The sequence below is a fragment of the Ovis canadensis genome, chromosome 26 (assembly GCF_042477335.2).
Source record: "Ovis canadensis isolate MfBH-ARS-UI-01 breed Bighorn chromosome 26, ARS-UI_OviCan_v2, whole genome shotgun sequence".
Lineage (NCBI taxonomy): Eukaryota > Metazoa > Chordata > Mammalia > Artiodactyla > Bovidae > Ovis > Ovis canadensis.
The window spans coordinates 7877417-7947287 of NC_091270.1; positions in this window are offsets into that span (position 1 = coordinate 7877417).

Below are 69871 nucleotides of genomic sequence, written 5' to 3' on the forward strand. Positions count from 1 at the left end.
CTCGCCTGGAGAGCAAAACCTCCTGGATTTTCTCGAGTTGCGGCAGGTGCTCTCGACTTACGACGGGGACTCAGGGACCCGCTCTGGTGGCCTCAGGAAAGGCCAGTCCCCATGCGAGTTCCTCGGGGGCCTCTCGGGATTCCTCTCCCGTCGATGCCGGGGCCTAAGACCTTGTGTGGAGTCGGGGCCGGGACCTGAGGATTCCTCTCCAGTGCTGACATGGATCTTGGGGTACTTCTGGAGTCTCCCCAGGGGAGTCAGTCCTCGTCTGGAATGCGGGCATGCACTTGCGCTATCCTCCAGAGCGGTAGCAGCAGTGGCATCAGTCCGCCGTGTGCATCAAAGGATCTATGGTTTTCCCTCGAGTCTTTCCCACGAGGCCTTCCCACAGGGCTGTCCCACGTGCACACGTGTTGGGAGTCGATCCTCGGCTTGAACGTCAAGGCAGTGCAGGGAAAACAGGTTCCTCTGGAATGGACTGACATAACTGGGGGACACTTTGGATGGAGGCACGACGCTGGAGTCCTCTCGACTTTCCTGTGGAGAGCGCCTCCTCTTGAGATGCGACGGGAACGCCGGGAATTCTTTCCCTACGAAACAGGGAAAGGATCCCTCATCTCGAGCTAGGAGGCGGAAACGGGGCTCCCCTGGATGTGTGCGGGAACCTCGTGCTTCCTCTCGAGTGGAGACGGGTATGTCGGGGAACTTCTTGAGTTGCAGCAAGGGTGTGAAGGACCCTTTGGAAGTTCCAGTGTTTAGATGTGATTAGCCTCGAGAAGCCTCAGCGGAAATGGGCCTCATCTCGCCTGGAGGGCAAAACCTCCTGGATTTTCTCGAGTTGCGGCAGGTGCTCTCGACTTACGACCGGGACCTCAGGGACCCGCTCTGGTGGCCTCAGGAAAGGCCAGTCCCCATGCGAGTTCCTCGGGGGCCTCTCGGCATTCCTCTCCCGTCGATGCCGGGGCCTAAGACCTTGTGTGGAGTCGGGGCCGGAACCTGAGGATTCCTCTCCAGTGCTGACATGGATCTTGGGGTACTTCTGGAGTCTCTCCAGGGGAGTCAGTCCTCGTCTCGAATGAGGGCATGCACTTGCGCTTTCCTCCAGAGCGGTAGCAGCAGTGTCACGCAGTCCGCCGCGTGGTTCAAGGATCTGTGGTTTTCCCTCGAGTCTTTCCAACGAGGCTTTCCCACGAGGCTTTCCCACAGGGCTGTCCCACGTGCACACGTGGTGGGAGTCGATCCTCGGCTTGAACGTCAAGGCAGTGCAGGGAAAACAGGTTCCTCTGAAATGGACTGACTCATCTGGGGGACTCTTGGAATGGTTGCACGACCCTGGAGTTCCTCTCGCCTTTCCTGTGGAGAGCGCCTCCTCTTGAGGTGCGACGGCAACGCCGGGGATTCTTTCCCTACGAAACAGGGAAAGGATCCCTCATCTCGAGCTAGGAGGCAGAAACGGGGCTCCCCTGGATGTGTGCGGGACCCCACGTACTTCCTCTCGAGTGGAGACGGGTATGTCGGGGAACTTCTTGAGTGCAGCAAGGGTGTGAAGGACCCTTTGGAAGTTCCAGTGGTTAGACGTGATTAGCCTTGAGAAGCCTCAGCGGAAATGGGCCTCATCTCGCCTGGAGGGCAAAACCTCCTGGATTTTCTCGAGTTGCGGCAGGTGCTCTCGACTTACGACCGGGACCTCACGGACCCGCTCTGGTGGCCTCAGGAAAGGCCAGTCCCGATGCGAGTTCCTCGGGGGCCTCTTGGGATTCGTCTCCCATCGATGCCGGGGCCTAAGACCTTGTGTGGAGTCGATGCCGGAACCTGAGGATTCCTCTCCAGTGCTGACATGGATCTTGGGGTACTTCTGGAGTCTCCCCAGGGGAGTCAGTCCTCGTCTCGAATGCGGGCATGCACTTGCGCTTTCCTCCAGATCGGTAGCAGCAGTGTCACGCAGTCCGCCGCGTGGAACAAAGGATCTATGGTTTTCCCTCGAGTCTTTCCCACGAGGCTTTCCCACGAGGCTTTCCCACAGGGCTGTCCCACGTGCACACGTGGTGGGAGTCGATCCTCGGCTTGAACGTCAAGGCAGTGCAGGGAAAACAGGTTCCTCTGGAATGGACTGACACATCTGGGGGACACTTGGAATGGTTGCACGACCCTGGAGTTCCTCTCGCCTTTCCTGTGGAGAGCGCCTCCTCTTGAGGTGCGACTGGAACGCCGGGAATTCTTTCCCTACGAAACAGGGAAAGGATCTCTCATCTCGAGCTAGGAGGCAGAAACGGGGCTCCCCTGGATGTGTGCGGGACCCCACGTGCTTCCTCTCGAGTGGAGACGGGTATGTCGGGGAACTTCTTGAGTTGCAGCAAGGGTGTGAAGGACCCTTGGAAGTTCCAGTGGTTAGACGTGATTAGCCTCGAGAAGCCTCAGCGGAAATGGGCCTCATCTCGCCTGGAGGGCAAAACCTCCTGGATTTCCTCGAGTTGCGGCAGGTGCTCTCGACTTACGATGGGGACCTCAGGGACCCGCTCTGGTGGCCTCAGGAAAGGCCAGTCCCCATGCGAGTTCCTCGGGGGCCTCTCGGGATTCGTCTCCCATCGATGCCGGGGCCTAAGACCTTGTGTGGAGTCGGGGCCGGAACCTGAGGATTCCTCTCCAGTGCTGACATGGATCTTGGGGTACTTCTGGAGTCTCCCCAGGGGAGTCAGTCCTCGTCTCGAATGCGGGCATGCACTTGCGCTTTCCTCCAGATCGGTAGCAGCAGTGTCACGCAGTCCGCCGCGTGGATCAAAGGATCTATGGTTTTCCCTCGAGTCTTTCCCACGAGGCTTTCCCACGAGGCTTTCCCACAGGGCTGTCCCACGTGCACACGTGGTGGGAGTCGATCCTCGGCTTGAACGTCAAGGCAGTGCAGGGAAAACACGTTCCTCTGGAATGGACTGACACATCTGGGGGACTCTTGGAATGGTGGCACGATCCTGGAGTTCCTCTCGCCTTTCCTGTGGAGAGCGCCTCCTCTTGAGATGCGACGGGAACACCGGGAATTCTTTCCCTACGAAACAGGGAAAGGTTCCCTCATCTCGAGCTAGGAGGCGGAAACGGGGCTCCCCTGGATGTGTGCGGGACCCCACGTGCTTCCTCTTGAGTGGAGACGGGTATGTCGGGGAACTTCTTGAGTTGCAGCAATGGTGTGAAGGACCCTTTGGAAGTTCCAGTGGTTAGATGTGATTGGCCTCGAGAAGCCTCAGCGGAAATGGGCCTCATCTCGCCTGGAGGGCAAAACCTCTTGGATTTTCTCGAGTTGCGGCAGGTGCTCTCGACTTCCGACGGGGACCTCAGGGAACCGCTCTGTTGGCCTCAGGAAAGGCCAGTCCCCATGCGAGTTCCTCGGTGGCCTCTCGGGATTCCTCTCCCGTCGATGCCGGGGCCGAAGACCTTGTGTGGAGTCGGGGCCGGAACCAGAGCATTCCTCTCCAGCGCTGACATGGATCTTGGGGTACTTCTGGAGTCTCCCCAGGGGAGTCAGTCCTCGTCTCGAATGCGGGCATGCACTTGCGCTTTCCTCCAGAGCGGTAGCAGCAGTGTCACGCAGTCCGCCGCGTGGATCAAAGGATCTATGGTTTTCCCTCGAGTCTTTCCCACGAGGCTTTCCCACGAGGCTTTCCCACAGGGCTGTCCCACGTGCACACGTGGTGGGAGTCGATCCTCGGCTTGAACGTCAAGGCAGTGCAGGGAAAACACGTTCCTCTGGAATGGACTGACACATCTGGGGGACTCTTGGAATGGTTGCACCACCCTGGAGTTCCTCTCGCCTTTCCTGTGGAGAGCGCCTCCTCTTGAGGTGCGACGGGAACGCCGGGAATTCTTTCCCTACGAAACAGGGAAAGGATCCCTCATCTCGAGCTAGGAGGCAGAAACGGGGCTCCCCTGGATGTGTGCGGGACACCACGTGCTTCCTCTCGAGTGGAGACGGGTATGTCGGGGAACTTCTTGAGTTGCAGCAAGGGTGTGAAGGACCCTTTGGAAGTTCCAGTGGTTAGACGTGATTAGCCTCGAGAAGCCTCAGCGGAAATGGGCCTCATCTCGCCTGGAGGGCAAAACCTCCTGGATTTTCTCGAGTTGCGGCAGGTGCTCTCGACTTACGACAGGGACCTCAGGGACCCGCTCTGGTGGCCTCAGGAAAGGCCAGTCCCCATGCGAGTTCCTCGGGGGCCTCTCGGGATTCCTCTCCCATCGATGCCGGGGCCTAAGACCTTGTGTGGAGTCGGGGCCGGAACCTCAGGATTCCTCTCCAGTGCTGACATGGATCTTGGGGTACTTCTGGAGTCTCCCCAGGGGAGTCAGTCCTCGTCTCGAATGCGGGCATGCATTGCGCTTTCCTCCAGAGCGGTAGCAGCAGTGTCACGCAGTCCGCCGCGTGGATCAAAGGATCTATGGTTTTCCCTCGAGTCTTTCCCACGAGGCTTTCCCACGAGGCTTTTCCACAGGGCTGTCCCACGTGCACACGTGGTGGGAGTCGATCCTCGGCTTGAACGTCAAGGAAGTGCAGGGAAAACAGGTTCCTCTGGAATGGACTGACACATCTGGGGGACTCTTGGAATGGTGGCAGGACCCTGGAGTTCCTCTCGCCTTTCCTGTGGAGAGCGCCTCCTCTTGAGATGCGACGGGAACGCCGGGAATTCTTTCCCTACGAAACAGGGAAAGGATCCCTCATCTCAAGCTAGGAGTCGGAAACGGGGCTCCCCTGGATGTGTGCGGGACACCACGTGCTTCCTCTCGAGTGGAGACGGGTATGTCGGGTAACTTCTTGAGTTGCAGCAAGGGTGTGAAGGACCCTTTGGAAGTTCCAGTGGTTAGATGTGATTGACCTCGAGAAGCCTCAGCGGAAATGGGCCTCATCTCGCCTGGAGAGCAAAACCTCCTGGATTTTCTCGAGTTGCGGCAGGTGCTCTCGACTTACGACGGGGACTCAGGGACCCGCTCTGGTGGCCTCAGGAAAGGCCAGTCCCCATGCGAGTTCCTCGGGGGCCTCTCGGGATTCCTCTCCCGTCGATGCCGGGGCCTAAGACCTTGTGTGGAGTCGGGGCCGGGACCTGAGGATTCCTCTCCAGTGCTGACATGGATCTTGGGGTACTTCTGGAGTCTCCCCAGGGGAGTCAGTCCTCGTCTGGAATGCGGGCATGCACTTGCGCTATCCTCCAGAGCGGTAGCTGCAGTGGCATCAGTCCGCCGTGTGCATCAAAGGATCTATGGTTTTCCCTCGAGTCTTTCCCACGAGGCCTTCCCACAGGGCTGTCCCACGTGCACACGTGTTGGGAGTCGATCCTCGGCTTGAACGTCAAGGCAGTGCAGGGAAAACAGGTTCCTCTGGAATGGACTGACATAACTGGGGGACACTTTGGATGGAGGCACGACGCTGGAGTCCTCTCGACTTTCCTGTGGAGAGCGCCTCCTCTTGAGATGCGACGGGAACGCCGGGAATTCTTTGCCTACGAAACAGGGAAAGGATCCCTCATCTCGAGCTAGGAGGCGGAAACGGGGCTCCCCTGCATGTGTGCGGGACCCCACGTGCTTCCTCTCGAGTGGAGACGGGTATGTCGGGGAACTTCTTGAGTTGCAGCAAGGGTGTGAAGGACCCTTTGGAAGTTCCAGTGGTTAGACGTGATTAGCCTCGAGAAGCCTCAGCGGAAATGGGCCTCATCTCGCCTGGAGGGCAAAACCTCCTGGATTTTCTCGAGTTGCGGCAGGTGCTCTCGACTTACGACGGGGACCTCAGGGACCCGCTCTGGTGGCCTCAGGAAAGGCCAGTCCCCATGCGAGTTCCTCGGGGGCCTCTCGGGATTCCTCTCCCGTCGATGCCGGGGCCTAAGACCTTGTGTGGAGTCGGGGCCGGAACCTGAGGATTCCTCTCCAGTGCTGACATGGATCTTGGGGTACTTCTGGAGTCTCCCCAGGGGAGTCAGTCCTCGTCTCGAATGCGGGCATGCACTTGCGCTTTCCTCCAGAGCGGTAGCAGCAGTGTCACGCAGTCCGCCGCGTGGATCAAAGGATCTATGGTTTTCCCTCGAGTCTTTCCCACGAGGCTTTCCCACGAGGCTTTCCCACAGGGCTGTCCCACGTGCACACGTGGTGGGAGTCGATCCTCGGCTTGAACGTCAAGGCAGTGCAGGGAAAACAGGTTCCTCTGGAATGGACTGACACATCTGGGGGACTCTTGGAATGGTGGCACGACCCTGGAGTTCCTCTCGCCTTTCCTGTGGAGAGCGCCTCCTCTGGAGATGCGACGGGAACGCCGGGAATTCTTTCCCTACGAAACAGGGAAAGGATCCATCATCTCGAGCTAGGAGGCGGAAACGGGGCTCCCCTGGATGTGTACGGGACCCCACGTGCTTCCTCTCGAGTGGAGACGGGTATGTCGGGGAACTTCTTGAGTTGCAGCAAGGGTGTGAAGGACCCTTTGGAAGTTCCAGTGTTTAGACGTGATTAGCCTCGAGAAGCCTCAGCGGAAATGGGCCTCATCTCGCCTGGAGGGCAAAACCTCCTGAATTTTCTCGAGTTGCGGCAGGTGCTCTCGACTTACGACGGGGACCTCACGGACCCGCTCTGGTGGCCTCAGGAAATGCCAGTCCCCATGCGAGTTCCTCGGGGGCCTCTCGGCATTCCTCTCCCGTCGATGCCGGGGCCTAAGACCTTGTGTGGAGTCGGGGCCGGAACCTGAGGATTCCTCTCCAGTGCTGACATGGATCTTGGGGTACTTCTGGAGTCTCCCCAGGGGAGTCAGTCCTCGTCTCGAATGCGGGCATGCACTTGCGCTTTCCTCCTGATCGGTAGCAGCAGTGTCACGCAATCCGCCGCGTGGATCAAAGGATCTATGGTTTTCCCTCGAGTCTTTCCCACGAGGCTTTCCCACGAGCCTTTCCCACAGGGTTGACCCACGTGCACACGTGGTGGGAGTGGATCCTCGGCTTGAACGTCAAGGCAGTGCAGGGAAAACAGGTTCCTCTGGAATGGACTGACACATCTGGGGGACTCTTGGAATTGTGGCACGACCCTGGAGTTCCTCTCGCCTTTCCTGTGGAGAGCGCCTCCTCTTGAGATGCGACGGGAACGCCGGGAATTCTTTCCCTACGAAACAGGGAAAGGATCCCTCATCTCGAGCTAGGAGGCGGAAACGGGGCTCCCCTGGATGTGTGCGGGACCCCACGTGCTTCCTCTCGAGTGGAGACGGGTATGTCGGGGAACTTCTTGAGTTGCAGCAAGGGTGTGAAGGACCCATGGAAGTTCCAGTGGTTAGACGTGATTAGCCTCGAGAAGCCTCAGCGGAAATGGGCCTCATCTCGCCTGGAGGGCAAAACCTCCTGGATTTTCTCGAGTTGCGGCAGGTGCTCTCGACTTACGACGGTGACCTCAGGGACCCGCTCTGGTGGCCTCAGGAAAGGCCAGTCCCCATGCGAGTTCCTCGGGGGCCTCTCGGGATTCCTCTCCCGTTGATGCCGGGGCCTAAGACCTTGTGTGAAATCGGGGCCGGAACCTGAGGATTCCTCTCCAGTGCTGACATGGATCTTGGGGTACTTCTGGAGTCTCCCCAGGGGAGTCAGTCCTCGTCTCGAAGGCGGGCATGCACTTGCGCTTTCCTCCAGAGCGGTAGCAGCAGTGTCACGCAGTCCGCCGCGTGGATCAAAGGATCTATGGTTTTCCCTCGAGTCTTTCCCACGAGGCTTTCCCACGAGGCTTTCCCACAGGGCTGTCCCACTTGCACACGTTGTGGGAGTCGATCCTTGGCTTGAACGTCAAGGCAGTGCAGGGAAAACAGGTTCCTCTGGAATGGACTGACACATCTGGGGGACTCTTGGAATGGTGGCACGACCCTGGAGTTCCTCTCGCCTTTCCTGTGGAGAGCGCCTCCTCTGGAGATGCGACGGGAACGCCGGGAATTCTTTCCCTACGAAACAGGGAAAGGATCCCTCATCTCGAGCTAGGAGGCGGAAACGGGGCTCCCCTGGATGTGTGCGGGACCCCACGTGCTTCCTCTCGAGTGGAGACGGGTATGTCGCGGAACTGCTTGAGTTGCAGCAAGGGTGTGAAGGACCCTTTGGAAGTTCCAGTGGTTAGACGTGATTAGCCTCGAGAAGCCTCAGCGGAAATGGGCCTCATCTCGCCTGGAGGGCAAAACCTCCTGGATTTTCTCGAGTTGCGGCAGGTGCTCTCGACTTACGACGGGGACCTCAGGGACCCGCTCTGGTGGCCTCAGGAAAGGCCAGTCCCCATGCGAGTTCCTCGGGGGCCTCTCGGCATTCCTCTCCCGTCGATGCCGGGGCCTAAGACCTTGTGTGGAGTCGGGGCCGGAACCTGAGGATTCCTCTCCAGTGCTGACATGGATCTTGGGGTACTTCTGGAGTCTCCCCAGGGGAGTCAGTCCTCGTCTCGAATGCGGGCATGCACTTGCGCTTTCCTCCAGAGCGGTAGCAGCAGTGTCACGCAGTCCGCCGCGTGGATCAAAGGATCTATGGTTTTCCCTCGAGTCTTTCCCACGAGGCTTTCCCACGAGGCTTTCCCACAGGGCTGTCCCACGTGCACACGTGGTGGGAGTCGATCCTCGGCTTGAACGTCAAGGCAGTGCAGGGAAAACAGGTTCCTCTGGAATGGACTGACACATCTGGGGGTCTCTTGGAATGGTGGCACGACCCTGGAGTTCCTCTCGCCTTTCCTGTGGAGAGCGCCACCTCTTGAGATGCGACGGGAACGCCGGGAATTCTTTCCCTACGAAACAGCGAAAGGATCCCTCATCTCGAGCTAGGAGGCGAAAACGGGGCTGCCCTGGATGTGTGCGGGACCCCACGTGCTTCCTCTCGAGTGGAGACGGGTATGTCGCGGAACTGCTTCAGTTGCAGCAAGGGTGTGAAGGACCCTTTGGAAGTTCCAGTGGTTAGACGTGATTAGCCTCGAGAAGCCTCAGCGGAAATGGGCCTCATCTCGCCTGGAGGGCAAAACCTCTTGCATTTTCTCGAGTTGCGGCAGGTGCTCTCGACTTACGACGGGGACCTCAGGGACCCGCTCTGGTGGCCTCAGGAAAGGCCAGTCCCCATGCGAGTTCCTCGGGGGCCTCTCGGCATTCCTCTCCCGTCGATGCCGGGGCCTAAGACCTTGTGTGGAGTCGGGGCCGGAACCTGAGGATTCCTCTCCAGTGCTGACATGGATCTTGGGGTACTTCTGGAGTCTCCCCAGGGGAGTCAGTCCTCGTCTCGAATGCGGGCATGCACTTGAGCTTTCCTCCAGAGCGGTAGCATCAGTGTCACGCAGTCCGCCACGTGGATCAAAGGATCTATGATTTTCCCTCGAGTCTTTCCCACGAGGCTTTCCCACGAGGCTTTCCCACAGGGCTGTCCCACGTGCACACGTGGTGGGAGTGGATCCTCGGCTTGAACGTCAAGGCAGTGCAGGGAAAACAGGTTCTTCTGGAATGGACTGACACATCTGGGGGACTATTGGAATGGTGGCACGACCCTGGAGTTCCTCTCGCCTTTCCTGTGGAGAGCGCCTCCTCTTGAGATGCGACGGGAACGCCGGGAATTCTTTCCCTACGAAACAGGGAATGGACCCCTCATCTCGAGCTAGGAGGCGGAAACGGGGCTCCCCTGGATGTGTGCGGGACCCCACGTGCTTCCTCTCGAGTGGAGACGGGTATGTCGGGGAACTTCTTGAGTTGCAGCAAGGGTGTGAAGGACCCTTTGGAAGTTCCAGTGGTTAGACGTGATTAGCCTCGAGAAGCCTCAGCGGAAATGGGCCTCATCTCGCCTGGAGGGCAAAACCTCCTGGATTTTCTCGAGTTGCGGCAGGTGCTCTCGACTTACGACCGGGACCTCAGGGACCCGCTCTGGTGGCCTCAGGAAAGGCCAGTCCCCATGCGAGTTCCTCGGGGGCCTCTCGGGATTCCTCTCCCGTCGATGCCGGGGCCTTAGACCTTGTGTGGAGTCGGGGCCGGAACCTGAGGATTCCTCTCCAGTGCTGACATGGATCTTGGGGTACTTCTGGAGTCTCCCCAGGGGAGTCAGTCCTCGTCTCGAATGCGGGCATGCACTTGCGCTTCCCTCCAGAACGGTAGCAGCAGTGTCACGCATTCCGCCGCGTGGATCAAAGGATCTATGGTTTTCCCTCGAGTCTTTCGCACGAGGCTTTCCCACGAGGCTTTCCCACAGGGTTGTCCCACGTGCACACGTGGTGGGAGTGGATCCTCGGCTTGAACGTCAAGGCAGTGCAGGGAAAACAGGTTCCTCTGGAATGGACTGACACATCTGGGGGACTCTTGGAATTGTGGCACGACCCTGGAGTTCCTCTCCCCTTTCCTGTGGAGAGCGCCTCCTCTTGAGATGCGACGGGAACGCCGGGAATTCTTTCCCTACGAAACAGGGAAAGGATCCCTCATCTCGAGCTAGGAGGCGGAAACGAGGCTCCCCTGGATGTGTGCGGGACCCCACGTGCTTCCTCTCGAGTGGAGACGGGTATGTTGGGGAACTTCTTGAGTTGCAGCAAGGGTGTGAAAGACCCATGGAAGTTCCAGTGGTTAGACGTGATTAGCCTCGAGAAGCCTCAGCGGAAATGGGCCTCATCTCGCCTGGAGGGCAAAACCTCCTGGATTTTCTCGAGTTGCGGCAGGTGCTCTCGACTTACGACGGGGACCTCAGGGACCCGCTCTGGTGGCCTCAGGAAAGGCCAGTCCCCATCCGAGTTCCTCGGGGGCCTCTCGGCATTCCTCTCCCGTCGATGCCGGGGCCTAAGACCTTGTGTGGAGTCGGGGCCGGAACCTGAGGATTCCTCTCCAGTGCTGACATGGATCTTGGGGTACTTCTGGAGTCTCCCCAGGGGAGTCAGTCCTCGTCTCGATTGCGGGCATGCACTTGGGCTTTCCTCCAGAGCGGTAGCAGCAGTGTCACGCAGTCCGCCGCGTGGATCAAAGTATCTATGGTTTTCCCTCGAGTCTTTCCCACGAGGCTTTCCCACGAGGCTTTCCCACAGGGCTGTCCCACTTGCACACGTGGTGGGAGTGGATCCTCGGCTTGAACGTCAAGGCAGTGCAGGGAAAACAGGTTCCTCTGGAATGGACTGACACATCTGGGGGACTCTTGGAATGGTGGCACGACCCTGGAGTTCCTCTCGCCTTTCCTGTGGAGAGCGCCTCCTCTTGAGATGCGACGGGAACGCCGGGAATTCTTTGCCTACGAAACAGGGAAAGGATCCCTCATCTCGAGCTAGGAGGCGGAAACGGGGCTCCCCTGGATGTGTGCGGGACCCCACGTGCTTCCTCTCGAGTGGAGACGGGTATGTCGGGGAACTTCTTGAGTTGCAGCAAGGGTGTGAAGGACCCTTTGGAAGTTCCAGTGGTTAGACGTGATTAGCCTCGAGAAGCCTCAGCGGAAATGGGGCTCATCTCGCCTGGAGGGCAAAACCTCCTGGATTTTCTCGAGTTGCGGCAGGTGCTCTCGACTTACGATGGGGACCTCAGGGACCCGCTCTGGTGGCCTCAGGAAAGGCCAGTCCCCATGCGAGTTCCTCGGGGGCCTCTCGGCATTCCTCTCCCGTCGATGCCGGGGCCTAAGACCTTGTGTGGAGTCGGGGCCGGAACCTGAGGATTCCTCTCCAGTGCTGACATGGATCTTGGGGTACTTCTGGAGTCTCCCCAGGGGAGTCAGTCCTCGTCTCGAATGCGGGCATGCACTTGCGCTTTCCTCCAGAGCGGTAGCAGCAGTGTCACGCAGTCCGCCGCGTGGATCAAAGGATCTATGGTTTTCCCTCGAGTCTTTCCCACGAGGCTTTCCCACGAGGCTTTCCCACAGGGCTGTACCACGTGCACACGTGGTGGGAGTCGATCCTCGGCTTGAACGGCAAGGCAGTGCAGGGAAAACAGGTTCCTCTGGAATGGACTGACACATCTGGGAGTCTCTTGGAATGGTGGCTCGACCCTGGAGTTCCTCTCGCCTTTCCTGTGGAGAGCGACACCTCTTGAGATGCGACGGGAACGCCGGGAATTCTTTCCCTACGAAACAGGGAAAGGATCCCTCATCTCGAGCTAGGAGGCGGAAACGGGGCTGCCCTGGATGTGTGCGGGACCCCACGTGCTTCCTCTCCAGTGGAGACGGGTATGTCGCCGAACTGCTTCAGTTGCAGCAAGGGTGTGAAGGACCCATTGGAAGTTCCAGTGGTTAGACGTGATTAGCCTCGAGAAGCCTCAGCGGAAATGGGCCTCATCTCGCCTGGAGGTCAAAACCTACTGGATTTTCTCGAGTTGCGGCAGGTGCTCTCGACTTACGACGGGGACCTCAGGGACCCGCTCTGGTGGCCTCAGGAAAGGCCAGTCCCCATGCGAGTTCCTCGGGGGCCTCTCGGGATTCCTCTCCCGTCGATGCCGGGGCCTAAGACCTTGTGTGGAGTCGGGGCCGGAACCTGAGGATTCCTCTCCAGTGCTGACATGGATCTTGGGGTACTTCTGGAGTCTCCCCAGGGGAGTCAGTCCTCGTCTCGTATGCGGGCATGCACTTGCGCTTTCCTCCAGAGCGGTAACAGCAGTGTCACGCAGTCCGCCGCGTGGATCAAAGGATCTATGGTTTTCCCTCGAGTCTTTCCCACGAGGCTTTCCCACGAGGCTTTCCCACAGGGCTGTCCCACGTGCACACGTGGTGGGAGTCGATCCTCGGCTTGAACGTCAAGGCAGTGCAGGGAAAACAGGTTCCTCTCGAATGGACTGACACATCTGGGGGTCTCTTGGAATGGTGGCACGACCCTGGAGTTCCTCTCGCCTTTCCTGTGGAGAGCGCCACCTCTTGAGATGCGACGGGAACGCCGGGAATTCTTTCCCTATGAAACAGGGAAAGGATCCCTCATCTCGAGCTAGGAGGCGGAAACGGGGCTCCCCTGGATGTGTGCGGGACCCCACGTGCTTCCTCTCGAGTGGAGACGGGTATGTTGCGGAACTGCTTCAGTTGCTGCAAGGGTGTGAAGGACCCTTTGGAAGTTCCAGTGGTTAGATGTGATTAGCCTCGAGAAGCCTCAGCGGAAATGGGCCTCATCTCGCCTGGAGGGCAAAACCTCCTGGATTTTCTCGAGTTGCGGCAGGTGCTCTCGACTTACGACGGGGACCTCAGGGACCCGCTCTGGTGGCCTCCGGAAAGGCCAGTCCCCATGCGAGTTCCTCGGGGGCCTCTCGGGATTCCTCTCCCGTCGATGCCGGGGCCTAAGACCTTGTGTGGAGTCGGGGCCGGAACCTGAGGATTCCTCTCCAGTGCTGACATGGACCTTGGGGTACCCTGGAGTCTCCCCAGGGGAGTCAGTCCTCGTCTCGAATGCGGGCATGCACTTGCGCTTTCCTCCAGATCGGTAGCAGCAGTGTCACGCAGTCCGCCGCGTGGATCAAAGGATCTATGGATTTCCCTCGAGTCTTTCCCACGAGGCTTTCCCACGAGGCTTTCCACAGGGCTGTCCCACGTGCACACGTGGTGGGAGTCGATCCTCGGCTTGAACGTCAAGGCAGTGCAGGGAAAACAGGTTCCTCTGGAATGGACTGACACATCTGGGGGACTCTTGGAATGGTGGCACGACCCTGGAGTTCCTCTCGCCTTTCCTGTGGAGAGCGCCTCCTCTTGAGATGCGACGGGAACGCCGGGAATTCTTTCCCTACGAAACAGGGAAAGGATCCCTCATCTCGAGCTAGGAGGCGGAAACGGGGCTCCCCTGGATGTGTGCGGGACCCACGTGCTTCCTCTCGAGTGGAGACGGGTAGGTCGGGGAACTTCTTGAGTTGCAGCAAGGGTGTGAAGGAACCTTTGGAAGTTCCAGTGGTTAGACGTGATTAGCCTCGAGAAGCCTCAGCGGAAATGGGCCTCATCTCGCCTGGAGGGCAAAACCTCCTGGATTTTCTCGAGTTTCGGCAGGTGATCTCGACTTACGACGGGGACCTCAGGGACCCGCTCTGGTGGCCTCAGGAAAGGCCAGTCCCCATGTGAGTTCCTCGTGGGCCTCTCGGGATTCCACTCCCGTCGATGCCGGGGCCTAAGACCTTGTGTGGAGTCGGGGCCGGAACCTGAGGATTCCTCTCCAGTGCTGACATGGATCTTGGGGTACTTCTGGAGTCTCCCCAGGGGAGTCAGTCCTCGTCTCGAATGCGGGCATGCACTTGCGCTTTCCTCCAGAGCGGTAGCAGCAGTGTCACGCAGTCCGCCGCGTGGATCAAAGGATCTATGGTTTTCCCTCGAGTCTTTCCCACGAGGCTTTCCCACGAGGCTTTCCCACAGGGCTGTCCCACGTGCACACGTGGTGGGAGTCGATCCTCGGCTTGAACGTCAAGGCAGTGCAGGGAAAAAAGGTTCCTCTGGAATGGACTGACACATCTGGGGGACTCTTGGATTGGTGGCACGACCCTGGAGTTCCTCTCGCCTTTTCTGTGTAGAGCGCCTCCTCTTGAGATGCGACGGGAACGCCGGGAATTCTTTCCCTACGAAACAGGGAAAGGATCCCTCATCTCGAGCTAGGAGGCGGAAACGGGGCTCCCCTGGATGTGTGCGGGACCCCACGTGCTTCCTCTCGAGTGGAGACGGGTATGTCGGGGAACTTCTTGAGATGCAGCAAGAGTGTGAAGGACCCTTTGGAAGTTCCAGTGGTTAGATGTGATTGGCCTCGAGAAGCCTCAGCGGAAATGGTCCTCATCTCGCCTGGAGGGCAAAACCTCCTAGATTTTCTCGAGTTGCGGCAGGTGCTCTCGACTTACGACGGGGACCTCAGGGACCCGCTCTGGTGGCCTCAGGAAAGGCCAGTCCCCATGCGAGTTCCGCGGGGGCCTCTCGGGATTCCTCTCCCGTCGATGCCGGGGCCTAAGACCTTGTGTGGAGTCGGGGCCGGAACCTGAGGATTCCTCTCCAGTGCTGACATGGATCTTGGGGTACTTCTGGAGTCTCCCCAGGGGAGTCAGTCCTCGACTCGAATGTGGGCATGCACTTGCGCTTTCCTCCAGAGCGGTAGCAGCAGTGTCACGAGTCTTCCGCGTGGATCAAAGGATCTATGGTTTTCCCTCGAGTCTTTCCCACGAGGCTTTCCCACGAGGCTTTCCCACAGGGCTGTCCCACGTGCACACGTGGTGGGAGTCGATCCTCGGCTTGAACGTCAAGGCAGTGCAGGGAAAACAGGTTCCTCTGGAATGGACTGACACATCTGGGGGACTCTTGGAATGGTGTCACGACCCTGTAGTTCCTCTTGCCTTTCCTGTGGAGAGCGCCTCCTCTTGAGATGCGACGGGAACGCCGGGAATTCTTTCCCTATGAAACAGGGAAAGGATGCCTCATCTCGAGCTAGGAGGCGGAAACGGGGCTCCCCTTGATGTGTGCGGGACCCCACGTGCTTCCTCTCGAGTGGAGACGGGTATGTCGGGGAACTTCTTGAGTTGCAGCAATGGTGTGAAGGACCCTTTGGAAGTTCCAGTGGTTAGATGTGATTGGCCTCGAGAAGCCTCAGCGGAAATGGGCCTCATCTCGCCTGGAGGGCAAAACCTCCTGGATTTTCTCGAGTTGCGGCAGGTGCTCTCGACTTACGACGGGGACCTCAGGGACCCGCTCTGGTGGCCTCAGGAAAGGCCAGTCCCCATGCGAGTTCCTCGGGGGCCTCTCGGGATTCCTCTCCCGTCGATGCCGGGGCCTAAGACCTTGTGTGGAGTCGGGGCCGGAACCTGAGGATTCCTCTCCAGTGCTGACATGGATCTTGGGGTACTTCTGGAGTCTCCCCAGGGGAGTCAGTCCTCGTCTCGAATGCGGGCATGCACTTGCGCTTTCCTCCAGAGCGGTAGCAGCAGTGTCACGAGTCTTCCGCGTGGATCAAAGGATCTATGGTTTTCCCTCGAGTCTTTCCCACGAGGCTTTCCCACGAGGCTTTCCCACAGGGCTGTCCCACGTGCACACGTGGTGGGAGTCGATCCTCGGCTTGAACGTCAATGCAGTGCAGGGAAAAGAGTTTCCTCTGGAATGGACTGGCACATCTGGGGGACTCTTGGAATGGTGGCACGACCCTGGAGTTCCTCTCGCCTTTCCTGTGGAGAGCGCCTCCTCTTGAGTTGCGACGGGAACGCCGGGAATTCTTTCCCTACGAAACAGGGAAAGGATCCCTCATCTCGAGCTAGGAGGCGGAAACGGGGCTCCCCTGGATGTGTGCGGGACCCACGTGCTTCCTCTCGAGTGGAGACGGGTATGTCGGGGAACTTCTTGAGTTGCAGCAAGGGTGTGAAGTACCCTTTGGAAGTTCCAGTGGTTAGACATGATTGGCCTCGAGAAGCCTCAGCGTAAATGGGCCTCATCTCGCCTGGAGGGCAAAACCTCCTGGATTTTCTCGAGTTGCGGCAGGTGCTCTCGACTTACGACGGGGACCTCACGGACCCGCTCTGGTGGCCTCAGGAAAGGCCAGTCCCCATGCGAGTTTCTCGGGGGCCTCTCGGGATTCCTCTCCCGTCGATGCCGGGGCCTAAGACCTTGTGTGGAGTCGGGGCCGAAACCTGAGGATTCCTCTCCAGTGCTGACATGGATCTTGGGGTACTTCTGGAGTCTCCCCTGGGGAGTCAGTCCTCGTCTAGAATGCGGGCATGCACTTGCGCTTTCCTCCAGAGCGTTAGCAGCAGTGTCACGCAGTCCGCCGCGTGGATCAAAGGATCTATGGTTTTCCCTCGAGTCTTTCCCACGAGGCTTTCCCACGAGGCTTTCCCACAGGGCTGTCCCACGTGCACACGTGGTGGGAGTCGATCCTCGGCTTGAACGTCAAGGCAGTGCAGGGAAAACAGGTTCCTCTGGAATGGACTGACACATCTGGGGGACTCTTGGAATGGTGGCATGACCCTGGAGTTCCTCTCGCCCTTCCTGTGGAGAGCGCGACTTCTTGAGATGCGACGGGAACGCCGGGAATTCTTTCCCTACGAAACAGTGAAAGGATCCCTCATCTCGAGCTAGGAGGCGGAAACGGGGCTCCCCTGGATGTGTGCGGGACCCCACGTGCTTCCTCTCGAGTGGAGACGGGTATGTCGGGGAACTTCTTGAGTTGCAGCAAGGGTGTGAAGGACCCTTTGGAAGTTCCAGTGGTTAGACGTGATTAGCCTCGAGAAGCCTCAGCGGAAATGGGCCTCATCTCGCCTGGAGGGCAAAACCTCCTGGATTTTCTCGAGTTTCGGCAGGTGATCTCGACTTACGACGGGGACCTCAGGGACCCGCTCTGGTGGCCTCAGGAAAGGCCAGTCCCCATGTGAGTTCCTCGTGGGCCTCTCGGGATTCCTCTCCCGTCGATGCCGGGGCCTAAGACCTTGTGTGGAGTCGGGGCCGGAACCTGAGGATTCCTCTCCAGTGCTGACATGGATCTTGGGGTACTTCTGGAGTCTCCCCAGGGGAGTCAGTCCTCGTCTCGAATGCGGGCATGCACTTGCGCTTTCCTCCAGAGCGGTAGCAGCAGTGTCACGCAGTCCGCCGCGTGGATCAAAGGATCTATGGTTTTCCCTCGAGTCTTTCCCACGAGGCTTTCCCACGAGGCTTTCCCACAGGGCTGTCCCACGTGCACACGTGGTGGGAGTCGATCCTCGGCTTGAACGTCAAGGCAGTGCAGGGAAAAAAGGTTCCTCTGGAATGGACTGACACATCTGGGGGACTCTTGGATTGGTGGCACGACCCTGGAGTTCCTCTCGCCTTTCCTGTGGAGAGCGCCCCCTCTTGAGATGCGACGGGAACGCCGGGAATTCTTTCCCTACGAAACAGGGAAAGGATCCCTCATCTCGAGCTAGGAGGCGGAAACGGGGCTCCCCTGGATGTGTGCGGGACCCCACGTGCTTCCTCTCGAGTGGAGACGGGTATGTCGGGGAACTTCTTGAGTTGCAGCAAGGGTGTGAAGGACCCTTTGGAAGTTCCAGTGGTTAGATGTGATTGGCCTCGAGAAGCCTCAGCGGAAATGTGCCTCATCTCGCCTGGAGGGCAAAACCTCCTGGATTTTCTCGAGTTGCGGCAGGTGCTCTCGACTTACGACGGGGACCTCAGGGACCCGCTCTGGTGGCCTCAGGAAAGGCCAGTCCCCATGCGAGTTCCTCGGGGGCCTCTCGGGATTCCTCTCCCGTCGATGCCGGGGCCTAAGACCTTGTGTGGAGTCGGGGCCGGAACCTGAGGATTCCTCTCCAGTGCTGACATGGATCTTGGGGTACTTCTGGAGCCTCCCCAGGGGAGTCAGTCCTCGTTTCGAATGCGGGCATGCACTTGCGCTTTCCTCCAGAGCAGTAGCAGCAGTGTCACGCAGTCCGCAGCGTGGATCAAAGGATCTATGGTTTTCCCTCGAGTCTTTCCCACGAGGCTTTCCACGAGGCTTTCCCACAGCGCTGTCCCACGTGCACACGTGGTGGGAGTCGATCCTCGGCTTGAACGTCAAGGCAGTGCAGGGAAAATAGGTTCCTCTGGAATGGACTGACACATCTGGGGGACTCTGGAATGGTGGCACGACCCTGGAGTTCCTCTCGCCTTTCCTGTGGAGAGCGCCTCCTCTTGAGATGCGACGGGAACGCCGGGAATTCTTTCCCTACGAAACAGGGAAAGGATCCCTCATCTCGAGCTAGGAGGCGGAAACGGGGCTCCCCTGGATGTGTGCGGGACCCACGTGCTTCCTCTCGAGTGGAGACGGGTAGGTCGGGGAACTTCTTGAGTTGCAGCAAGGGTGTGAAGGAACCTTTGGAAGTTCCAGTGGTTAGACGTGATTAGCCTCGAGAAGCCTCAGCGGAAATGGGCCTCATCTCGCCTGGAGGGCAAAACCTCCTGGATTTTCTCGAGTTTCGGCAGGTGATCTCGACTTACGACGGGGACCTCAGGGACCCGCTCTGGTGGCCTCAGGAAAGGCCAGTCCCCATGCGAGTTTCTCGGGGGCCTCTCGGGATTCCTCTCCCGTCGATGCCGGGGCCTAAGACCTTGTGTGGAGTCGGGTCCGGAACCTGAGGATTCCTCTCCAGTGCTGACATGGATCTTGGGGTACTTCTGGAGTCTCCCCTGGGGAGTCAGTCCTCGACTCGAATGCGGGCATGCACTTGCGCTTTCCTCCAGAGCGGTAGCAGCAGTGTCACGAGTCTTCCGCGTGGATCAAAGGATCTATGGTTTTCCCTCGAGTCTTTCCCACGAGGCTTTCCCACGAGGCTTTCCCACAGGGCTGTCCCACGTGCACACGTGGTGGGAGTCGATCCTCGGCTTGAACGTCAAGGCAGTGCAGGGAAAACAGGTTCCTCTGGAATGGACTGACACATCTGGGGGACTCTTGGAATGGTGTCACGACCCTGGAGTTCCTCTCGCCTTTCCTGTGGAGAGCGCCTCCTCTTGAGATGCGACGGGAACGCCGGGAATTCTTTCCCTACGAAACAGGGAAAGGATGCCTCATCTCGAGCTAGGAGGCGGAAACGGGGCTCCCCTTGATGTGTGCGGGACCCCACGTGCTTCCTCTCGAGTGGAGACGGGTATGTCGGGGAACTTCTTGAGTTGCAGCAAGGGTGTGAAGGACCCTTTGGAAGTTCCAGTGGTTAGACGTGATTGGCCTCGAGAAGCCTCAGCGGAAATGGGCCTCATCTCGCCTGGAGGGCAAAACCTCCTGGATTTTCTCGAGTTGCGGCAGGTGCTCTCGACTTACGACGGGGACCTCAGGGACCCGCTCTGGTGGCCTCAGGAAAGGCCAGTCCCCATGCGAGTTCCTCGGGGGCCTCTCGGGATACCTCTCCCGTCGATGCCGGGGCCTAAGACCTTGTGTGGAGTCGGGGCCGGAACCTGAGGATTCCTCTCCAGTGCTGACATGGATCTTGGGGTACTTCTGGAGTCTCCCCAGGGGAGTCAGTCCTCGTCTCGAATGCGGGCATGCACTTGCGCTTTCCTCCAGAGCGGTAGCAGCAGTGTCACGAGTCTTCCGCGTGGATCAAAGGATCTATGGTTTTCCCTCGAGTCTTTCCCACAGGGCTGTCCCACGTGCACACGTGGTGGGAGTCGATCCTCGGCTTGAACGTCAAGGCAGTGCAGGGAAAACAGGTTCCTCTGGAATGGACTGACACATCTGGGGGACTCTTGGAATGGTGTCACGACCCTGGAGTTCCTCTCGCCTTTCCTGTGGAGAGCGCCTCCTCTTGAGATGCGACGGGAACGCCGGGAATTCTTTCCCTACGAAACAGGGAAAGGATGCCTCATCTCGAGCTAGGAGGCGGAAACGGGGCTCCCCTGGATGTGTGCGGGACCCCACGTGCTTCCTCTCGAGTGGAGACGGGTATGTCGGGGAACTTCTTGAGTTGCAGCAAGGGTGTGAAGGACCCTTTGGAAGTTCCAGTGGTTAGACGTGATTGGCCTCGAGAAGCCTCAGCGGAAATGGGCCTCATCTCGCCTGGAGGGCAAAACCTCCTGGATTTTCTCGAGTTGCGGCAGGTGCTCTCGACTTACGACGGGGACCTCAGGGACCCGCTCTGGTGGCCTCAGGAAAGGCCAGTCCCCATGCGAGTTCCTCGGGGGCCTCTCGGGATTCCTCTCCCGTCGATGCCGGGGCCTAAGACCTTGTGTGGAGTCGGGGCCGGAACCTGAGGATTCCTCTCCAGTGCTGACATGGATCTTGGGGTACTTCTGGAGTCTCCCCAGGGGAGTCAGTCCTCGTCTCGAATGCGGGCATGCACTTGCGCTTTCCTCCAGAGCGGTAGCAGCAGTGTCACGAGTCTTCCGCGTGGATCAAAGGATCTATGGTTTTCCCTCGAGTCTTTCCCACGAGGCTTTCCCACGAGGCTTTCCCACAGGGCTGTCCCACGTGCACACGTGGTGGGAGTCGATCCTCGGCTTGAACGTCAAGGCAGTGCAGGGAAAACAGGTTCCTCTGGAATGGACTGACAACTCTGGGGGACTCTTGGAATGGTGTCACGACCCTGGAGTTCCTCTCGCCTTTCCTGTGGAGAGCGCCTCCTCTTGAGATGCGACGGGAACGCCGGGAATTCTTTCCCTACGAAACAGGGAAAGGATCCCTCATCTCGAGCTAGGAGGCGGAAACGGGGCTCTCCTGGATGTGTGCGGGACCCACGTGCTTCCTCTCGAGTGGAGACGGGTATGTCGGGGAACTTCTTGAGTTGCAGCAATGGTGTGAAGGACCCTTTGGAAGTTCCAGTGGTTAGATGTGATTGGCCTCGAGAAGCCTCAGCGGAAATGGGCCTCATCTCGCCTGGAGGGCAAAACCTCCTGGATTTTCTCGAGTTGCGGCAGGTGCTCTCGACTTACGACGGGGACCTCAGGGAACCGCTCTGGTGGCCTCAGGAAAGGCCAGTCCCCATGCGAGTTCCTCGTGGGCCTCTCGGGATTCCTCTCCCGTCGATTCCGGGGCCTAAGACCTTGTGTGGAGTCGGGGCCGGAACCTGAGGATTCCTCTCCAGTGCTGACATGGATCTTGGGGTACTTCTGGAGTCTCCCCAGGGGAGTCAGTCCTCGTCTCGAATGTGGGCATGCACTTGCGCTTTCCTCCAGAGCGGTAGCAGCAGTGTCACGCAGTCCGCCGCGTGGATCAAAGGATCTATGGTTTTCCCTCGAGTCTTTCCCACGAGGCTTTCCCACGAGGCTTTCCCACAGGGCTGTCCCACGTGCACACGTGGTGGGAGTCGATCCTCGGCTTGAACGTCAAGGCAGTGCAGGGAAAACAGGTTCCTCTGGAATGGACTGACACATCTGGGGGACTCTTGGAATTGTGGCACGACCCTGGAGTTCATCTCGCCTTTCCTGTGGAGAGCGCCTCCTCTTGAGATGCGACGGGAACGCCGGGAATTCTTTCCCTACGAAACAGGGAAAGGATCCCTCATCTCAATCTAGGAGGCGGAAACGGGGCTCCCCTGGATGTGTGCGGGACCCACGTGCTTCCTCTCGAGTGGAGACGGGTATGTCGGGGAACTTCTTGAGTTGCAGAAAGGGTGTGAAGGACCTTTTGGAAGTTCCAGTGGTTAGACGTGATTAGCCTCGAGAAGACTCAGCGGAAATGGGCCTCATCTCGCCTGGAGGGCAAAACCTCCTGGATTTTCTCGAGTTGGGGCAGGTGCTCTCGACTTACGACGGGGATCTCAGGGACCCGCTCTGGTGGCCTCAGGAAAGGCCAGTCCCCATGCGAGTTCTTCGGGGGCCTCTCGGGATTCCTCTCCCGTCGATGCCGGGGCCTAAGTCCTTGTTTGGAGTCGGGGCCGGAACCTGAGGATTCCTCTCCAGTGCTGACATGGATCTTGGGGTACTTCTGGAGTCTCCCCAGGGGAGTCAGTCCTCGTCTCGAATGCGGGCATGCACTTGCGCTTTCCTCTAGAGCGGTAGCAGCAGTGTCTCGCAGTCCGCCGCGTGGATCAAAGGACCGATGGTTTTCCCTCGAGTCGTTCCCACGAGGCTTTCCACGAGGTTTTCCCAAAGGGCTGTCCCAGGTGCACACGTGGTGGGAGTCGATCCTCGGCTTGACCGTCAAGGCAGTGCAGGGAAAACAGGTTCCTCTGGAATGGACTGACACATCTGGGGGACTCTTGGAATGGTGGCACGACCCTGGAGTTCCTCTCGCCTTTCCTGTGGAGAGCGCCTCCTCTTGAGATGCGACGGGAACGCCGGGAATTCTTTCCCTACGAAACAGGGAAAGGATCCCTCATCTCGAGCTAGGAGGCGGAAACGGGGCTCCCCTGGATGTGTGCGGGACACCACGTGCTTCCTCTCGAGTGCAGACGGGTATGTCGGGGAACTTCTTGAGTTGCAGCAATGGTGTGAAGGACCCTTTGTAAGTTCCAGTGGTTAGATGTGATTGGCCTCGAGAAGCCTCAGCGGAAATGGGCCTCATCTCGCCTGGAGGGCAAAACCTCCTGGATTTTCTCGAGTTGCGGCAGGTGCTCTCGACTTACGACGGGGACCTCAGGGAACCGCTCTGGTGGCCTCAGGAAAGGCCAGTCCCCATGCGAGTTCCTCGTGGGCCTCTCGGGATTCCTCTCCCGTCGATGCCGGGGCCTAAGACCTTGTGTGGAGTCGGGGCCGGAACCTGAGGATTCCTCTCCAGTGCTGACATGGATCTTGGGGTACTTCTGGAGTCTCCCCAGGGGAGTCAGTCCTGGTCTCGAATGCGGGCATGCACTTGCGCTTTCCTCCAGAGCGGTAGCAGCAGTGTCACGCAGTCCGCCGCGTGGATCAAAGGATCTATGGTTTTCCCTCGAGTCTTTCCCACGAGGCTTTCCCACGAGGCTTTCCCACAGGGCTGTCCCACGTGCACACGTGGTGGGAGTCGATCCTCGGCTTGAACGTCATGGCAGTGCAGGGAAAACAGGTTCCTCTGGAATGGACTGACACATCTGGGGGACTCTTGGAATGGTGGCACGACCCTGGAGTTACTCTCGCCTTTCCTGTGGAGAGCGCCTCCTCTTGAGATGCGACGGGAACGCCGGGAATTCTTTCCCTACGAAACAGGGAAAGGATCCCTCATCTCGAGGTAGGAGGTGGAAACGAGGCTCCCCTGGATGTCTGCGGGACACCACGTGCTTCCTCTCGAGTGCAGACGGGTATGTCGGGGAACTTCTTGAGTTGCAGCAAGGGTGTGAAGGACCCTTTGGAAGGTCCAGTGGTTAGATGTGGTTGGCCTCGAGAAGCCTCAGCGGAAATGGGCCTCATCTCGCCTGGAGGGCAAAACCTCCTGGATTTTCTCGAGTTGCGGCAGGTGCTCTCGACTTACGACGGGGACCTCAGGGACCCTCTCTGGTGGCCTCAGGAAAGGCCAGTCCCCATGCGATTTCCTCGGGGGCCTCTCGGGATTCCTCTCCCGTCGATGCCGTGGCCTAAGACCTTGTGTGGAGTCGGGGCCGGAACCTGAGGATTCCTCTCCAGTGCTGACATGGATCTTGGGGTACTTCTGGAGTCTCCCCAGGGGAGTCAGTCCTCGTCTCGAATGCGGGCATGCACTTGCGCTTTCCTCCAGAGCGAGAGCAGCAGTGTCACGCAGTCCGCCGCGTGGATCAAAGGATATATGGTTTTCCCTCGAGTCTTTCCCACGAGGCTTTCCCACGAGGCTTTCCCACAGGGCTGTCCCACGTGCACACGTGGTGGGAGTCGATCCTCGGCTTGAACGTCAAGGCAGTGCAGGGAAAACAGGTTCCTCTGGAATGGACTGACACATCTGGGGGACTCTTGGAATGGTGGCACGACCCTGGAGTTCCTCTCGCCTTTCCTGTGGAGAGCGCCTCCTCTTGAGATGCGACGGGAACGCCGGGAATTCTTTCCCTACGAAACAGGGAAAGGATCCCTCATCTCGAGCTAGGAGGCGTAAACGGGGCTCCCCTGGATGTGTGCGAGACCCACGTGCTTCCTCTCGAGTGGAGACGGGTATGTCGGGGAACTTCTTGAGTTGCAGCAAGGGTGTGAAGGACCCTTTGGGAGTTCCAGTGGTTAGACGTGATTAGCCTCGAGAAGCCTCAGCGGAAATGGGCCTCATCTCGCCTGGAGGGCAAAACCTCCTGGATTTTCTCGAGTTGCGGCAGGTGCTCTCGACTTACGACGGGGACCTCAGGGACCCGCTCTGGTGGCCTCAGGAAAGGCCAGTCCCCATGCGAGTTCCTCGGGGGCCTCTCGGCATTCCTCTCCCGTCGATGCCGGGGCCTAAGACCTTGTGTGGAGTCGGGGCCGGAACCTGAGGATTCCTCTCCAGTGCTGACATGGATCTTGGGGTACTTCTGGAGTCTCCCCAGGGGAGTCAGTCCTCGTCTCGAATGCGGGCATGCACTTGCGCTTTCCTCCAGAGGGGTAGCAGCAGTGTCACGCAGTCCGCCGCGTGGATCAAAGGATCTATGGTTTTCCCTCGAGTCTTTCCCACGAGGCTTTCCCACGAGGCTTTCCCACAGGGCTGTCCCACGTGCACACGTGGTGAGAGTCGATCTTCTGCTTGAACGTCAAGGCAGTGCAGGGAACACAGATTCCTCTGGAATGGACTGACACATCTGGGGGACACTTGGAATGGTGACATGACCCTGGAGTTCCTCTCGCCTTTCCTGTGGAGAGCGCCTCCTCTTGAGATGCGACGGGAACGCCGGGAATTCTTTCCCTGCGAAACAGGGAAAGGATCCCTCATCTCGAGTTAGGAGGCGGAAACGGGGCTCCCCTGGATGTGTGCGGGACACCACGTGCTTCCTCTCGAGTGCAGACGGGTATGTCGGGGAACTTCTTGAGTTGCAGCAAGGGTGTGAAGGACCCTTTGGAAGTTCCAGTGGTTAGACGTGATTGGCCTCGAGAAGCCTCAGCGGAAATGGGCCTCATCTCGCCTGGAGGGCAAAACCTCCTGGATTTTCTCGAGTTGCGGCAGGTGCTCTCGACTTACGACGGGGACCTCAGGGACCCGCTCTGGTGGCCTCAGGAAAGGCCAGTCCCCATGCGAGTTCCTCGGGGGCCTCTCGGGATTCCTCTCCCGTCGATGCCGGGGCCTAAGACCTTGTGTGGAGTCGGGGCCGGAACCTGAGGATTCCTCTCCAGTGCTGACATGGATCTTGGGGTACTTCTAGAGTCTCCCCAGGGGAGTCAGTCCTCGTTTCGAATGCGGGCATGCACTTGCGCTTTCCTCCAGAGCGGTAGCAGCAGTGTCACGCATTCCCCACGTGGATCAAAGGATCTATGGTTTTCCCTCGAGTCTTTCCCACGAGGCTTTCCCACGAGGCTTTCCCACAGGGCTGTCCCACGTGCACACGTGGTGGGAGTCGATCCTCGGCTTGAACGTCAAGGCAGTGCAGGGAAAACAGGTTCCTCTGGAATGGACTGACAACTCTGGGGGACTCTTGGAATGGTGTCACGACCCTGGAGTTCCTCTCGCCTTTCCTGTGGAGAGCGCCTCCTCTTGAGATGCGACGGGAACGCCGGGAATTCTTTCCCTACGAAACAGGGAAAGGATCCCTCATCTCAAGCTAGGAGGCGGAAACGGGGCTCCCCTGGATGTGTGCGGGACCCACGTGCTTCCTCTCGAGTGGAGACGGGTATGTCGGGGAACTTCTTGAGTTGCAGCAAGGGTGTGAAGGACCTTTTGGAAGTTCCAGTGGTTAGACGTGATTAGCCTCGAGAAGACTCAGCGGAAATGGGCCTCATCTCGCCTGGAGGGCAAAACCTCCTGGATTTTCTCGAGTTGCGGCAGGTGCTCTCGACTTACGACGGGGATCTCAGGGACCCGCTCTGGTGGCCTCAGGAAAGGCCAGTCCCCATGCGAGTTCCTCGGGGGCCTCTCGGGATTCCTCTCCCGTCGATGCCGGGGCCTAAGTCCTTGTTTGGAGTCGGGGCCGGAACCTGAGGATTCCTCTCCAGTGCTGACATGGATCTTGGGGTACTTCTGGAGTCTCCCCAGGGGAGTCAGTCCTCGTCTCGAATGCGGGCATGCACTTGCGCTTTCCTCTAGAGCGGTAGCAGCAGTGTCACGCAGTCCGCCGCGTGGATCAAAGGACCGATGGTTTTCCCTCGAGTCTTTCCCACGAGGCTTTCCACGAGGTTTTCCCAAAGGGCTGTCCCACGTACACACGTGGTGGGAGTCGATCCTCGGCTTGACCGTCAAGGCAGTGCAGGGAAAACAGGTTCCTCTGGAATGGACTGACATATCTGGGGGACTCTTGGAATGGTGGCACGACCCTGGAGTTCCTCTCGCCTTTCCTGTGGAGAGCGCCTCCTCTTGAGATGCGACGGGAACGCCGGGAATTCTTTCCCTACGAAACAGGGAAAGGATCCCTCATCTCGAGCTAGGAGGCGGAAACGGGGCTCCCCTGGATGTGTGCGGGACACCACGTGCTTCCTCTCGAGTGCAGACGGGTATGTCGGGGAACTTCTTGAGTTGCAGCAATGGTGTGAAGGACCCTTTGTAAGTTCCAGTGGTTAGATGTGATTGGCCTCGAGAAGCCTCAGCGGAAATGGGCCTCATCTCGCCTGGAGGGCAAAACCTCCTGGATTTTCTCGAGTTGCGGCAGGTGCTCTCGACTTACGACGGGGACCTCAGGGAACCGCTCTGGTGGCCTCAGGAAAGGCCAGTCCCCATGCGAGTTCCTCGTGGGCCTCTCGGGATTCCTCTCCCGTCGATGCCGGGGCCTAAGACCTTGTGTGGAGTCGGGGCCGGAACCTGAGGATTCCTCTCCAGTGCTGACATGGATCTTGGGGTACTTCTGGAGTCTCCCCAGGGGAGTCAGTCCTGGTCTCGAATGCGGGCATGCACTTGCGCTTTCCTCCAGAGCGGTAGCAGCAGTGTCACGCAGTCCGCCGCGTGGATCAAAGGATCTATGGTTTTCCCTCGAGTCTTTCCCACGAGGCTTTCCCACGAGGCTTTCCCACAGGGCTGTCCCACGTGCACACGTGGTGGGAGTCGATCCTCGGCTTGAACGTCATGGCAGTGCAGGGAAAACAGGTTCCTCTGGAATGGACTGACACATCTGGGGGACTCTTGGAATGGTGGCACGACCCTGGAGTTCCTCTCGCCTTTCCTGTGGAGAGCGCCTCCTCTTGAGATGCGACGGGAACGCCGGGAATTCTTTCCCTACGAAACAGGGAAAGGATCCCTCATCTCGAGGTAGGAGGTGGAAACGAGGCTCCCCTGGATGTCTGCGGGACACCACGTGCTTCCTCTCGAGTGCAGACGGGTATGTCGGGGAACTTCTTGAGTTGCAGCAAGGGTGTGAAGGACCCTTTGGAAGGTCCAGTGGTTAGATGTGGTTGGCCTCGAGAAGCCTCAGCGGAAATGGGCCTCATCTCGCCTGGAGGGCAAAACCTCCTGGATTTTCTCGAGTTGCGGCAGGTGCTCTCGACTTACGACGGGGACCTCAGGGACCCTCTCTGGTGGCCTCAGGAAAGGCCAGTCCCCATGCGATTTCCTCGGGGGCCTCTCGGGATTCCTCTCCCGTCGATGCCGTGGCCTAAGACCTTGTGTGGAGTCGGGGCCGGAACCTGAGGATTCCTCTCCAGTGCTGACATGGATCTTGGGGTACTTCTGGAGTCTCCCCAGGGGAGTCAGTCCTCGTCTCGAATGCGGGCATGCACTTGCGCTTTCCTCCAGAGCGAGAGCAGCAGTGTCACGCAGTCCGCCGCGTGGATCAAAGGATATATGGTTTTCCCTCGAGTCTTTCCCACGAGGCTTTCCCACGAGGCTTTCCCACAGGGCTGTCCCACGTGCACACGTGGTGGGAGTCGATCCTCGGCTTGAACGTCAAGGCAGTGCAGGGAAAACAGGTTCCTCTGGAATGGACTGACACATCTGGGGGACTCTTGGAATGGTGGCACGACCCTGGAGTTCCTCTCGCCTTTCCTGTGGAGAGCGCCTCCTCTTGAGATGCGACGGGAACGCCGGGAATTCTTTCCCTACGAAACAGGGAAAGGATCCCTCATCTCGAGCTAGGAGGCGTAAACGGGGCTCCCCTGGATGTGTGCGAGACCCACGTGCTTCCTCTCGAGTGGAGACGGGTATGTCGGGGAACTTCTTGAGTTGCAGCAAGGGTGTGAAGGACCCTTTGGGAGTTCCAGTGGTTAGACGTGATTAGCCTCGAGAAGCCTCAGCGGAAATGGGCCTCATCTCGCCTGGAGGGCAAAACCTCCTGGATTTTCTCGAGTTGCGGCAGGTGCTCTCCACTTACGACGGGGACCTCAGGGACCCGCTCTGGTGGCCTCAGGAAAGGCCAGTCCCCATGCGAGTTCCTCGGGGGCCTCTCGGGATTCCTCTCCCGTCGATGCCGGGGCCTAAGACCTTGTGTGGAGTCGGGGCCGGAACCTGAGGATTCCTCTCCAGTGCTGACATGGATCTTGGGGTACTTCTGGAGTCTCCCCAGGGGAGTCAGTCCTCGTCTCGAATGCGGGCATGCACTTGCGCTTTCCTCCAGAGCGGTAGCAGCAGTGTCACGCAGTCCGCCGCGTGGATCAAAGGATCTATGGTTTTCCCTCGAGTCTTTCCCACGAGGCTTTCCCACGAGGCTTTCCCACAGGGCTGTCCCACGTGCACACGTGGTGGGAGTCGATCCTCGGCTTGAACGTCAAGGCAGTGCAGGGAAAACAGGTTCCTCTGGAATGGACTGACACATCTGGGGGACACTTGGAATGGTGACATGACCCTGGAGTTCCTCTCGCCTTTCCTGTGGAGAGCGCCTCCTCTTGAGATGCGACGGGAACGCCGGGAATTCTTTCCCTACGAAACAGGGAAAGGATCCCTCATCTCGAGCTAGGAGGCGGAAACGGGGCTCCCCTGGATCTGTGCGGGACACCACGTGCTTCCTCTCGAGTGCAGACGGGTATGTCGGGGAACTTCTTGAGTTGCAGCAAGGGTGTGAAGGACCCTTTGGAAGTTCCAGTGGTTAGATGTGATTGGCCTCGAGCAGCCTCAGCAGAAATGGGCCTCATCTCGCCTGGAGGTGAAAACCTCCTGGATTTTCTCGAGTTGCGGCAGGTGCTCTCGACTTACGACGGGGACCTCAGGGACGCGCTCTGGTGGCCTCAGGAAAGGCCAGTCCCCATGCGAGTTCCTCGGGGGCCTCTCGGGATTCCTCTCCCGTCGATGCCGGGGCCTAAGACCTTGTGTGGAGTCGGGGCCGGAACCTGAGGATTCCTCTCCAGTGCTGACATGGATCTTGGGGTACTTCTGGAGTCTCCCCAGGGGAGTCAGTCCTCGTCTCGAATGCGGGCATGCACTTGCGCTTTCCTCCAGAGCGGTAGCAGCAGTGTCACGCAGTCCGCCGCGTGGATCAAAGGATCTATGTTTTCCGTCGAGTCTTTCCCACGAGGCTTTCCCACGAGGCTTTCCCACAGGGCTGTCCCACGTGCACACGTGGTGGGAGTCGATCCTCGGCTTGAACGTCAAGGCAGTGCAGGGAAAACAGGTTCCTCTGGAATGGACTGACAAATCTGGGGGACTCTTGGAATGGTGTCACGACCCTGGAGTTCCTCTCGTCTTTCCTGTGGAGAGCGCCTCCTCTTGAGATGCGACGGGAACGCCGGGAATTCTTTCCCTACGAAACAGGGAAAGGATCCCTCATCTCGAGCTAGGAGGCGGAAATGGGGCTCCCCTGGATTTTTGCGGGACCCCACGTGCTTCCTCTCGAGTGGAGACGGGTATGTCGGGGAACTTCTTGAGTTGCAGCAAGGGTGTGAAGGACCCTTTGGAAGTTCCAGTGGTTAGACGTGATTAGCCTCGAGAAGCCTCAGCGGAAATGGGCCTCATCTCGCCTGGAGGGCAAAACCTCCTGGATTTTCTCGAGTTGCGGCAGGTGCTCTCGACTTACGACCGGGACCTCAGGGACCCGCTCTGGTGGCCTCAGGAAAGGCCAGTCCCCATGCGAGTTCCTCGGGGGCCTCTCGGGATTCCTCTCCCGTCGATGCCGGGGCCTAAGACCTTGTGTGGAGTCGGGGCCGGAACCTGAGGATTCCTCTCCAGTGCTGACATGGATCTTGGGGTACTTCTGGAGTCTCCCCAGGGGAGTCAGTCCTCGTCTCGAATGCGGGCATGCACTTGCGCTTTCCTCCAGATCGGTAGCAGCAGTGTCACGCAGTCCGCCGCGTGGATCAAAGGATCTATGGTTTTCCCTCGAGTCTTTCCCACGAGGCTTTCCCACGAGGCTTTCCCACAGGGCTGTCCCACGTGCACACGTGGTGGGAGTCGATCCTCGGCTTGAACGTCAAGGCAGTGCAGGGAAAACAGGTTCCTCTGGAATGGACTGACACATCTGGGGGACTCTTGGAATGGTGGCACGATCCTGGAGTTCCTCTCGCCTTTCCTGTGGAGAGCGCCTCCTCTTGAGATGCGACGGGAACACCGGGAATTCTTTCCCTACGAAACAGGGAAAGGTTCCCTCATCTCGAGCTAGGAGGCGGAAACGGGGCTCCCCTGGATGTGTGCGGGACCCCACGTGCTTCCTCTTGAGTGGAGACGGGTATGTCGGGGAACTTCTTGAGTTGCAGCAATGGTGTGAAGGACCCTTTGGAAGTTCCAGTGGTTAGATGTGATTGGCCTCGAGAAGCCTCAGCGGAAATGGGCCTCATCTCGCCTGGAGGGCAAAACCTCCTGGATTTTCTCGAGTTGCGGCAGGTGCTCTCGACTTCCGACGGGGACCTCAGGGAACCGCTCTGTTGGCCTCAGGAAAGGCCAGTCCCCATGCGAGTTCCTCGGTGGCCTCTCGGGATTCCTCTCCCGTCGATGCCGGGGCCGAAGACCTTGTGTGGAGTCGGGGCCGGAACCAGAGCATTCCTCTCCAGCGCTGACATGGATCTTGGGGTACTTCTGGAGTCTCCCCAGGGGAGTCAGTCCTCGTCTCGAATGCGGGCATGCACTTGCGCTTTCCTCCAGAGCGGTAGCAGCAGTGTCACGCAGTCCGCCGCGTAGGATCAAAGGATCTATGGTTTTCCCTCGAGTCTTTCCCACGAGGCTTTCCCACGAGGCTTTCCCACAGGGCTGTCCCACGTGCACACGTGGTGGGAGTCGATCCTCGGCTTGAACGTCAAGGCAGTGCAGGGAAAACACGTTCCTCTGGAATGGACTGACACATCTGGGGGACTCTTGGAATGGTTGCACGACCCTGGAGTTCCTCTCGCCTTTCCTGTGGAGAGCGCCTCCTCTTGAGGTGCGACGGGAACGCCGGGAATTCTTTCCCTACGAAACAGGGAAAGGATCCCTCATCTCGAGCTAGGAGGCAGAAACGGGGCTCCCCTGGATGTGTGCGGGACACCACGTGCTTCCTCTCGAGTGGAGACGGGTATGTCGGGGAACTTCTTGAGTTGCAGCAAGGGTGTGAAGGACCCTTTGGAAGTTCCAGTGGTTAGACGTGATTAGCCTCGAGAAGCCTCAGCGGAAATGGGCCTCATCTCGCCTGGAGGGCAAAACCTCCTGGATTTTCTCGAGTTGCGGCAGGTGCTCTCGACTTACGACCGGGACCTCAGGGACCCGCTCTGGTGGCCTCAGGAAAGGCCAGTCCCCATGCGAGTTCCTCGGGGGCCTCTCGGGATTCCTCTCCCATCGATGCCGGGGCCTAAGACCTTGTGTGGAGTCGGGGCCGGAACCTGAGGATTCCTCTCCAGTGCTGACATGGATCTTGGGGTACTTCTGGAGTCTCCCCAGGGGAGTCAGTCCTCGTCTCGAATGCGGGCATGCACTTGCGCTTTCCTCCAGATCGGTAGCAGCAGTGTCACGCAGTCCGCCGCGTGGATCAAAGGATCTATGGTTTTCCCTCGAGTCTTTCCCACGAGGCTTTCCCACGAGGCTTTCCCACAGGGCTCTCCCACGTGCACACGTGGTGGGAGTCGATCCTCGGCTTGAACGTCAAGGCAGTGCAGGGAAAACAGGTTCCTCTGGAATGGACTGACACATCTGGGGGACTCTTGGAATGGTGGCACGATCCTGGAGTTCCTCTCGCCTTTCCTGTGGAGAGCTCCTCCTCTTGAGATGCGACGGGAACACCGGGAATTCTTTCCCTACGAAACAGGGAAAGGTTCCCTCATCTCGAGCTAGGAGGCGGAAACGGGGCTCCCCTGGATGTGTGCGGGACCCCACGTGCTTCCTCTTGAGTGGAGACGGGTATGTCGGGGAACTTCTTGAGTTGCAGCAATGGTGTGAAGGACCCTTTGGAAGTTCCAGTGGTTAGATGTGATTGGCCTCGAGAAGCCTCAGCGGAAATGGGCCTCATCTCGCCTGGAGGGCAAAACCTCCTGGATTTTCTCGAGTTGCGGCAGGTGCTCTCGACTTCCGACGGGGACCTCAGGGAACCGCTCTGTTGGCCTCAGGAAAGGCCAGTCCCCATGCGAGTTCCTCGGTGGCCTCTCGGGATTCCTCTCCCGTCGATGCCGGGGCCGAAGACCTTGTGTGGAGTCGGGGCCGGAACCAGAGCATTCCTCTCCAGCGCTGACATGGATCTTGGGGTACTTCTGGAGTCTCCCCAGGGGAGTCAGTCCTCGTCTCGAATGCGGGCATGCACTTGCGCTTTCCTCCAGAGCGGTAGCAGCAGTGTCACGCAGTCCGCCGCGTAGGATCAAAGGATCTATGGTTTTCCCTCGAGTCTTTCCCACGAGGCTTTCCCACGAGGCTTTCCCACAGGGCTGTCCCACGTGCACACGTGGTGGGAGTCGATCCTCGGCTTGAACGTCAAGGCAGTGCAGGGAAAACACGTTCATCTGGAATGGACTGACACATCTGGGGGACTCTTGGAATGGTTGCACGACCCTGGAGTTCCTCTCGCCTTTCCTGTGGAGAGCGCCTCCTCTTGAGGTGCGACGGGAACGCCGGGAATTCTTTCCCTACGAAACAGGGAAAGGATCCCTCATCTCGAGCTAGGAGGCAGAAACGGGGCTCCCCTGGATGTGTGCGGGACACCACGTGCTTCCTCTCGAGTGGAGACGGGTATGTCGGGGAACTTCTTGAGTTGCAGCAAGGGTGTGAAGGACCCTTTGGAAGTTCCAGTGGTTAGACGTGATTAGCCTCGAGAAGCCTCAGCGGAAATGGGCCTCATCTCGCCTGGAGGGCAAAACCTCCTGGATTTTCTCGAGTTGCGGCAGGTGCTCTCGACTTACGACCGGGACCTCAGGGACCCGCTCTGGTGGCCTCAGGAAAGGCCAGTCCCCATGCGAGTTCCTCGGGGGCCTCTCGGGATTCCTCTCCCATCGATGCCAGGGCCTAAGACCTTGTGTGGAGTCGGGGCCGGAACCTCAGGATTCCTCTCCAGTGCTGACATGGATCTTGGGGTACTTCTGGAGTCTCCCCAGGGGAGTCAGTCCTCGTCTCGAATGCGGGCATGCATTGCGCTTTCCTCCAGAGCGGTAGCAGCAGTGTCACGCAGTCCGCCGCGTGGATCAAAGGATCTATGGTTTTCCCTCGAGTCTTTCCCACGAGGCTTTCCCACGAGGCTTTCCCACAGGGCTGTCCCACGTGCACACGTGGTGGGAGTCGATCCTCGGCTTGAACGTCAAGGAAGTGCAGGGAAAACAGGTTCCTCTGGAATGGACTGACACATCTGGGGGACTCTTGGAATGGTGGCAGGACCCTGGAGTTCCTCTCGCCTTTCCTGTGGAGAGCGCCTCCTCTTGAGATGCGACGGGAACGCCGGGAATTCTTTCCCTACGAAACAGGGAAAGGATCCCTCATCTCAAGCTAGGAGTCGGAAACGGGGCTCCCCTGGATGTGTGCGGGACACCACGTGCTTCCTATCGAGTGGAGACGGGTATGTCGGGTAACTTCTTGAGTTGCAGCAAGGGTGTGAAGGACCCTTTGGAAGTTCCAGTGGTTAGATGTGATTGACCTCGAGAAGCCTCAGCGGAAATGGGCCTCATCTCGCCTGGAGGGCAAAACCTCCTGGATTTTCTCGAGTTGCGGCAGGTGCTCTCGACTTACGACGGGGACTCAGGGACCCGCTCTGGTGGCCTCAGGAAAGGCCAGTCCCCATGCGAGTTCCTCGGGGGCCTCTCGGGATTCCTCTCCCGTCGATGCCGGGGCCTAAGACCTTGTGTGGAGTCGGGGCCGGGACCTGAGGATTCCTCTCCAGTGCTGACATGGATCTTGGGGTACTTCTGGAGTCTCCCCAGGGGAGTCAGTCCTCGTCTGGAATGCGGGCATGCACTTGCGCTATCCTCCAGAGCGGTAGCAGCAGTGGCATCAGTCCGCCGTGTGCATCAAAGGATCTATTGTTTTCCCTCGAGTCTTTCCCACGAGGCCTTCCCACAGGGCTGTCCCACGTGCACACGTGTTGGGAGTCGATCCTCGGCTTGAACGTCAAGGCAGTGCAGGGAAAACAGGTTCCTCTGGAATGGACTGACATAACTGGGGGACACTTTGGATGGAGGCACGACGCTGGAGTCCTCTCGACTTTCCTGTGGAGAGCGCCTCCTCTTGAGATGCGACGGGATCGCCGGGAATTCTTTCCCTACGAAACAGGGACAGGATCCCTCATCTCGAGCTAGGAGGCGGAAACGGGGCTCCCCTGGATGTGTGCGGGAACCTCGTGCTTCCTCTCGAGTGGAGACGGGTATGTCGGGGAACTTCTTGAGTTGCAGCAAGGGTGTGAAGGACCCTTTGGAAGTTCCAGTGTTTAGATGTGATTAGCCTCGAGAAGCCTCAGCGGAAATGGGCCTCATCTCGCCTGGAGGGCAAAACCTCCTGGATTTTCTCGAGTTGCGGCAGGTGCTCTCGACTTACGACCGGGACCTCAGGGACCCGCTCTGGTGGCCTCAGGAAAGGCCAGTCCCCATGCGAGTTCCTCGGGGGCCTCTCGGCATTCCTCTCCCGTCGATGCCGGGGCCTAAGACCTTGTGTGGAGTCGGGGCCGGAACCTGAGGATTCCTCTCCAGTGCTGACATGGATCTTGGGGTACTTCTGGAGTCTCTCCAGGGGAGTCAGTCCTCGTCTCGAATGCGGGCATGCACTTGCGCTTTCCTCCAGAGCGGTAGCAGCAGTGTCACGCAGTCCGCCGCGTGGTTCAAGGATCTATGGTTTTCCCTCGAGTCTTTCCCACGAGGCGTTCCCACGAGGCTTTCCACAGGGCTGTCCCACGTGCACACGTGGTGGGAGTGGATCCTCGGCTTGAAAGTCAAGGCAGTGCAGGGAAAACAGGTTCCTCTGGAATGGACTGACACATCTGGGGGACTCTTGGAATGGTGGCACGACCCTGGAGTTCCTCTCGCCTTTCCTGTGGAGAGCGCCTCCTCTTGAGATGCGACGGGAACGCCGGGAATTCTTTCCCTAAGAAACAGGGAAAGGACCCCTCATCTCGAGCTAGGAGGCGGAAACGGGGCTCCCCTGGATGTGTGCGGGACCCCACGTGCTTCCTCTCGAGTGGAGACGGGTATGTCGGGGAACTTCTTGAGTTGCAGCAAGGGTGTGAAGGACCCTTTGGAAGTTCCAGTGGTTAGACGTGATTAGCCTCGAGAAGCCTCAGCGGAAATGGGCCTCATCTCGCCTGGAGGGCAAAACCTCCTGGATTTTCTCGAGTTGCGGCAGGTGCTCTCGACTTACGACTCGGACCTCAGGGACCCGCTCTGGTGGCCTCAGGAAAGGCCAGTCCCCATGCGAGTTCCTCGGGGGCCTCTCGGGATTCCTCTCCCGTCGATGCCGGGGCCTAAGACCTTGTGTGGAGTCGGGGCCGGAACCTGAGGATTCCTCTCCAGTGCTGACATGGATCTTGGGGTACTTCTGGAGTCTCCCCAGGGGAGTCAGTCCTCGTCTCGAATGCGGGCATGCACTTGCGCTTTCCTCCAGAGCGGTAGCAGCAGTGTCACGCAGTCCGCCGCGTGGATCAAAGGATCTATGGTTTTCCCTCGAGTCTTTCCCACGAGGCTTTCCCACGAGGCTTTCCCACAGGGCTGTCCCACGTGCACACGTGGTGGGAGTCGATCCTCGGCTTGAACGTCAAGGCAGTGCAGGGAAAACAGGTTCCTCTGGAATGGACTGACACATCTGGGGGACTCTTGGAATGGTGGCACGACCCTGGAGTTCCTCTCGCCTTTCCTGTGGAGAGCGCCTCCTCTGGAGATGCGACGGGAACGCCGGGAATTCTTTCCCTACGAAACAGGGAAAGGATCCCTCATCTCGAGCTAGGAGGCGGAAACGGGGCTCCCCTGGATGTGTGCGGGACCCCACGTGCTTCCTCTCGAGTGGAGACGGGTATGTCGGGGAACTTCTTGAGTTGCAGCAAGGGTGTGAAGGACCCTTTGGAAGTTCCAGTGTTTAGACGTGATTAGCCTCGAGAAGCCTCAGCGGAAATGGGCCTCATCTCGCCTGGAGGGCAAAACCTCCTGAATTTTCTCGAGTTGCGGCAGGTGCTCTCGACTTACGACGGGGACCTCAGGGACCCGCTCTGGTGGCCTCAGGAAATGCCAGTCCCCATGCGAGTTCCTCGGGGGCCTCTCGGCATTCCTCTCCCGTCGATGCCGGGGCCTAAGACCTTGTGTGGAGTCGGGGCCGGAACCTGAGGATTCCTCTCCAGTGCTGACATGGATCTTGGGGTACTTCTGGAGTCTCCCCAGGGGAGTCAGTCCTCGTCTCGAATGCGGGCATGCACTTGCGCTTTCCTCCTGATCGGTAGCAGCAGTGTCACGCAATCCGCCGCGTGGATCAAAGGATCTATGGTTTTCCCTCGAGTCTTTCCCACGAGGCTTTCCCACGAGCCTTTCCCACAGGGTTGACCCACGTGCACACGTGGTGGGAGTGGATCCTCGGCTTGAAAGTCAAGGCAGTGCAGGGAAAACAGGTTCCTCTGGAATGGACTGACACATCTGGGGGACTCTTGGAATTGTGGCACGACCCTGGAGTTCCTCTCGCCTTTCCTGTGGAGAGCGCCTCCTCTTGAGATGCGACGGGAACGCCGGGAATTCTTTCCCTACGAAACAGGGAAAGGATCCCTCATCTCGAGCTAGGAGGCGGAAACGGGGCTACCCTGGATGTGTGCGGGACCCCACGTGCTTCCTCTCGAGTGGAGACGGGTATGTCGGGGAACTTCTTGAGTTGCAGCAAGGGTGTGAAGGACCCATGGAAGTTCCAGTGGTTAGACGTGATTAGCCTCGAGAAGCCTCAGCGGAAATGGGCCTCATCTCGCCTGGAGGGCAAAACCTCCTGGATTTTCTCGAGTTGCGGCAGGTGCTCTCGACTTACGACGGTGACCTCAGGGACCCGCTCTGGTGGCCTCAGGAAAGGCCAGTCCCCATGCGAGTTCCTCGGGGGCCTCTCGGGATTCCTCTCCCGTTGATGCCGGGGCCTAAGACCTTGTGTGAAATCGGGGCCGGAACCTGAGGATTCCTCTCCAGTGCTGACATGGATCTTGGGGTACTTCTGGAGTCTCCCCAGGGGAGTCAGTCCTCGTCTCGAAGGCGGGCATGCACTTGCGCTTTCCTCCAGAGCGGTAGCAGCAGTGTCACGCAGTCCGCCGCGTGGATCAAAGGATCTATGGTTTTCCCTCGAGTCTTTCCCATGAGGCTTTCCCACGAGGCTTTCCCACAGGGCTGTCCCACTTGCACACGTTGTGGGAGTCGATCCTCGGCTTGAACGTCAAGGCAGTGCAGGGAAAACAGGTTCCTCTGGAATGGACTGACACATCTGGGGGACTCTTGGAATGGTGGCACGACCCTGGAGTTCCTCTCGCCTTTCCTGTGGAGAGCGCCTCCTCTGGAGATGCGACGGGAACGCCGGGAATTCTTTCCCTACGAAACAGGGAAAGGATCCCTCATCTCGAGCTAGGAGGCGGAAACGGGGCTCCCCTGGATGTGTGCGGGACCCCACGTGCTTCCTCTCGAGTGGAGACGGGTATGTCGCGGAACTGCTTGAGTTGCAGCAAGGGTGTGAAGGACCCTTTGGAAGTTCCAGTGGTTAGACGTGATTAGCCTCGAAAAGCCTCAGCGGAAATGGGCCTCATCTCGCCTGGAGGGCAAAACCTCCTGGATTTTCTCGAGTTGCAGCAGGTGCTCTCGACTTACGACGGGGACCTCAGGGACCCGCTCTGGTGGCCTCAGGAAAGGCCAGTCCCCATGCGAGTTCCTCGGGGGCCTCTCGGCATTCCTCTCCCGTCGATGCCGGGGCCTAAGACCTTGTGTGGAGTCGGGGCCGGAACCTGAGGATTCCTCTCCAGTGCTGACATGGATCTTGGGGTACTTCTGGAGTCTCCCCAGGGGAGTCAGTCCTCGTCTCGAATGCGGGCATGCACTTGCGCTTTCCTCCAGAGCGGTAGCAGCAGTGTCACGCAGTCCGCCGCGTGGATCAAAGGATCTATGGTTTTCCCTCGAGTCTTTCCCACGAGGCTTTCCCACGAGGCTTTCCCACAGGGCTGTCCCACGTGCACACGTGGTGGGAGTCGATCCTCGGCTTGAACGTCAAGGCAGTGCAGGGAAAACAGGTTCCTCTGGAATGGACTGACACATCTGGGGGTCTCTTGGAATGGTGGCACGACCCTGGAGTTCCTCTCGCCTTTCCTGTGGAGAGCGCCACCTCTTGAGATGCGACGGGAACGCCGGGAATTCTTTCCCTACGAAACAGGGAAAGGATCCCTCATCTCGAGCTAGGAGGCGGAAACGGGGCTGCCCTGGATGTGTGCGGGACCCCACGTGCTTCCTCTCGAGTGGAGACGGGTATGTCGCGGAACTGCTTCAGTTGCAGCAAGGGTGTGAAGGACCCTTTGGAAGTTCCAGTGGTTAGACGTGATTAGCCTCGAGAAGCCTCAGCGGAAATGGGCCTCATCTCGCCTGGAGGGCAAAACCTCCTGCATTTTCTCGAGTTGCGGCAGGTGCTCTCGACTTACGACGGGGACCTCAGGGACCCGCTCTGGTGGCCTCAGGAAAGGCCAGTCCCCATGCGAGTTCCTCGGGGGCCTCTCGGCATTCCTCTCCCTTCGATGCCGGGGCCTAAGACCTTGTGTGGAGTCGGGGCCGGAACCTGAGGATTCCTCTCCAGTGCTGACATGGATCTTGGGGTACTTCTGGAGTCTCCCCAGGGGAGTCAGTCCTCGTCTCGAATGCGGGCATGCACTTGCGCTTTCCTCCAGAGCGGTAGCAGCAGTGTCACGCAGTCTGCCACGTGGATCAAAGGATCTATGATTTTCCCTCGAGTCTTTCCCACGAGGCTTTCCCACGAGGCTTTCCCACAGGGCTGTCCCACGTGCACACGTGGTGGGAGTGGATCCTCGGCTTGAACGTCAAGGCAGTGCAGGGAAAACAGGTTCTTCTGGAATGGACTGACACATCTGGGGGACTCTTGGAATGGTGGCACGACCCTGGAGTTCCTCTCGCCTTTCCTGTGGAGAGCGCCTCCTCTTGAGATGCGACGGGAACGCCGGGAATTCTTTCCCTACGAAACAGGGAATGGACCCCTCATCTCGAGCTAGGAGGCGGAAACGGGGCTCCCCTGGATGTGTGCGGGACCCCACGTGCTTCCTCTCGAGTGGAGACGGGTATGTCGGGGAACTTCTTGAGTTGCAGCAAGGGTGTGAAGGACCCTTTGGAAGTTCCAGTGGTTAGACGTGATTAGCCTCGAGAAGCCTCAGCGGAAATGGGCCTCATCTCGCCTGGAGGGCAAAACCTCCTGGATTTTCTCGAGTTGCGGCAGGTGCTCTCGACTTACGACGGGGACCTCAGGGACCCGCTCTGGTGGCCTCAGGAAAGGCCAGTCCCCATGCGAGTTCCTCGGGGGCCTCTCGGGATTCCTCTCCCGTCGATGCCGGGGCCTTAGACCTTGTGTGGAGTCGGGGCCGGAACCTGAGGATTCCTCTCCAGTGCTGACATGGATCTTGGGGTACTTCTGGAGTCTCCCCAGGGGAGTCAGTCCTCGTCTCGAATGCGGGCATGCATTGCGCTTTCCTCCAGAGCGGTAGCAGCAGTGTCACGCATTCCGCCGCGTGGATCAAAGGATCTATGGTTTTCCCTCGAGTCTTTCCCACGAGGCTTTCCCACGAGGCTTTCCCACAGGGTTGTCCCACGTGCACACGTGGTGGGAGTGGATCCTCGGCTTGAACGTCAAGGCAGTGCAGGGAAAACAGGTTCCTCTGGAATGGACTGACACATCTGGGGGACTCTTGGAATTGTGGCACGACCCTGGAGTTCCTCTCCCCTTTCCTGTGGAGAGCGCCTCCTCTTGAGATGCGACGGGAACGCCGGGAATTCTTTCCCTACGAAACAGGGAAAGGATCCCTCATCTCGAGCTAGGAGGCGGAAACGAGGCTCCCCTGGATGTGTGCGGGACCCCACGTGCTTCCTCTCGAGTGGAGACGGGTATGTTGGGGAACTTCTTGAGTTGCAGCAAGGGTGTGAAGGACCCATGGAAGTTCCAGTGGTTAGACGTGATTAGCCTCGAGAAGCCTCAGCGGAAATGGGCCTCATCTCGCCTGGAGGGGAATACCTCCTGGATTTTCTCGAGTTGCGGCAGGTGCTCTCGACTTACGACGGTGACCTCAGGGACCCGCTCTGGTGGCCTCAGGAAAGGCCAGTCCCCATCCGAGTTCCTCGGGGGCCTCTCGGCATTCCTCTCCCGTCGATGCCGGGGCCTAAGACCTTGTGTGGAGTCGGGGCCGGAACCTGAGGATTCCTCTCCAGTGCTGACATGGATCTTGGGGTAATTCTGGAGTCTCCCCAGGGGAGTCAGTCCTCGTCTCGAAGGCGGGCATGCACTTGGGCTTTCCTCCAGAGCGGTAGCAGCAGTGTCACGCAGTCCGCCGCGTGGATCAAAGTATCTATGGTTTTCCCTCGAGTCTTTCCCACGAGGCTTTCCCACGAGGCTTTCCCACAGGGCTGTCCCACTTGCACACGTGGTGGGAGTGGATCCTCGGCTTGAACGTCAAGGCAGTGCAGGGAAAACAGGTTCCTCTGGAATGGACTGACACATCTGGGGGACTCTTGGAATGGTGGCACGACCCTGGAGTTCCTCTCGCCTTTCCTGTGGAGAGCGCCTCCTCTGGAGATGCGACGGGAACGCCGGGAATTCTTTGCCTACCAAACAGGGAAAGGATCCCTCATCTCGAGCTAGGAGGCGGAAACGGGGCTCCCCTGGATGTGTGCGGGACCCCACGTGCTTCCTCTCGAGTGGAGACGGGTATGTCGGGGAACTTCTTGAGTTGCAGCAAGGGTGTGAAGGACCCTTTGGAAGTTCCAGTGGTTAGACGTGATTAGCCTCGAGAAGCCTCAGCGGAAATGGGGCTCATCTCGCCTGGAGGGCAAAACCTCCTGGATTTTCTCGAGTTGCGGCAGGTGCTCTCGACTTACGATGGGGACCTCAGGGACCCGCTCTGGTGGCCTCAGTAAAGGCCAGTCCCCATGCGAGTTCCTCGGGGGCCTCTCGGCATTCCTCTCCCGTCGATGCCGGGGCCTAAGACCTTGTGTGGAGTCGGGGCCGGAACCTGAGGATTCCTCTCCAGTGCTGACATGGATCTTGGGGTACTTCTGGAGTCTCCCCAGGGGAGTCAGTCCTCGTCTCGAATGCGGGCATGCACTTGCGCTTTCCTCCAGAGCGGTAGCAGCAGTGTCACGCAGTCCGCCGCGTGGATCAAAGGATCTATGGTTTTCCCTCGAGTCTTTCCCACGAGGCTTTCCCACGAGGCTTTCCCACAGGGCTGTACCACGAGCACACGTTGTGGGAGTCGATCCTCGGCTTGAACGTCAAGGCAGTGCAGGGAAAACAGGTTCCTCTGGAATGGACTGACACATCTGGGAGTCTCTTGGAATGGTGGCACGACCCTGGAGTTCCTCTCGCCTTTCCTGTGGAGAGCGCCACCTCTTGAGATGCGACGGGAACGCCGGGAATTCTTTCCCTACGAAACAGGGAAAGGATCCCTCATCTCGAGCTAGGAGGCGGAAACGGGGCTGCCCTGGATGTGTGCGGGACCCCACGTGCTTCCTCTCCAGTGGAGACGGTTATGTCGCGGAACTGCTTCAGTTGCAGCAAGGGTGTGAAGGACCCATTGGAATTTCCAGTGGTTAGACGTGATTAGCCTCGAGAAGCCTCAGCGGAAATGGGCCTCATCTCGCCTGGAGGGCAAAACCTCCTGGATTTTCTCGAGTTGCGGCAGGTGCTCTCGACTTACGACGGGGACCTCAGGGACCCGCTCTGGTGGCCTCAGGAAAGGCCAGTCCCCATGCGAGTTCCTCGGGGGCCTCTCGGGATTCCTCTCCCGTCGATGCCGGGGCCTAAGACCTTGTGTGGAGTCGGGGCCGGAACCTGAGGATTCCTCTCCAGTGCTGACATGGATCTTGGGGTACTTCTGGAGTCTCCCCAGGGGAGTCAGTCCTCGTCTCGTATGCGGGCATGCACTTGCGCTTTCCTCCAGAGCGGTAGCAGCAGTGTCACGCAGTCCGCCGCGTGGATCAAAGGATCTATGGTTTTCCCTCGAGTCTTTCCCACGAGGCTTTCCCACGAGGCTTTCCCACAGGGCTGTCCCACGTGCACACGTGGTGGGAGTCGATCCTCGGCTTGAACGTCAAGGCAGTGCAGGGAAAACAGGTTCCTCTCGAATGGACTGACACATCTGGGGGTCTCTTGGAATGGTGGCACGACCCTGGAGTTCCTCTCGCCTTTCCTGTGGAGAGCGCCACCTCTTGAGATGCGACGGGAACGCCGGGAATTCTTTCCCTATGAAACAGGGAAAGGATCCCTCATCTCGAGCTAGGAGGCGGAAACGGGGCTCCCCTGGATGTGTGCGGGACCCCACGTGCTTCCTCTCGAGTGGAGACGGGTATGTTGCGGAACTGCTTCAGTTGCTGCAAGGGTGTGAAGGACCCTTTGGAAGTTCCAGTGGTTAGATGTGATTAGCCTCGAGAAGCCTCAGCGGAAATGGGCCTCATCTCGCCTGGAGGGCAAAACCTCCTGGATTTTCTCGAGTTGCGGCAGGTGCTCTCGACTTACGACGGGGACCTCAGGTACCCGCTCTGGTGGCCTCCGGAAAGGCCAGTCCCCATGCGAGTTCCTCGCGGGCCTCTCGGGATTCCTCTCCCGTCGATGCCGGGGCCTAAGACCTTGTGTGGAGTCGGGGCCGGAACCTGAGGATTCCTCTCCAGTGCTGACATGGACCTTGGGGTACCCTGGAGTCTCCCCAGGGGAGTCAGTCCTCGTCTCGAATGCGGGCATGCACTTGCGCTTTCCTCCAGATCAGTAGCAGCAGTGTCACGCAGTCCGCCGCGTGGATCAAAGGATCTATGGTTTTCCCTCGAGTCTTTCCCACGAGGCTTTCCCACGAGGCTTTCCCACAGGGCTGTCCCACGTGCACACGTGGTGGGAGTCGATCCTCGGCTTGAACGTCAAGGCAGTGCAGGGAAAACAGGTTCCTCTGGAATGGACTGACACATCTGGGGGACTCTTGGAATGGTGGCACGACCCTGGAGTTCCTCTCGCCTTTCCTGTGGAGAGCGCCTCCTCTTGAGATGCGACGGGAACGCCGGGAATTCTTTCCCTACGAAACAGGGAAAGGATCCCTCATCTCGAGCTAGGAGGCGGAAACGGGGCTCCCCTGGATGTGTGCGGGACCCCACGTGCTTCCTCTCGAGTGGAGACGGGTATGTCGCGGAACTGCTTCAGTTGCAGCAAGGGTGTGAAGGACCCTTTGGAAGTTCTAGTGGTTAGACGTGATTAGCCTAGAGAAGCTTCAGCGGAAATGGGCCTCATCTCGCCTGGAGGACAAAACCTCCTGGATTTTCTCGAGTTGCGGCAGGTGCTCTCGACTTACGACGGGGACCTCAGGGACCCGCTCTGGTGGCCTCAGGAAAGGCCAGTCACCATGCGAGTTCCTCGGGGGCCTCTCGGCATTCCTCTCCCGTCGATGCCGGGGCCTAAGACCTTGTGTGGAGTCGGGGCCGGAACCTGAGGATTCCTCTCCAGAGCTGACATGGATCTTGGGGTACTTCTGGAGTCTCCCCAGGAGAGTCAGTCCTCGTCTCGAATGCGGGCATACACTTGCGCTTTCCTCCAGAGCGGTAGCGGCAGTGTCACGCAGTCCGCCGCGTGGATCAAAGGATCTATGGTTTTCCCTCGAGTCTTTCCCACGAGGCTTTCCCACGAGGCTTTCCCACAGGGCTGTCCCACATGCACACGTGGTGGGAGTCGATCCTCGGCTTGAACGTCAAGGCAGTGCAGGGAAAACAGGTTCCTCTGGAATGGACTGACATATCTGGGGGACTCTTGGAATGGTGGCACGACCCTGGAGTTCCTCTCGCCTTTCCTGTGGAGAGCGCCACCTCTTGAGATGCGACGGGAACGCCGGAATTCTTTCCCTACGAAACAGGGAAAGGATCCCTCATCTCGAGCTAGGAGGCGGAAACGGGGCTCCCCTGGATGTGTGCGGGACCCCACGTGCTTCCTCTCGAGTGGAGACGGGTATGTCGCGGAACTGCTCCCGTTGCAGCAAGGGTGTGAAGGACCCTTTGGAAGTTCCAGTGGTTAGATGTGATTAGCCTCGAGAAGCCTCAGCGGAAATGGGCCTCATCTCGCCTGGAGGGCAAAACCTCCTGGATTTTCTCGAGTTGCGGCAGGTGCTCTCGACTTACGACGGGGACCTCAGGGACCCGCTCTGGTGGCCTCAGGAAAGGCCAGTCCCCATGCGAGTTCCTCGGGGGCCTCTCGGCATTCCTCTCCCGTCGATGCCGGGGCCTAAGACCTTGTGTGGAGTCGGGGCCGGAACCTGAGGATTCCTCTCCAGTGCTGACATGGATCTTGGGGTACTTCTGGAGTCTCCCCAGGGGAGTCAGTCCTCGTCTCGAATGCGGGCATGCACTTGCGCTTTCCTCCAGAGCGGTAGCAGCAGTGTCACGCAGTCCGCCGCGTGGATCAAAGGATCTATGGTTTTCCCTCGAGTCTTTCCCACGAGGCTTTCCCACGAGGCTTTCCCACAGGGCTGTCCCACGTGCACACGTGGTGGGAGTCGATCCTCGGCTTGAACGTCAAGGCAGTGCAGGGAATACAGGTTCCTCTGGAATGGACTGACACATCTGGGGGACTCTTGGAATGGTGGCACGACCCTGGAGTTCCTCTCGCCTTTCCTGTGGAGAGCGCCTCCTCTTGAGATGCGACGGGAACGCCGGGAATTCTTTCCCTACGAAACAGGGAAAGGATCCCTCATCTCGAGCTAGGAGGCGGAAACGGGGCTCCCCTGGATGTGTGCGGGACCCCACGTGCTTCCTCTCGAGTGGAGACGGGTATGTCGGGGAACTTCTTGAGTTGCAGCAAGGGTGTGAAGGACCCTTTGGAAGTTCCAGTGGTTAGACGTGATTGGCGTCGAGAAGCCTCAGCGGAAATGGGCCTCATCTCGCCTGGAGGGCAAAACCTCCTGGATTTTCTCGAGTTGCGGCAGGTGCTCTCGACTTACGACGGGGACCTCACGGACCCGCTCTGGTGGCCTCAGGAAAGGCCAGTCCCCATGCGAGTTCCTCGGGGGCCTCTCGGGATTCCTCTCCCGTCGATGGCGGGGCCTAAGACCTTGTGTGGAGTCGGGGCCGAAACCTGAGGATTCCTCTCCAGTGCTGACATGGATCTTGGGGTACTTCTGGAGTCTCCCCTGGGGAGTCAGTCCTCGTCTAGAATGCGGGCATGCACTTGCGCTTTCCTCCAGAGCGGTAGCAGCAGTGTCACGCAGTCCGCCGCGTGGATCAAAGGATCTATGGTTTTCCCTCGAGTCTTTCCCACGAGGCTTTCCCACGAGGCTTTCCCACAGGGCTGTCCCACGTGCACACGTGGTGGGAGTCGATCCTCGGCTTGAACGTCAAGGCAGTACAGGGAAAACAGCTTCCTCTGGAATGGAGTGACACATCTGGGGGACTCTTGGAATGGTGTCTCGACCCTGGAGTTCCTCTAGCCTTTCCTGTGGAGAGCGCCTCCTCTTGAGATGCGACGGGAACGCCGGGAATTCTTTCCCTAGGAAACAGGGAAAGGATCCCTCATCTCGAGCTAGGAGGCGGAAACGGGGCTCCCCTGGATGTGTGTGGGACACCACGTGCTTCCTCTCGAGTGAAGACGGGTATGTCGGGGAACTTCTTGAGTTGCAGCAAGGGTGTGAAGGACCCTTTGGAAGTTCCAGTGGTTAGACGTGATTGGCCTCGAGAAGCCTCAGCGTAAATGGGCCTCATCTCGCCTGGAGGGCAAAACCTCCTGGATTTTCTCGAGTTGCGGCAGGTGCTCTCGACTTACGACGGGGACCTCACGGACCCGCTCTGGTGGCCTCAGGAAAGGCCAGTCTCCATGCGAGTTCCTCGGGGGCCTCTCGGGATTCCTCTCCCGTCGATGGCGGGGCCTAAGACCTTGTGTGGAGTCGGGGCCGAAACCTGAGGATTCCTCTCCAGTGCTGACATGGATCTTGGGGTACTTCTGGAGTCTCCCCTGGGGAGTCAGTCCTCGTCTAGAATGCGGGCATGCACTTGCGCTTTCCTCCAGAGCGTTAGCAGCAGTGTCACGCAGTCCGCCGCGTGGATCAAAGGATCTATGGTTTTCCCTCGAGTCTTTCCCATGAGGCTTTCCCACGAGGCTTTCCCACAGGGCTGTCCCACGTGCACACGTGGTGGGAGTCGATCCTCGACTTGAACGTCAAGGCAGTGCAGGGAAAACAGGTTCCTCTGGAATGGACTGACACATCTGGGGGACTCTTGGAATGGTGGCATGACCCTGGAGTTCCTCTCGCCCTTCCTGTGGAGAGCGCGACTTCTTGAGATGCGACGGGAACGCCGGGAATTCTTTCCCTACGAAACAGGGAAAGGATCCCTCATCTCGAGCTAGGAGGCGGAAACGGGGCTCCCCTGGATGTGTGCGGGACCCCACGTGCTTCCTCTCGAGTGGAGACGGGTATGTCGGGGAACTTCTTGAGTTGCAGCAAGGGTGTGAAGGACCCTTTGGAAGTTCCAGTGGTTAGACGTGATTGGCCTCGAGAAGCCTCAGCGGAAATGGGCCTCATCTCGCCTGGAGGGCAAAACCTCCTGGATTTTCTCGAGTTGCGGCAGGTGCTCTCGACTTACGACGGGGACCTCAGGGACCCGCTCTGGTGGCCTCAGGAAAGGCCAGTCCCCATGCGAGTTCCTCGTGGGCCTCTCGGGATTCCTCTCCCGTCGATGCCGGGGCCTAAGACCTTGTGTGGAGTCGGGGCCGGAACCTGAGGATTCCTCTCCAGTGCTGACATGGATCTTGGGGTACTTCTGGAGTCTCCCCAGGGGAGTCAGTCCTCGTCTCGAATGCGGGCATGCACTTGCGCTTTCCTCCAGAGCGGAAGCAGCAGTGTCACGCAGTCCGCCGGGTGGATCAAAGGATCTATGGTTTTCCCTCGAGTCTTTCCCACGAGGCTTTCCCACGAGGCTTTCCCACAGGGCTGTCCCACGTGCACACGTGGTGGGAGTCGATCCTCGGCTTGAACGTCAAGGCAGTGCAGGGAAAACAGGTTCCTCTGGAATGGACTGACACATCTGGGGGACTCTTGGAATGGTGGCACGACCCTGGAGTTCCTCTCGCCTTTCCTGTGGAGAGCGCCCCCTCTTGAGATGCGACGGGAACGCCGGGAATTCTTTCCCTACGAAACAGGGAAAGGATCCCTCATCTCGAGCTAGGAGGCGGAAACGGGGCTCCCCTGGATGTGTGCGGGACCCCACGTGCTTCCTCTCGAGTGGAGACGGGTATGTCGGGGAACTTCTTGAGTTGCAGCAAGGGTGTGAAGGACCCTTTGGAAGTTCCAGTGGTTAGATGTGATTGGCCTCGAGAAGCCTCAGCGGAAATGGGCCTCATCTCGCCTGGAGGGCAAAACCTCCTGGATTTTCTCGAGTTGCGGCAGGTGCTCTCGACTTACGACGGGGACCTCAGGGACCCGCTCTGGTGGCCTCAGGAAAGGCCAGTCCCCATGCGAGTTCCTCGGGGGCCTCTCGGGATTCCTCTCCCGTCGATGCTGGGGCCTAAGACCTTGTGTGGAGTCGGGGCCGGAACCTGAGGATTCCTCTCCAGTGCTGACATGGATCTTGGGGTACTTCTGGAGTCTCCCCAGGGGAGTCAGTCCTCGTTTCGAATGCGGGCATGCACTTGCGCTTTCCTCCAGAGCAGTAGCAGCAGTGTCACGCAGTCCGCAGCGTGGATCAAAGGATCTATGGTTTTCCCTCGAGTCTTTCCCACGAGGCTTTCCACGAGGCTTTCCCACAGCGCTGTCCCACGTGCACACGTGGTGGGAGTCGATCCTCGGCTTGAACGTCAAGGCAGTGCAGGGAAAACAGTTTCCTCTGGAATGGACTGACACATCTGGGGGACTCTGGAATGGTGGCACGACCCTGGAGTTCCTCTCGCCTTTCCTGTGGAGAGCGCCTCCTCTTGAGATGCGACGGGAACGCCGGGAATTCTTTCCCTACGAAACAGGGAAAGGATCCCTCATCTCGAGCTAGGAGGCGGAAACGGGGCTCCCCTGGATGTGTGCGGGACCCACGTGCTTCCTCTCGAGTGGAGACGGGTAGGTCGGGGAACTTCTTGAGTTGCAGCAAGGGTGTGAAGGACCCTTTGGAAGTTCCAGTGGTTAGACGTGATTAGCCTCGAGAAGCCTCAGCGGAAATGGGCCTCATCTCGCCTGGAGGGCAAAACCTCCTGGATTTTCTCGAGTTTCGGCAGGTGATCTCGACTTACGACGGGGACCTCAGGGACCCGCTCTGGTGGACTCAGGAAAGGCCAGTGCCCATGTGAGTTCCTCGTGGGCCTCTCGGGATTCCTCTCCCGTCGATGCTGGGGCCTAAGACCTTGTGTGGAGTCGGGGCCGGAACCTGAGGATTCCTCTCCAGTGCTGACATGGATCTTGGGGTACTTCTGGAGTCTCCCCAGGGGAGTCAGTCCTCGTCTCCAATGCGGGCATGCACTTGCGCTTTCCTCCAGAGCGGTAGCAGCAGTGTCACGCAGTCAGCCGCGTGGATCAAAGGATCTATGGTTTTCCCTCGAGTCTTTCCCACGAGGCTTTCCCACGAGGCTTTCCCACAGGGCTGTCCCACGTGCACACGTGGTGGGAGTCGATCCTCGGCTTGAACGTCAAGGCAGTGCAGGGAAAAAAGGTTCCTCTGGAATGGACTGACACATCTGGGGGACTCTTGGATTGGTGGCACGACCCTGGAGTTCCTCTCGCCTTTTCTGTGTAGAGCGCCTCCTCTTGAGATGCGACGGGAACGCCGGGAATTCTTTCCCTACGAAACAGGGAAAGGATCCCTCATCTCGAGCTAGGAGGCGGAAACGGGGCTCCCCTGGATGTGTGCGGGACACCACGTGCTTCCTCTCGAGTGGAGACGGGTATGTCGGGGAACTTCTTGAGATGCAGCAAGAGTGTGAAGGACCCTTTGGAAGTTCCAGTGGTTAGATGTGATTGGCCTCGAGAAGCCTCAGCGGAAATGGTCTTCATCTCGCCTGGAGGGCAAAACCTCCTAGATTTTCTCGAGTTGCGGCAGGTGCTCTCGACTTACGACGGGGACCTCAGGGACCCGCTCTGGTGGCCTCAGGAAAGGCCAGTCCCCATGCGAGTTCCGCGGGGGCCTCTCGGGATTCCTCTCCCGTCGATGCCGGGGCCTAAGACCTTGTGTGGAGTCGGGGCCGGAACCTGAGGATTCCTCTCCAATGCTGACATGGATCTTGGGGTACTTCTGGAGTCTCCCCAGGGGAGTCAGTCCTCGACTCGAATGCGGGCATGCACATGCGCTTTCCTCCAGAGCGGTAGCAGCAGTGTCACGAGTCTTCCGCGTGGATCAAAGGATCTATGGTTTTCCCTCGAGTCTTTCCCACGAGGCTTTCCCACGAGGCTTTCCCACAGGGCTGTCCCACGTGCACACGTGGTGGGAGTCGATCCTCGGCTTGAACGTCAAGGCAGTGCAGGGAAAACAGGTTCCTCTGGAATGGACTGACACATCTGGGGGACTCTTGGAATGGTGTCACGACCCTGGAGTTCCTCTCGCCTTTCCTGTGGAGAGCGCCTCCTCTTGAGATGCGACGGGAACGCCGGGAATTCTTTCCCTACGAAACAGGGAAAGGATGCCTCATCTCGAGCTAGGAAGCGGAAACGGGGCTCCCCTTGATGTGTGCGGGACCCCACGTGCTTCCTCTCGAGTGGAGACGGGTATGTCGGGGACCTTCTTGAGTTGCAGCAAGGGTGTGAAGGACCCTTTGGAAGTTCCAGTGGTTAGACGTGATTGGCCTCGAGAAGCCTCAGCGGAAATGGGCCTCATCTCGCCTGGAGGGCAAAACCTCCTGGATTTTCTCGAGTTGCGGCAGGTGCTCTCGACTTACGACGGGGACCTCAGGGACCCGCTCTGGTGGCCTCAGGAAAGGCCAGTCCCCATGCGAGTTCCTCGGGGGCCTCTCGGGATTCCTCTCCCGTCGATGCCGGGGCCTAAGACCTTGTGTGGAGTCGGGGCCGGAACCTGAGGATTCCTCTCCAGTGCTGACATGGATCTTGGGGTACTTCTGGAGTCTCCCCAGGGGAGTCAGTCCTCGTCTCGAATGCGGGCATGCACTTGCGCTTCCCTCCAGAGCGGTAGCAGCAGTGTCACGCAGTCCGCCTCGTGGATCAAAGGATGTTTGATTTTCCCTCGAGTCTTTCCCACGAGGCTTTCCCACGAGGCTTTCCCACAGGGCTGTCCCACGTGCACACGTGGTGGGAGTCGATCCTCGGCTTGAACGTCAAGGCAGTGCAGGGAAAACAGGTTCCTCTGGAATGGACTGACACATCTGGGGGACCCTTGGAATGGTGGCACGACCCTGGAGTTCCTCTCGCCTTTCCTGTGGAGAGCGCCTCCTCTTGAGATGCGACGGGAACGCCGGGAATTCTTTCCCTACGAAACAGGGAAAGGATCCCTCATCTCGAGCTAGGAGGCGGAAACGGGGCTCCCCTGGATGTGTGCGTGACCCACGTGCTTCCTCTCGAGTGGAGACGGGTATGTCGGGGAACTTCTTGAGTTGCAGCAAGGGTGTGAAGGACCCTTTGGAAGTTCCAGTGGTTAGACGTGATTGGCCTCGAGAAGCCTCAGCGGAAATGGGCCTCATCTCGCCTGGAGGGCAAAACCTCCTGGATATTCTCGAGTTGCGGCAGGTGCTCTCGACTTACGACGGGGACCTCAGGGACCCGCTCTGGTGGCCTCAGGAAAGGCCAGTCCCCATGCGAGTTCCTCGGGGGCCTCTCGGGATTCCTCTCCCGTCGATGCCGGGGCCTAAGACCTTGTGTGGAGTAGGGGCCGGAACCTGAGGATTCCTCTCCAGTGCTGACATGGATCTTGGGGTACTTCTGGAGTCTCCCCAGGGGAGTCAGTCCTCGTCTGGAATGCGGGCATGCACTTGCGCTTTCCTCCAGAGCGGTAGCAGCAGTGTCACGCAGTCCGCAGGGTGGATCAAAGGATCTATGGTTTTCCCTCGAGTCTTTCCCACGAGGCTTTCCCACGAGGCTTTCCCACAGGGCTGTCCCACGTGCACACGTGGTGGGAGTCGATCCTCGGCTTGAACGTCAAGGCAGTGCAGGGAAAACAGGTTCCTCTGGAATGGACTGACACATCTGGGGGACTCTTGGAATGGTGGCACGACCCTGGAGTTCCTCTCGCCTTTCCTGTGGAGAGCGCCTCCTCTTGAGATGCGACGGGAACGCCGGGAATTCTTTCCCTACGAAACAGGGAAAGGATCCCTCATCTCGAGCTTGGAGGCGGAAACGGGGCTCCCCTGGATGTGTGAGGGACCCCACGTGCTTCCTCTCGAGTGCAGACGGGTATGTCGGGAAACTTCTTGAGTTGCAGCAAGGGTGCGAAGGACCCTTTGGAAGTTCCAGTGGTTAGACGTGATTGGCCACGAGAAGACTCAGCGGAAATGGGCCTCATCTCGCCTGGAGGGCAAAACCTCCTGGATTTTCTCGAGTTGCGGCAGGTGCTCTCGACTTACGACGGGGACCTCAGGGACCCGCTCTGGTGGCCTCAGGAAAGGCAAGTCCCCATGCGAGTTCCTCGGGGGCCTCTCGGGATTCCTCTCCCGTCGATGCCGGGGCCTAAGACCTTGTGTGGAGTCGGGGCCGGAACCTGAGGATTCCTCTCCAGTGCTGACATGGATCTTGGGGTACTTCTGGAGTCTCCCCAGGGGAGTCAGTCCTCGTCTCGAATGTGGGCATGCACTTGCGCTTTCCTCCAGAGCGGTAGCAGCAGTGTCACGCAGTCCGTCGCGTGGATCAAAGTATGTATGGTTTTCCCTCGAGTCCTTCCCACGAGGCTTTCCCACGAGGCTTTCCCACAGGGCTGTCCCACGTGCACACGTGGTGGGAGTCGATCCTCGGCTTGAACGTCAAGGCAGTGCAGGGAAAACAGGCTCCTATGGAATGGACTGACATATCTGGGGGACTCTTGGAATGGTGGCACGACCCTGGAGTTCCTCTCGCCTTTCCTGTGGAGAGCGTCTCCTCTTGAGATGCGACGGGAACTCCGGGAATTCTTTCCCTACGAAACAGGGAAAGGATCCCTCATCTCGAGCTAGGAGGCGGAAACGGGGCTCCCCTGGATGTGTGCGGGACACCACGTGCTTCCTCTCGAGTGCAGACGGGTATGTCGGGGAACTTCTTGAGTTGCAGCAAGGGTGTGAAGGACCCTTTGGAAGTTCCAGTGGTTAGATGTGATTGGCCTCGAGAAGCCTCAGCGGAAATGGGCCTCATCTCGCCTGGAGGGCAAAACCTCCTGGATTTTCTCGAGTTGCGGCAGGTGCTCTCGATTTACGACGGGGACCTCAGGGACCCGCTCTGGTGGTCTCAGGAAAGGCCAGTCCCCATGTGAGTTCCTCGTGGGCCTATCGGGATTCCTCTTCCGTCGATAGCGGGGCCTAAGACCTTGTGTGGAGTCGGGGCCGGAACCTGAGGATTCCTCTCCAGTGCTGACATGGATCTTGGGGTACTTCTGGAGTCTCCCCAGGGGAGTCAGTCCTCGTCTCGAATGCGGGCATGCACTTGCGCTTTCCTCCAGAGCGGTAGCAGCAGTGTCACGCAGTCCGCCGGGTGGATCAAAGGATCTATGGTTTTCCCTCGAGTCTTTCCCACGAGGCTTTCCCACGAGGCTTTCCCACAGGGCTGTCCCACGTGCACACGTGGTGGGAGTCGATCCTCGGCTTGAACGTCAAGGCAGTGCAGGGAAAACAGGTTCCTCTGGAATGGACTGACACATCTGGGGGACTCTTGGAATGGTGGCACGACCCTGGAGTTCCTCTCGCCTTTCCTGTGGAGAGCGCCTCCTCTTGAGATGCGACGGGAACGCCGGGAATTCTTTCCCTACGAAACAGGGAAAGGATCCCTCATCTCGAGCTTGGAGGCGGAAACGGGGCTCCCCTGGATGTGTGAGGGACCCCACGTGCTTCCTCTCGAGTGCAGACGGGTATGTCGGGAAACTTCTTGAGTTGCAGCAAGGGTGCGAAGGACCCTTTGGAAGTTCCAGTGGTTAGACGTGATTGGCCACGAGAAGACTCAGCGGAAATGGGCCTCATCTCGCCTGGAGGGCAAAACCTCCTGGATTTTCTCGAGTTGCGGCAGGTGCTCTCGACTTACGACGGGGACCTCAGGGACCCGCTCTGGTGGCCTCAGGAAAGGCAAGTCCCCATGCGAGTTCCTCGGGGGCCTCTCGGGATTCCTCTCCCGTCGATGCCGGGGCCTAAGACCTTGTGTGGAGTCGGGGCCGGAACCTGAGGATTCCTCTCCAGTGCTGACATGGATCTTGGGGTACTTCTGGAGTCTCCCCAGGGGAGTCAGTCCTCGTCTCGAATGTGGGCATGCACTTGCGCTTTCCTCCAGAGCGGTAGCAGCAGTGTCACGCAGTCCGTCGCGTGGATCAAAGTATGTATGGTTTTCCCTCGAGTCCTTCCCACGAGGCTTTCCCACGAGGCTTTCCCACAGGGCTGTCCCACGTGCACACGTGGTGGGAGTCGATCCTCGGCTTGAACGTCAAGGCAGTGCAGGGAAAACAGGCTCCTATGGAATGGACTGACATATCTGGGGGACTCTTGGAATGGTGGCACGACCCTGGAGTTCCTCTCGCCTTTCCTGTGGAGAGCGTCTCCTCTTGAGATGCGACGGGAACGCCGGGAATTCTTTCCCTATGAAACAGGGGAAGGATCCCTCATCTCGAGCTAGGAGGCGGAAACGGGGCTCCCCTGGATGTGTGCGGGACACCACGTGCTTCCTCTCGAGTGCAGACGGGTATGTCGGGGAACTTCTTGAGTTGCAGCAAGGGTGTGAAGGACCCTTTGGAAGTTCCAGTGGTTAGATGTGATTGGCCTCGAGAAGCCTCAGCGGAAATGGGCCTCATCTCGCCTGGAGGGCAAAACCTCCTGGATTTTCTCGAGTTGCGGCAGGTGCTCTCGACTTACGACGGGGACCTCAGGGACCCGCTCTGGTGGCCTCAGGAAAGGCCAGTCCCCATGCGAGTTCCTCGGGGGCCTCTCGGGATTCCTCTCCCGTCGATGCCGGGGCCTAAGACCTTGTGTGGAGTCGGGGCCGGAACCTGAGGATTCCTCTCCAGTGCTGACATGGATCTTGGGGTACTTCTGGAGTCTCCCCAGGGGAGTCAGTCCTCGTTTCGAATGCGGGCATGCACTTGCGCTTTCCTCCAGAGCAGTAGCAGCAGTGTCACGCAGTCCGCAGCGTGGATCAAAGGATCTATGGTTTTCCCTCGAGTCTTTCCCACGAGGCTTTCCACGAGGCTTTCCCACAGCGCTGTCCCACGTGCACACGTGGTGGGAGTCGATCCTCGGCTTGAACGTCAAGGCAGTGCAGGGAAAACAGGTTCCTCTGGAATGGACTGACACATCTGGGGGACTCTGGAATGGTGGCACGACCCTGGAGTTCCTCTCGCCTTTCCTGTGGAGAGCGCCTCCTCTTGAGATGCGACGGGAACGCCGGGAATTCTTTCCCTACGAAACAGGGAAAGGATCCCTCATCTCGAGCTAGGAGGCGGAAACGGGGCTCCCCTGAATGTGTGCGGGACCCACGTGCTTCCTCTCGAGTGGAGACGGGTAGGTCGGGGAACTTCTTGAGTTGCAGCAAGGGTGTGAAGGAACCTTTGGAAGTTCCAGTGGTTAGACGTGATTAGCCTCGAGAAGCCTCAGCGGAAATGGGCCTCATCTCGCCTGGAGGGCAAAACCTCCTGGATTTTCTCGAGTTTCGGCAGGTGATCTCGACTTACGACGGGGACCTCAGGGACCCGCTCTGGTGGCCTCAGGAAAGGCCAGTCCCCATGTGAGTTCCTCGTGGGCCTCTCGGGATTCCTCTCCCGTCGATGCCGGGGCCTAAGACCTTGTGTGGAGTCGGGGCCGGAACCTGAGGATTCCTCTCCAGTGCTGACATGGATCTTGGGGTACTTCTGGAGTCTCCCCAGGGGAGTCAGTCCTCGTCTCGAATGCGGGCATGCACTTGCGCTTTCCTCCAGAGCGGTAGCAGCAGTGTCACGCAGTCCGCCGCGTGGATCAAAGGATCTATGGTTTTCCCTCGAGTCTTTCCCACGAGGCTTTCCCACGAGGCTTTCCCACAGGGCTGTCCCACGTGCACACGTGGTGGGAGTCGATCCTCGGCTTGAACGTCAAGGCAGTGCAGGGAAAAAAGGTTCCTCTGGAATGGACTGACACATCTGGGGGACTCTTGGATTGGTGGCACGACCCTGGAGTTCCTCTCGCCTTTTCTGTGTAGAGCGCCTCCTCTTGAGATGCGACGGGAACGCCGGGAATTCTTTCCCTACGAAACAGGGAAAGGATCCCTCATCTCGAGCTAGGAGGCGGAAACGGGGCTCCCCTGGATGTGTGCGGGACCCCACGTGCTTCCTCTAGAGTGGAGACGGGTATGTCGGGGAACTTCTTGAGATGCAGCAAGAGTGTGAAGGACCCTTTGGAAGTTCCAGTGGTTAGATGTGATTGGCCTCGAGAAGCCTCAGCGGAAATGGTCCTCATCTCGCCTGGAGGGCAAAACCTCCTAGATTTTCTCGAGTTGCGGCAGGTGCTCTCGACTTACGACGGGGACCTCAGGGACCCGCTCTGGTGGCCTCAGGAAAGGCCAGTCCCCATGCGAGTTCCGCGGGGGCCTCTCGGGTTTCCTCTCCCGTCGATGCCGGGGCCTAAGACCTTGTGTGGAGTCGGGGCCGGAACCTGAGGATTCCTCTCCAGTGCTGACATGGATCTTGGGGTACTTCTGGAGTCTCCCCAGGGGAGTCAGTCCTCGACTCGAATGCGGGCATGCACTTGCGCTTTCCTCCAGAGCGGTAGCAGCAGTGTCACGAGTCTTCCGCGTGGATCAAAGGATCTATGGTTTTCCCTCGAGTCTTTCCCACGAGGCTTTCCCACGAGGCTTTCCCACAGGGTTGTCCCACGTGCACACGTGGTGGGAGTCGATCCTCGGCTTGAACGTCAAGGCAGTGCAGGGAAAACAGGTTCCTCTGGAATGGACTGACACATCTGGGGGACTCTTGGAATGGTGTCACGACCCTGGAGTTCCTCTCGCCTTTCCTGTGGAGAGCGCCTCCTCTTGAGATGCGACGGGAACGCCGGGAATTCTTTCCCTACGAAACAGGGAAAGGATGCCTCATCTCGAGCTAGGAGGCGGAAACGGGGCTCCCCTTGATGTGTGCGGGACCCCACGTGCTTCCTCTCGAGTGGAGACGGGTATGTCGGGGAACTTCTTGAGTTGCAGCAAGGGTGTGAAGGACCCTTTGGAAGTTCCAGTGGTTAGACGTGATTGGCCTCGAGAAGCCTCAGCGGAAATGGGCCTCATCTCGCCTGGAGGGCAAAACCTCCTGGATTTTCTCGAGTTGCGGCAGGTGCTCTCGACTTACGACGGGGACCTCAGGGACCCGCTCTGGTGGCCTCAGGAAAGGCCAGTCCCCATGCGAGTTCCTCGGGGGCCTCTCGGGATTCCTCTCCCGTCGATGCCGGGGCCTAAGACCTTGTGTGGAGTCGGGGCCGGAACCTGAGGATTCCTCTCCAGTGCTGACATGGATCTTGGGGTACTTCTGGAGTCTCCCCAGGGGAGTCAGTCCTGGTCTCGAATGTGGGCATGCACTTGCGCTTTCCTCCAGAGCGGTAGCAGCAGTGTCACGCAGTCCGCCGCGAGGATCAAAGGATCTATGGTTTTCCCTCGAGTCTTTCCCACGAGGCTTTCCCACGAGGCTTTCCCACAGGGCTGTCCCACGTGCACACGTGGTGGGAGTCGATCCTCGGCTTGAACGTCAAGGCAATGCAGGGAAAACAGGTTCCTCTGGAATGGACTGACACATCTGGGGGACACTTGGAATGGTGACATGACCCTGGAGTTCCTCTCGCCTTTCCTGTGGAGAGCGCCTCCTCTTGAGATGCGACGGGAACGCCAGGAATTCTTTCCCTACGAAACAGGGAAAGGATCCCTCATCTCGAGCTAGGAGGCGGAAACGGGGCTCCCCTGGATGTGTGCGGGACACCACGTGCTTCCTCTCGAGTGCAGACGGGTATGTCGGGGAACTTCTTGAGTTGCAGCAAGGGTGTGAAGGACCCTTTGGAAGTTCCAGTGGTTAGATGTGATTGGCCTCGAGCAGCCTCAGCGGAAATGGGCCTCATCTCGCCTGGAGGTGAAAACCTCCTGGATTTTCTCGAGTTGCGGCAGGTGCTCTCGACTTACAACGGGGACCTCAGGGACGCGCTCTGGTGGCCTCAGGAAAGGCCAGTCCCCATGCGAGTTCCTCGGGGGCCTCTCGGGATTCCTCTCCCGTCGATGCCGGGGCCTAAGACCTTGTGTGGAGTCGGGGCCGGAACCTGAGGATTCCTCTCCAGTGCTGACATGGATCTTGGGGTACTTCTGGAGTCTCCCCAGGGGAGTCAGTCCTGGTCTCGAATGCGGGCATGCACTTGCGCTTTCCTCCAGAGCGGTAGCAGCAGTGTCACGCAGTCCGCCGCGTGGATCAAAGGATCTATGGTTTTCCCTCGAGTCTTTCCCACGAGGCTTTCCCACGAGGCTTTCCCACAGGGCTGTCCCACGTGCACACGTGGTGGGAGTCGATCCTCGGCTTGAACGTCATGGCAGTGCAGGGAAAACAGGTTCCTCTGGAATGGACTGACACATCTGGGGGACTCTTGGAATGGTGGCACGACCCTGGAGTTCCTCTCGCCTTTCCTGTGGAGAGCGCCTCCTCTTGAGATGCGACGGGAACGCCGGGAATTCTTTCCCTACGAAACAGGGAAAGGATCCCTCATCTCGAGGTAGGAGGTGGAAACGAGGCTCCCCTGGATGTCTGCGGGACACCACGTGCTTCCTCTCGAGTGCAGACGGGTATGTCGGGGAACTTCTTGAGTTGCAGCAAGGGTGTGAAGGACCCTTTGGAAGGTCCAGTGGTTAGATGTGGTTGGCCTCGAGAAGCCTCAGCGGAAATGGGCCTCATCTCGCCTGGAGGGCAAAACCTCCTGGATTTTCTCGAGTTGCGGCAGGTGCTCTCGACTTACGACGGGGACCTCAGGGACCCTCTCTGGTGGCCTCAGGAAAGGCCAGTCCCCATGCGATTTCCTCGGGGGCCTCTCGGGATTCCTCTCCCGTCGATGCCGTGGCCTAAGACCTTGTGTGGAGTCGGGGCCGGAACCTGAGGATTCCTCTCCAGTGCTGACATGGATCTTGGGGTACTTCTGGAGTCTCCCCAGGGGAGTCAGTCCTCGTCTCGAATGCGGGCATGCACTTGCGCTTTCCTCCAGAGCGAGAGCAGCAGTGTCACGCAGTCCGCCGCGTGGATCAAAGGATATATGGTTTTCCCTCGAGTCTTTCCCACGAGGCTTTCCCACGAGGCTTTCCCACAGGGCTGTCCCACGTGCACACGTGGTGGGAGTCGATCCTCGGCTTGAACGTCAAGGCAGTGCAGGGAAAACAGGTTCCTCTGGAATGGACTGACACATCTGGGGGACTCTTGGAATGGTGGCACGACCCTGGAGTTCCTCTCGCCTTTCCTGTGGAGAGCGCCTCCTCTTGAGATGCGACGGGAACGCCAGGAATTCTTTCCCTACGAAACAGGGAAAGGATCCCTCATCTCGAGCTAGGAGGCGTAAACGGGGCTCCCCTGGATGTGTGCGAGACCCACGTGCTTCCTCTCGAGTGGAGACGGGTATGTCGGGGAACTTCTTGAGTTGCAGCAAGGGTGTGAAGGACCCTTTGGGAGTTCCAGTGGTTAGACGTGATTAGCCTCGAGAAGCCTCAGTGGAAATGGGCCTCATCTCGCCTGGAGGGCAAAACCTCCTGGATTTTCTCGAGTTGCGGCAGGTGCTCTCGACTTACGACGGGGACCTCAGTGACCCGCTCTGGTGGCCTCAGGAAAGGCCAGTCCCCATGCGAGTTCCTCGGGGGCCTCTCGGCATTCCTCTCCCGTCGATGCCGGGGCCTAAGACCTTGTGTGGAGTCGGGGCCGGAACCTGAGGATTCCTCTCCAGTGCTGACATGGATCTTGGGGTACTTCTGGAGTCTCCCCAGGGGAGTCAGTCCTCGTCTCGAATGCGGGCATGCACTTGCGCTTTCCTCCAGAGCGGTAGCAGCAGTGTCACGCAGTCCGCCGCGTGGATCAAAGGATCTATGGTTTTCCCTCGAGTCTTTCCCACGAGGCTTTCCCACGAGGCTTTCCCACAGGGCTGTCCCACGTGCACACGTGGTGAGAGTCGATCTTCTGCTTGAACGTCAAGGCAGTGCAGGGAACACAGGTTCCTCTGGAATGGACTGACACATCTGGGGGACACTTGGAATGGTGACATGACCCTGGAGTTCCTCTCGCCTTTCCTGTGGAGAGCGCCTCCTCTTGAGATGCGACGGGAACGCCGGGAATTCTTTCCCTGCGAAACAGGGAAAGGATCCCTCATCTCGAGCTGGGAGGCGGAAACGGGGCTCCCCTGGATGTGTGCGGGACACCACGTGCTTCCTCTCGAGTGCAGACGGGTATGTCGGGGAACTTCTTGAGTTGCAGCAAGGGTGTGAAGGACCCTTTGGAAGTTCCAGTGGTTAGATGTGATTGGCCTCGAGCAGCCTCAGCGGAAATGGGCCTCATCTCGCCTGGAGGGCAAAACCTCCTGGATTTTCTCGAGTTGCGGCAGGTGCTCTCGACTTACGACGGGGACCTCAGGGACCCGCTCTGGTGGCCTCAGGAAAGGCCAGTCCCCATGCGAGTTCCTCGGGGGCCTCTCGGGATTCCTCTCCCGTCGATGCCGGGGCCTAAGACCTTGTGTGGAGTCGGGGCCGGAACCTGAGGATTCCTCTCCAGTGCTGACATGGATCTTGGGGTACTTCTGGAGTCTCCCCAGGGGAGTCAGTCCTGGTCTCGAATGCGGGCATGCACTTGCGCTTTCCTCCAGAGCGGTAGCAGCAGTGTCACGCAGTCCGCCGCGTGGATCAAAGGATCTATGGTTTTCCCTCGAGTCTTTCCCACGAGGCTTTCCCACGAGGCTTTCCCACAGGGCTGTCCCACGTGCACACGTGGTGGGAGTCGATCCTCGGCTTGAACGTCAAGGCAGTGCAGGGAAAACAGGTTCCTCTGGAATGGACTGACACATCTGGGGGACACTTGGAATGGTGACATGACCCTGGAGTTCCTCTCGCCTTTCCTGTGCAGAGCGCCTCCTCTTGAGATGCGACGGGAACGCCGGGAATTCTTTCCCTACGAAACAGGGAAAGGATCCCTCATCTCGAGCTAGGAGGCGGAAACGGGGCTCCCCTGGATGTGTGCGGGACACCACGTGCTTCCTCTCGAGTGCAGACGGGTATGTCGGGGAACTTCTTGAGTTGCAGCAAGGGTGTGAAGGACCCTTTGGAAGTTCCAGTGGTTAGATGTGATTGGCCTCGAGCAGCCTCAGCGGAAATGGGCCTCATCTCGCCTGGAGGTGAAAACCTCCTGGATTTTCTCGAGTTGCGGCAGGTGCTCTCGACTTACGACGGGGACCTCAGGGACGCGCTCTGGTGGCCTCAGGAAAGGCCAGTCCCCATGCGAGTTCCTCGGGGGCCTCTCAGGATTCCTCTCCCGTCGATGCCGGGGCCTAAGACCTGGTGTGGAGTCGGGGCCGGAACCTGAGGATTCCTCTCCAGTGCTGACATGGATCTTGGGGTACTTCTGGAGTCTCCCCAGGGGAGTCAGTCCTCGTCTCGATTGCGGGCATGCACTTGTGCTTTCCTCCAGAGCGGTAGCAGCAGTGTCACGCAGTCCGCCGCGTGGATCAAAGGATCTATGGTTTTCCCTCGAGTCTGTCCCACGAGGCTTTCCCACGAGGCCTTCCCACAGGGCTGTCCCACGTGCACACGTGGTGGGAGTCGATCCTCTGCTTGAACGTCAAGGCAGTGCAGGGAACACAGGTTCCTCTGGAATGGACTGACACATCTGGGGGACACTTGGAATGGTGACATGACCCTGGAGTTCCTCTCGCCTTTCCTGTGGAGAGCGCCTCCTCTTGAGATGCGACGGGAACGCCGGGAATTCTTTCCCTGCGAAACAGGGAAAGGATCCCTCATCTCGAGCTAGGAGGCGGAAACGGGGCTCCCCTGGATGTGTGCGGGACACCACGTGCTTCCTCTCGAGTGCAGACGGGTATGTCGGGGAACTTCTTGAGTTGCAGCAAGGGTGTGAAGGACCCTTTGGAAGTTCCAGTGGTTAGATGTGATTGGCCTCGAGCAGCCTCAGCGGAAATGGGCCTCATCTCGCCTGGAGGGCAAAACCTCCTGGATTTTCTCGAGTTGCGGCAGGTGCTCTCGACTTACGACGGGGACCTCAGGGACCCGCTCTGGTGGCCTCAGGAAAGGCCAGTCCCCATGCGAGTTCCTCGGGGGCCTCTCGGGATTCCTCTCCCGTCGATGCCGGGGCCTAAGACCTTGTGTGGAGTCGGGGCCGGAACCTGAGGATTCCTCTCCAGTGCTGACATGGATCTTGGGGTACTTCTGGAGTCTCCCCAGGGGAGTCAGTCCTCGTCTCGATTGCGGGCATGCACTTGTGCTTTCCTCCAGAGCGGTAGCAGCAGTGTCACGCAGTCCGCCGCGTGGATCAAAGGATCTATGTTTTTCCCTCGAGTCTTTCCCACGAGGCTTTCCCACGAGGCTTTCCCACAGGGCTGTCCCACGTGCACACGTGGTGGGAGTCGATCCTCGGCTTGAATGTTAAGGCAGTGCAGGGAAAACAGGTTCCTCTGGAATGGACTGACACATCTGGGGGACTCTTGGAATGGTGGCACGACCCTGCAGTTCCTCTCGCCTTTCCTGTGGAGAGCGCCTCCTCTTGACATGCGACGGGAATGCCGGGAATTCTTTCCCTACGAAACAGGTAAAGGATCCCTCATCTCGAGCTAGGAGGCGGAAACGGGGCTCCCCTGGATGTGTGCGGGACCCCACGTGCTTCCTCTCGAGTGGAGACGGGTATGTCGGGGAACTTCTTGAGTTGCAGCAAGGGTGTGAAGGACCCTTTGGAAGTTCCAGTGGTTAGATGTGATTGGCCTCGAGAAGCCTCAGCGGAAATGGGCCTCATCTCGCCTGGAGGGCAAAACCTCCTGGATTTTCTCGAGTTGCGGCAGGTGCTCTCGACTTACGACGGGGACCTGAGGGAACCGCTCTGGTGGCCTCAGGAAAGGCCAGTCCCCATGCGAGTTCCTCGTGGGCCTCTCGGGATTCCTCTCCCGTCGATGCCGGGGCCTAAGACCTTGTGTGGAGTCGGGGCCGGAACCTGAGGATTCCTCTCCAGTGCTGACATGGATCTTGGGGTACTTCTGGAGTCTCCCCAGGGGAGTCAGTCCTGGTCTCGAATGCGGGCATGCACTTGCGCTTTGCTCCAGAGCGGTAGCAGCAGTGTCACGCAGTCCGCCGCGTGGATCAAAGGATCTATGGTTTTCCCTCGAGTCTTTCCCACGAGGCTTTCCCACGAGGCTTTCCCACAGGGCTGTCCCACGTGCACACGTGGTGGGAGTCGATCCTCGGCTTGAACGTCATGGCAGTGCAGGGAAAACAGGTTCCTCTGGAATGGACTGACACATCTGGGGGACTCTTGGAATGGTGGCACGACCCTGGAGTTCCTCTCGCCTTTCCTGTGGAGAGCGCCTCCTCTTGAGATGCGACGGGAACGCCGGGAATTCTTTCCCTACGAAACAGGGAAAGGATCCCTCATCTCGAGGTAGGAGGTGGAAACGAGGCTCCCCTGGATGTCTGCGGGACACCACGTGCTTCCTCTCGAGTGCAGACGGGTATGTCGGGGAACTTCTTGAGTTGCAGCAAGGGTGTGAAGGACCCTTTGGAAGGTCCAGTGGTTAGATGTGGTTGGCCTCGAGAAGCCTCAGCGGAAAAGGGCCTCATCTCGCCTGGAGGGCAAAACCTCCTGGATTTTCTCGAGTTGCGGCAGGTGCTCTCGACTTACGACGGGGACCTCAGGGACCCTCTCTGGTGGCCTCAGGAAAGGCCAGTCCCCATGCGATTTCCTCGGGGGCCTCTCGGGATTCCTCTCCCGTCGATGCCGTGGCCTAAGACCTTGTGTGGAGTCGGGGCCGGAACCTGAGGATTCCTCTCCAGTGCTGACATGGATCTTGGGGTACTTCTGGAGTCTCCCCAGGGGAGTCAGTCCTCGTCTCGAATGCGGGCATGCACTTGCGCTTTCCTCCAGAGCGAGAGCAGCAGTGTCACGCAATCCGCCGCGTGGATCAAAGGATATATGGTTTTCCCTCGAGTCTTTCCCACGAGGCTTTCCCACGAGGCTTTCCCACAGGGCTGTCCCACGTGCACACGTGGTGGGAGTCGATCCTCGGCTTGAACGTCAAGGCAGTGCAGGGAAAACAGGTTCCTCTGGAATGGACTGACACATCTGGGGGACTCTTGGAATGGTGGCACGACCCTGGAGTTCCTCTCGCCTTTCCTGTGGAGAGCGCCTCCTCTTGAGATGCGACGGGAACGCCGGGAATTCTTTCCCTACGAAACAGGGAAAGGATCCCTCATCTAGAGCTAGGAGGCGTAAACGGGGCTCCCCTGGATGTGTGCGAGACCCACGTGCTTCCTCTCGAGTGCAGACGGGTATGTCGGGGAACTTCTTGAGTTGCAGCAAGGGTGTGAAGGACCCTTTGGGAGTTCCAGTGGTTAGACGTGATTAGCCTCGAGAAGCCTCAGCGGAAATGGGCCTCATCTCGCCTGGAGGGCAAAACCTCCTGGATTTTCTCGAGTTGCGGCAGGTGCTCTCGACTTACGACGGGGACCTCAGGGACCCGCTCTGGTGGCCTCAGGAAAGGCCAGTCCCCATGCGAGTTCCTCGGGGGCCTCTCGGCATTCCTCTCCCGTCGATGCCGGGGCCTAAGACCTTGTGTGGAGTCGGGGCCGGAACCTGAGGATTCCTCTCCAGTGCTGACATGGATCTTGGGGTACTTCTGGAGTCTCCCCAGGGGAGTCAGTCCTCGTCTCGAATGCGGGCAGGCACTTGCGCTTTCCTCCAGAGCGGTAGCAGCAGTGTCACGCAGTCCGCCGCGTGGATCAAAGGATCTATGGTTTTCCCTCGAGTCTTTCCCACGAGGCTTTCCCACGAGGCTTTCCCACAGGACTGTCCCACGTGCACACGTGGTGAGAGTCGATCTTCTGCTTGAACGTCAAGGCAGTGCAGGGAACACAGGTTCCTCTGGAATGGACTGACACATCTGGGGGACACTTGGAATGGTGACATGACCCTGGAGTTCCTCTCGCCTTTCCTGTGGAGAGCGCCTCCTCTTGAGATGCGACGGGAACGCCGGGAATTCTTTCCCTGCGAAACAGGGAAAGGATCCCTCATCTCGATCTAGGAGGCGGAAACGGGGCTCCCCTGGATGTGTGCGGGACACCACGTGCTTCCTCTCGAGTGCAGACGGGTATGTCGGGGAACTTCTTGAGTTGCAGCAAGGGTGTGAAGGACCCTTTGGAATTTCCAGTGGTTAGATGTGATTGGCCTCGAGCAGCCTCAGCGGAAATGGGCCTCATCTCGCCTGGAGGGCAAAACCTCCTGGATTTTCTCGAGTTGCGCCAGGTGCTCTCGACTTACGACGGGGACCTCAGGGACCCGCTCTGGTGGCCTCAGGAAAGGCCAGTCCCCATGCGAGTTCCTCGGGGGCCTCTCGGGATTCCTCTCCCGTCGATGCCGGGGCCTAAGACCTTGTGTGGAGTCGGGGCCGGAACCTGAGGATTCCTCTCCAGTGCTGACATGGATCTTGGGGTACTTCTGGAGTCTCCCCAGGGGAGTCAGTCCTGGTCTCGAATGCGGGCATGCACTTGCGCTTTCCTCCAGAGCGGTAGCAGCAGTGTCACGCAGTCCGCCGCGTGGATCAAAGGATCTATGGTTTTCCCTCGAGTCTTTCCCACGAGGCTTTCCCACGAGGCTTTCCCACAGGGCTGTCCCACGTGCACACGTGGTGGGAGTGGATCCTCGGCTTGAACGTCAAGGCAGTGCAGGGAAAACAGGTTCCTCTGGAATGGACTGACACATCTGGGGGACACTTGGAATGGTGACATGACCCTGGAGTTCCTCTCGCCTTTCTTGTGGAGAGCGCCTCCTCTTGAGATGCGACGGGAACGCCGGGAATTCTTTCCCTACGAAACAGGGAAAGGATCCCTCATCTCGAGCTAGGAGGCGGAAACGGGGCTCCCCTGGATGTGTGCGGGACACCACGTGCTTCCTCTCGAGTGCAGACGGGTATGTCGGGGAACTTCTTGAGTTGCAGCAAGGGTGTGAAGGACCCTTTGGAAGTTCCAGTGGTTAGATGTGATTGGCCTCGAGCAGCCTCAGCGGAAATGGGCCTCATCTCGCCTGGAGGTGAAAACCTCCTGGATTTTCTCGAGTTGCGGCAGGTGCTCTCGACTTACGACGGGGACCTCAGGGACGCGCTCTGGTGGCCTCAGGAAAGGCCAGTCCCCATGCGAGTTCCTCGGGGGCCTCTCGGGATTCCTCTCCCGTCGATGCCGGGGCCTAAGACCTTGTGTGGAGTCGGGGCCGGAACCTGAGGATTCCTCTCCAGTGCTGACATGGATCTTGGGGTACTTCTGGAGTCTCCCCAGGGGAGTCAGTCCTCGTCTCGATTGCGGGCATGCACTTGTGCTTTCCTCCAGAGCGGTAGCAGCAGTGTCACGCAGTCCGCCGCGTGGATCAAAGGATCTATGGTTTTCCCTCGAGTCTTTCCCACGAGGCTTTCCCACGAGGCCTTCCCACAGGGCTGTCCCACGTGCACACGTGGTGGGAGTCGATCCTCTGCTTGAACGTCAAGGCAGTGCAGGGAACACAGGTTCCTCTGGAATGGACTGACACATCTGGGGGACACTTGGAATGGTGACATGACCCTGGAGTTCCTCTCGCCTTTCCTGTGGAGAGCGCCTCCTCTTGAGATGCGACGGGAACGCCGGGAATTCTTTCCCTGCGAAACAGGGAAAGGATCCCTCATCTCGAGCTAGGAGGCGGAAACGGGACTCCCCTGGATGTGTGCGGGACACCACGTGCTTCCTCTCGAGTGCAGACGGGTATGTCGGGGAACTTCTTGAGTTGCAGCAAGGGTGTGAAGGACCCTTTGGAAGTTCCAGTGGTTAGATGTGATTGGCCTCGAGCAGCCTCAGCGGAAATGGGCCTCATCTCGCCTGGAGGGCAAAACCTCCTGGATTTTCTCGAGTTGCGGCAGGTGCTCTCGACTTACGACGGGGACCTCAGGGACCCGCTCTGGTGGCCTCAGGAAAGGCCAGTCCCCATGCGAGTTCCTCGGGGGCCTCTCGGGATTCCTCTCCCGTCGATGCCGGGGCCTAAGACCTTGTGTGGAGTCGGGGCCGGAACCTGAGGATTCCTCTCCAGTGCTGACATGTATCTTGGGGTACTTCTGGAGTCTCCCCAGGGGAGTCAGTCCTGGTCTCGAATGCGGGCATGCACTTGCGCTTTCCTCCAGAGCGGTAGCAGCAGTGTCACGCAGTCCGCCGCGAGGATCAAAGGATCTATGGTTTTCCCTCGAGTCTTTCCCACGAGGCTTTCCCACGAGGCTTTCCCACAGGGCTGTCCCACGTGCACACGTGGTGGGAGTCGATCCTCGGCTTGAACGTCAAGGCAATGCAGGGAAAACAGGTTCCTCTGGAATGGACTGACACATCTGGGGGACACTTGGAATGGTGACATGACCCTGGAGTTCCTCTCGACTTTCCTGTGGAGAGCGCCTCCTCTTGAGATGCGACGGGAACGCCAGGAATTCTTTCCCTACGAAACAGGTAAAGGATCCCTCATCTCGAGCTAGGAGGCGGAAACGGGGCTCCCCTGGATGTGTGCGGGACACCACGTGCTTCCTCTCGAGTGCAGACGGGTATGTCGGGGAACTTCTTGAGTTGCAGCAAGGGTGTGAAGGACCCTTTGGAAGTTCCAGTGGTTAGATGTGATTGGCCTCGAGCAGCCTCAGCGGAAATGGGCCTCATCTCGCCTGGAGGTGAAAACCTCCTGGATTTTCTCGAGTTGCGGCAGGTGCTCTCGACTTACAACGGGGACCTCAGGGACGCGCTCTGGTGGCCTCAGGAAAGGCCAGTCCCCATGCGAGTTCCTCGGGGGCCTCTCGGGATTCCTCTCCCGTCGATGCCGGGGCCTAAGACCTTGTGTGGAGTCGGGGCCGGAACCTGAGGATTCCTCTCCAGTGCTGACATGGATCTTGGGGTACTTCTGGAGTCTCCCCAGGGGAGTCAGTCCTCGTCTCGATTGCGGGCATGCACTTGTGCTTTCCTCCAGAGCGGTAGCAGCAGTGTCACGCAGTCCGCCGCGTGGATCAAAGGATCTATGTTTTTCCCTCGAGTCTTTCCCACGAGGCTTTCCCACGAGGCTTTCCCACAGGGCTGTCCCACGTGCACACGTGGTGGGAGTCGATCCTCGGCTTGAATGTTAAGGCAGTGCAGGGAAAACAGGTTCCTCTGGAATGGACTGACACATCTGGGGGACTCTTGGAATGGTGGCACGACCCTGCAGTTCCTCTCGCCTTTCCTGTGGAGAGCGCCTCCTTTTGACATGCGACGGGAATGCCGGGAATTCTTTCCCTACGAAACAGGTAAAGGATCCCTCATCTCGAGCTAGGAGGCGGAAACGGGGCTCCCCTGGATGTGTGCGGGACCCCACGTGCATCCCCCTCGAGTGGAGACGGGTATGTCGGGGAACTTCTTGAGTTGCAGCAAGGGTGTGAAGGACCCTTTGGAAGTTCCAGTGGTTAGATGTGATTGGCCTCGAGAAGCCTCAGCGGAAATGGGCCTCATCTCGCCTGGAGGGCAAAACCTCCTGGATTTTCTCGAGTTGCGGCAGGTGCTCTCGACTTACGACGGGGATCTCAGGGACCCGCTCTGGTGGCCTCAGGAAAGGCCAGTCCCCATGCGAGTTCCTCGGGGGCCTCTCGGGATGCCTCTCCCGTCGATGCCGGGGCCTAAGACCTTGTGTGGAGTTGGGGCCGGAACCTGAGGATTCCTCTCCAGTGCTGACATGGATCTTGGGGTACTTCTGGAGTCTCCCCAGGGGAGTCAGTCCTCGTCTCGAATGCGGGCATGCACTTGCGCTTTCCTCCAGAGCGAGAGCAGCAGTGTCACGCAGTCCGCCGCGTGGATCAAAGGATCTATGGTTTTCCCTCGAGTCTTTCCCACGAGGCTTTCCCACGATGCTTTCCCACAGGGCTGTCCCACGTGCACACGTGGTGGGAGTCGATCCTCAGGTTGAACGTCAAGTCAGTGCAGGGAAAACAGGTTCCTCTGGAATGGACTGACACATCTGGGGGACTCTTGGAATGGTGGCACGACCCTGGAGTTCCTCTCCCCTTTCCTGTGGAGACCGCCTCCTCTTGAGATGCGACGGGAACGCCGGGAATTCTTTCCCTACGAAACAGGGAAAGGATCCCTCATCTCGAGCTAGGAGGCGGAAACGGGGCTCCCCTGGATGTGTGCGGGACCCCACGTGCTTCCTCTCGAGTGGAGACGGGTATGTCGGGGAACTTCTTGAGTTGCAGCAATGGTGTGAAGGACCCTTTGGAAGTTCCAGTGGTTAGATTTGATTGGCCTCGAGAAGCCTCAGCGGAAATGGGCCTCATCTCGCCTGGAGGGCAAAACCTCCTGGATTTTCTCGAGTTGCGGCAGGTGCTCTCGACTTACGACGGGGACCTCAGGGAACCGCTCTGGTGGCCTCAGGAAAGGCCAGTCCCCATGCGAGTTCCTCGATGGCCTCTCGGGATTCCTCTCCCGTCGATGCCGGGGCCTAAGACCTTGTGTGGAGTCTAGGTCGGAACCTGAGGATTCCTCTCCAGTGCTGACATGGATCTTGGGGTACTTCTGGAGTCTCCCCAGGGGAGTCAGTCCTCGTCTCGAATGCGGGCATGCACTTGCGCTTTCCTCCAGAGCGGTAGCAGCAGTGTCACGCAGTCCGCCGCATGGATCAAAGGATTTATGGTTTTCCCTCGGGTCTTTCCCACGAGGCTTTCCCACGAGGCTTTCCCACAGGGCTGTCCCACGTGCACACGTGGTGGGAGTCGATCCTCGGCTTGAACGTCAAGG